Source organism: Heliconius melpomene, unplaced genomic scaffold (assembly GCF_056956725.1).
Source record: "Heliconius melpomene rosina isolate 202511_hmr_F unplaced genomic scaffold, ASM5695672v1 ptg000031l, whole genome shotgun sequence".
Lineage (NCBI taxonomy): Eukaryota > Metazoa > Arthropoda > Insecta > Lepidoptera > Nymphalidae > Heliconius > Heliconius melpomene.
This window is the reverse complement of record NW_028181865.1, coordinates 686,354-758,442: the sequence shown is the minus strand read 5'-3', so window position 1 is coordinate 758,442 and position 72,089 is coordinate 686,354. Positions and strand designations below refer to the sequence as shown.

At 38.3% G+C, this 72,089-nt stretch overlaps 3 protein-coding genes and 1 pseudogene across 3 annotated transcripts; 3 read left to right on the top strand and 1 right to left on the bottom strand.

The window, feature by feature from the left end:
- Positions 1 to 6,831: 6,831 nt before the first annotated feature.
- LOC146526517 (uncharacterized) lies at positions 6,832 to 7,410 on the top strand. The gene has a single exon (XM_085207088.1). The coding sequence runs from the start codon at positions 6,832 to 6,834 to the stop codon at positions 7,408 to 7,410; it is 579 nt and encodes a 192-aa protein (XP_085063214.1).
- Positions 7,411 to 18,522: 11,112 nt separating this feature from the next.
- LOC146526516 (uncharacterized) lies at positions 18,523 to 19,275 on the bottom strand (annotated as a pseudogene).
- Positions 19,276 to 23,014: 3,739 nt separating this feature from the next.
- On the top strand, positions 23,015 to 25,912 carry LOC146526515 (uncharacterized). Its single transcript, XM_085207086.1, has 3 exons — positions 23,015 to 23,600; positions 23,694 to 24,409; positions 24,845 to 25,912. The coding sequence occupies exons 1-3, from the start codon at positions 23,015 to 23,017 to the stop codon at positions 25,910 to 25,912; spliced, it is 2,370 nt and encodes a 789-aa protein (XP_085063212.1).
- A 35,388-nt stretch (positions 25,913 to 61,300) lies between these two features.
- On the top strand, positions 61,301 to 68,660 carry LOC146526514 (uncharacterized). The gene is made up of 2 exons (XM_085207047.1): positions 61,301 to 62,619; positions 62,652 to 68,660. Exon 2 carries the CDS (start codon positions 67,569 to 67,571, stop codon positions 68,307 to 68,309), a length of 741 nt encoding a protein of 246 aa, XP_085063173.1. The 5' UTR covers positions 61,301 to 62,619; positions 62,652 to 67,568; the 3' UTR covers positions 68,310 to 68,660.
- The last annotated feature ends 3,429 nt before the right edge of the window (positions 68,661 to 72,089 follow it).

Below are 72,089 nucleotides of genomic sequence, written 5' to 3'. Positions count from 1 at the left end.
TTTACAAGAATTACAAGTACAATTTTGGGACATAAAATGCACAAAGGCGGCCTTATCACTAAAAGTGATCTCTTCCAGGCAACCAATCCAAGGATAGGACATCTAAGAGAGAGGGCAAAATGTGGTGCAAACCTTAAGTAAACTTAATAAATATATAACCTGTACATACAATACATAATACATATAGATACAATACACATACATAAATATATGGATAATATACATACACATATACATTAAATATATATATAATTGGGAAAGAGAAAATAAGATAACATAAATGATAAAGATACAAATAGGTATACATATACTACATCCGAAGATAATGATTCTTAACTTTACGCTTAAAGATATTTATAGACGTAGACCGTCTCACGTCGCGTGGTAACGCATTCCATAATTTCACTGCTTCTACAGTAAAAGATTTACTGTAGCAGTGAGTGCGGCACTGCGGAAACTCGAGCACGTTATCACGTTTCGAGCGGAGACTGGAAGGAATACAGGAGTTAGAGCCAAGGAAGGAAAAGCGTTCCTTAAGGTAGGAAGGAGTATCGGGATGAAAAAGGATGGAATAGAGGAGCGTGACAGTGTGGAGGTTCCGACGGTTTTCTACAGAAAGCCACCGCAGCCTAACACGATACTGGCTGATGTGATCAAATTTCCTCAGTCCGAAGATGAATCTAATAACCAGGTTTTGTAGGCGTTCAAGTGTATTGAGCAATTGTTGCGAAATGTCCAGATAACAGGTGTCAGCATAGTCTAATATAGGCAGCAAGAGAGAGTGCGCCAGGGAGATCTTGGTTTGTATGGGCAAGAGATTTTTCCATCTCTTTAGCCTACCAATAGTGTAGTACATCTTACGACTCAGTTCAGAGATGTGAGGAGCCCAGGAGAGAGTGCTGTCCACCTTGATACCCAGATTTTTAACAGTGTTACTGTATTCCAGCTTACAATTGTCAAGGGTAATATGAGGATAGGAAGGGAAATTTAATTTAGCTATTTGTTGGCGACTGCCTAGGAAACACACCTGTGACTTTTTGGGATTTATTGCCAAACCAAATGACTTGCTCCAGGTACTGATTGTATGCAGGTTGGAATTTACTAGATCAATAGCTTTCGCAATGCCATTCACGTCCGCGGTCAAATAAATTTGCAGGTCATCGGCGTATAAATGGAAGGAAAGGGATAGGAGCTTGGTAACGGAGTTAATGAAAATGGAAAAAAGGAGAGGAGAAAGGACGCCACCCTGCGGAACCCCAGCACTAAGACGACATACGGATGATCGTTGATCGTTAATACGAACAGTTTGCTCTCGTTCATGTAGATAGGAGTAAAACCATTCAATAGCATCAGAGGATACATTAATGGACTTAAGAATTGCTAAGAGGATATCAAAATCAACAGTGTTAAAAGCATTCGAAAAGTCCAGCAGTACAAGAATAGTAATTTGTTGATTATCGATACCCAACCTAATGTCGTCATTTACTTTATTTAATGCCGTAACCGTGCTGTGCCCAGGGCGAAATCCAGACTGGAAGGGGGATAGGATTTTATTTAAAGCTAAGAAGGATGAAAGTTGATGATGGACTATACGCTCTAACACCTTTGACAAAAATGGGAGAACGGAGATAGGGCGATAGTCAGAAAAAGATAAAGGATTAGGTACCTTAGGAATAGGAGTTACTATAGCTTGGCGCCAGGTATTGGGAAAAGAGTTTGAGGAAAGGGAATGATTAAAGATGTGGCATAAGACAGGGAGTACAGGGTTGAGAGTTAAGAGAATCATCTTCCGACTGATTTGATCACTACCAGTAGCATCGGATTTAATGGCCAGCACATGCTTCTTCACGTCATCAGTAGAAACAGAGGAGAAATAAAAAGGAGAAGGGCAGGAGATATCGGAAATTGACTTAATAGTGTCGGCTTTAATTTCTTGGTTCAGTAAGTTAACATTTGAAAAGTGTTTGTTAATTTCATCAAGATTTATTTTATCGCTTATATTAATAGTTTTCCGTGTGCGTCCAATACCCATTGCATCTAGGAATTTCCACACTTTAGCAGGGCTGTTATTTTCAATAGTGGAATGGATAAATTTACGTTGTGCATCTCTGCAAGTCTTACTACATCGATTCCGTAGTGTTTTGAACCTAATAAGGTTTTCTTCAGTGCAATTTCTTTTGTATTTAGACTTAGCAGAGTTCCTCTTTGCCATGAGTTTCTTAATATCGTCTGTAAGCCACGGAGCGGGGAGATGTTTAAGTTTTACGGGTCTAAGAGGAGCATAAATATCAAAAAGTTCAATAAGAAGAGAGTTAAATATGTTAATTTTGTCATTGGTACTTGGAGCATTGAACACACTATCCCAATCGATCTGGCTTAAGCTTTTCATGAAACTCTCATTATTGAAATTCTTGAAGCTTCTACGCATGATAACCGTGGGCTTGATTTTTGGTGTGCGAATCTTATAGGTTAAGTATACGAGATCATGATAAGAAAAGGCTTCAGCACACAGTTGGCCGAAAGTGACGACACGTTCATGAGAAGACACGATCATTAAGTCCAGTTGTGAAGGAATAGTGTTTGGGAAAAAATGGGTAGCACTGGTAGGAAGAAGGTTGAGGTTTGCACTATTCACTATATTTTTAAGTCGTTTAGTACGCCAGTCATTTTTAATTATGCATGTATTAAAATCACCCATAATAATTGTGTGGTCGAAATTCGGTACATACTTGTCTAGCAAATTTTCAAAGTTATCAAAATAATTTATGTGAAGCGATGGGCTGTAGAATACTCCTAATAAAAGCTTTATGGTACCGAAAATGACTTCAATAAAAATATGTTCAGAAGTATTTGAGTACAATGTAGGGGATTTGTCAAGAATAGAAAAGGGTATGTGGCTACGTAGGTAAATGGCTACTCCGCCGCCACCTTTCCCTGTTCGATCATTGCGGATTAAATGGAAGCCACGTAGTGCGTAGGATGTTGAGGGTGTAGGGAACATTACTTATTCTAAATTAATATTATTACATTTACTAAAATCATCCGCACGCAGCGCATTGGAACAATTCAAACCTGTTCCGAGTTTTTTTGCTATGCGTGTCGTAGGCTGCTAGCTAGCATCGCCACGTTTAAAGAGTCGGCTAGAATCGCTTGCGCCATTCACTTGTGTATCCATTGCTCTCTTAGCTTGCATTCAATTTTCAACCTTAACTTCTTGCTATTACGTGCTAGTTTAGCTTGTATTTTCTATTGGTATTTATTTAAATTTCTTTATTTCCTTCTGTGATCATTTTCTCTTCACGTATCTGTGAGTTAAATAAATTTGGACAATTTCTCCACAAAATTTGGATTTTTAATTTTACTCATTTAGTGTAAAATAAATAAGATCATATTAAATAGTGGTATCACATCTCAACCGCTATATTGGTGACCCCTAAATTGGTGAGCACTACAATAAATACCTACGTTTACTGCTGGCAAGAAGATTTAAAACGGCAGGAGGCCATTTTGACGACCTTGGCAAGTGACCTCTGATACAAGATGGAGGACGCGACTACATCCAACCTGGCCGGAAGAACCAGCCCTTTGGTTTTCACAAATTGAAGGTCAGTTTGCTTTATCTAATATAACAAGTGATACTACAAAATTTTATTACGTTGCCGCTCAGTTAGATAATCAATTTGCTGTCGAGGTGAAGGATATTATCATTTCTCCTCCCGAGACGGATAAATACATCACTCTTAAAACGCAACTGATTAAAAGATTGTCTGCGTCTCAAGAAAAGAAAGTGATGCAGTTGCTGAGGCACGAGCAGCTAGGTGATCGCAAGCCATCACAGTTTCTGCGATACATGCAAGATCTTGCGGGTTCATCTGTCCCCAAGGATTTTTTAAAAACATTATGGTCGAGTAGGTTACCACAAAACATTCAAACGGTTATAGCTTCACAGCCTGATCTGCCTATCGAAAAATTAGCTGACCTGGCAGACAAGGTGCATGAGATAGCACCCTCATCACGACAGGTCGCAAGCTCATCTGCGATGGCCACACCCCCTGCATCCTCCATGTTGGAAGAAATGGCCAAGCAGATTCAACTCCTGACCAAGCAGGTATCGGAACTCTCAACCCAGGTACGTCACAACTCGGTCTCATCAAAATTTAAAGAGCGTTCCCGGAGCCATTCCAGACATCGCAGGAAGTCGACTACCCAGCAAAAGTGTTGGTACCATTTTAAATTTGGTTCAAATGCTAAAAAATGTGTACAGCCATGTAATTACGGAGAGTCGGAAAACTCTCTGGGCAGCCGGAAGTAGCGGCCAACGTCTGCCCTTTACCTACAGGCCGTCTTTTCATTACCGACCGTATTTCAAAAATGCTTTTCCTCATTGATACTGGCTCGGATCTCTGCGTTTTTCCACGGTTGGCTACCAAGGCGCCCTGTACCAAGACAAAGTATGAACTCATGGCGGCGAACGGTACAGTCATTCATACTTACGGTCCTACATTGTTACACTTAGACCTAGGACTAAAGCGTACTTTCACCTGGAAATTTACCATCGCTGATGTTTCAAAGCCCATTATCGGCGTAGATTTTTTGATATTTTACAATCTTCTTGTAGATTGCAGATGTCAGCGACTCGTCGATGGAAATACCACTCTGTCAGTGCAAGCAATAAAAGAAAATATCTCCGATGACCTTGCGTCAGTCAAAGCCATTTCGGGAGAATCAAAATACCATCAGCTGCTTCATGAGTTTCCAGAGGTAACGAGACCATCAGGTACGTCTTCCTTACCTAAGCATAATACCGTGCATTACATCAAAACCATTCCCGGACCACCGGTTACCAGTAGACCTCGTCGTTTAGACCCAGTTAGACTGAAAGCAGCCAAAAAAGAATTTGACGATATGCTGTCACAGGGAACTGCCCGCTCCTCTAACAGTTCGTGGTCGTCCGCTCTGCACTTAGTTAAGAAGAAGGACGACGGATGGAGACCATGTGGTGATTACAGAGCACTCAATGCTCGCACAGTACCTGACAGGTATCCGATACGCCATATCCAGGATTTTTCCTACCAACTCTCTGGTTGTACAGTATTTTCAACTATCGATCTAGTCAAGGCGTACAATCAAATACCAGTACACGTCAATGATATCCACAAAACAGCCATTGTAACTCCTTTTGGACTTTTCGAGTTCCCGTACATGACCTTCGGACTGCGCAATGCAGCACAAACCTTTCAGAGGTTCATGGACGAAGTGCTACGTGATTTTGATGACTTTTGTTTTGGTTACTTAGACGACATTTTGGTATTTTCCAGTTCTGAAGAACAACATCAGCGCCACATCAGACTACTCTTCACCAGGCTCAAAGAGTATGGTGTTTTGATAAACACATCCAAGTGTGTCTTCGGGCAGCGACAGGTAAAATTTCTTGGTTACCTAGTGTCAGATTCTGGGACTCAACCTTTAGAGACGAACGTAAAGAGCATACAGGAGTGCAATGTGCCAAAAACTGCTAAGGAATTACGACGTTTCCTCGGTATGTTCAATTTTTATCGGCGTTTTATTCCCGACGCCGCAAATATCCAAGCACCATTAGATGCTGCGCTTCTAGGACCTAAGATGAAAGGAGCTAAGCCGATCACTATGACACCGGAGATGATGGAAGCCTTTCAAAAATGTAAGACTTGTTTATCTCAAGCCACATTACTGGCTCACCCAGATCCTTCTGCAGAGCTAGCTATTGCCACTGATGCTTCTGATGTCGGAATTGGAGCAGTTCTTCAACAACGTGTTAATAACGTATGGCAACCTCTTGGTTTCTTTTCTAAAAAATTAACATCTGCGCAGAAGAAGTATAGTCCTTACGACAGAGAACTGTTAGCCATTTATGAAGCCATTAAATATTTTCGACACATGGTTGAGGCTCGAAACTTCGCGATTCACACGGATCATAAACCTCTCACATATGCATTCAACATTAACAGGGAGAAATGCTCACCGCGCCAATATCGGTACTTTGATTATATTTCTCAGTTCACAACTATTATTCAATACTTACCAGGACGTTTGAACGTAGTGGCTGATACTCTGTCACGACTGGAAGAGGTGAGTCGATCTATTGATTACCAGGCTCTAGCACTTGCTCAAGATACTGATCCTGAACTGCTAGGTCTGCTTCAAAAAGGCTCATCGTTAAAACTGGTTAAGGTAGATTTGCCACACTGTAACCAGAAGTTATACTGTGACGTATCAATGTCTTCTCCGCGCCCGTTCATTACTGAGAAGTTTCGCCGACAAGTTTTTGAAACTTTACACAGCTTGAGCCATCCTGGTAGGACAGCTACAGTGCGGCTGGTTACACAGAGATTCGTATGGCCAGGGATTCGCAAAGACTGTAGAGAGTGGACACGAGAGTGTGTACTTTGTCAAAAGAGCAAAGTTCACCGTCATACCCTTGCTCCCTTATCCTCAATTCCAACTCCTACATCGAGGTTTGAACACATCCACCTCGACATCGTCGGACCTTTAACTGTTTCGTCTGATTTCAGATATTGCCTTACTGTCATCGACCGTTTCACACGATGGCCTGAGGCATTCCCACTTAAGGACATCACAGCTGATTCCTGTGCTGCCGCTCTTCTCTCTGGTTGGATAGCAAGATTTGGTTGCCCTCTTCGAATTACAACCGATAGGGGTCGGCAATTCGAGTCGCATCTCTTCAAGGCACTATCAGCCATGGTTGGTGCACATCACTTTACGACTACTTCGTATCATCCAGCTTCCAACGGCTTGATCGAGAGACTCCATCGGCAGCTGAAGGCAGCTATCATGTGCCATCCCTCTTCGACCTGGACGGAAGCACTTCCCTTAGTGCTGCTGGGCATCCGTAGCGCCTGGAAGGATGACATTCAGGCTTCAGCGGCTGAGCTGGTCTACGGGGAGCCCCTTCGACTTCCAGGGCAATTTCTGGCACCCTCAGAAGACTACAGGACTGCAGATATCACAAATCTGGTCACTCGTCTTCGTGCTGGTATGGCACGACTCTCACCGAAGCCCACGTCATGGCATAGGACAGGTCCTTTTTATATGCCAGCTGACCTTGCAGAGACAACACATGTTTTTTTACGGCAGGACCACGTCCGCAAACCACTGGAACCACCTTATGCAGGCCCATACAAGGTTCTCAAGAGGACTCCTAAATATTTCAAAATAGACATATGTGGTAAGCCTAATAACGTTAGTGTGGACAGGATCAAGCCCGCATATGTTACGCGAGAGGCCGTTCCTGCATCAAAGAGGATAATAGCAGCACCAAAGGCTATCTCTCAACCTGACGTGGAGCAGACACTTGAGAAGCGGACAAGAAGCGGAAGAAGAGTCAAGTTTCCAGACTACTATCGCCCTTAACCAGGTCTCTGGGGGGGAGTACTGTAGGGAACATTACTTATTCTAAATTAATATTATTACATTTACTAAAATCATCCGCACGCAGCGCATTGGAACAATTCAAACCTGTTCCGAGTTTTTTGTTATGCGTGCCGTAGGCTGCTAGCTAGCATCGCCACGTTTAAAGAGTCGGCTAGAATCGCTTGCGACATTCACTTGTGTATCCATTGCTCTCTTAGCTTGCATTCAATTCTCAACCTTAACTTCTTGCTATTACGTGCTAGTTTAGCTTGTATTTTCTATTGGTATTTATTTAAATTTCTTTATTTCCTTCTGTGATTATTTTCTCTTCACGTATCTGTGAGTTAAATAAATTTGGACAATTTCTCCACAAAATTTGGATTTTTAATTTTACTCATTTAGTGTAAAATAAATAAGATCATATTAAATAGTGGTATCACATCTCAACCGCTATAAGGGTAAGCATGGTTTAAGGAACGTTTCAGAGACTAAGATTGCATGAACGTTTTTAACATCGAAGGAAGCCAAAAGATCCGGGTAGTGGGCGGGAATGCTTTGTGCATTTATGTGTATCACATTAAAGTGCTTGTTAGAATTAAGAAATGTCATGTCCAATTTAGTATTGAGTTGGGAGAAAGTGCTGTGAAAACTATTATTAGACGACGTAGATGAACATTGACAAAATATATCCTCATCGGAGCTGTTACCATTTAAATTTGCGTTATTGAGCATACCGTTGCATAAAACTATATAGATAAAATAATATAAGAAGAAATATATTTCCTATATATAAATATATATAAGAAAGTAAATAGATAATATAAATTAAGAATTAATAATAAGTTTATGAGTAATATTAATTATAATAATTTGACAAAGTTATAGTAATAGAATTAATAAATTTGCATCACACCCATGCCAGCATTCACTTACAATTATAAAATAATAAACAAAACATATATACAGAGAAAAAAAAAAAAAAGATAAACAAAATACAAGATAATCGATTCCATAATCTAAAATTTATCGTTGAATTTAACACTTAAGACAGCGTCATAGACACTGATCTGTGACAAAAACCACAGCCAATAATAGACTATTCTAGATTGATTGATTTCTCGAAATATGGCGTTTCGAGCGTGCCTAGACTATTCTAGCCATTGACAAGTTAGACGTCAGTAAGCCGTCAAAACGTCAGCGAAAAACTATACATTATAATAATAGTAAATGTTAGGTTTGGTTTTTTCGCTGACGTTTGTTTTGGTTAACACACGTGTTCGTGAAAATATCTTTTTTTAGTACTGAAAATGTTTATTTTACATAGTGGAAACAATATATAATAGTGTAAATAGATCCATACTAATAAGGTGATTGGTAATAGTAAGTAGTTGTGTTGTCTTATAGATTAGATTAGTTTTAGGTAGGTTATTTTTATTTTAAGATGGATCCTGATCCTCCACCTGACCCCCCTGATCCTGGGGGGAGTATTGTAAATTCTACAGTTAATAGAAAAAGACAAGTTGAGGAAACATCCTCAAACCAAGATGTTATTAAAAAAACGATCATAGACCCAGCCACTGCCACTCCTTCCATCCAGAATGTATGGACCCACCCTGCCTTATCCGATGCCCCAAAATCCTATATTAGTACTGATAAAGGTCCTTTTATTGTGTATGTGTCAAGGGAATCTCCTGATCCATCTGCAGGGACCTCTATAAGAGCCATTAAATTTGGTCAATTTCTCCATACTAATAAAATCACTGATATAGTTAATGATGGAGTTAAAAATGTGGGTCGCAATAAAATCAGTGTCCAATTTACATCTGCTGATGCAGCAAATAGATTTTTGAATAACCCTGTTCTTAGTCTATGTAAATATGTTTGTGTAATCCCGACATTTAATATTACAAGGATGGGAATTGTAAAAGGAATTCCCGTTGAATGGTCTTTGGAAGAGTTTGTTGGCTCACTGATATTCCCTAGTGCATGCGGAGAAGTTATAAAAGCAAGACGAATGAACCGCAAGAATGTAAGTGAGGGTGTAGTTACATGGGTTCCAACTCAAACTGTTGTAATTACTATACGTGGCCAACAATTGCCTGAAAGAGTGTTCTCCTATAAATCTGTCCTTAATATTGAACTTTATAAATATCCTACAATCCAGTGCCTTAATTGCTGTCGTTTTGGTCATGTTAAGTCACAGTGTAGATCAAAGCCAAGGTGCTATAGGTGTTCCCAGTTTCATACTGGTGATGCATGTGACATCCGGCAGGAAAATTCAACCTGCATCCATTGCACAGCTAAACATTTTGCAACTGATAAAGGGTGCCCTGAGTTTGTAAGACAACAGAACATTAAAACGGTTATGTCGCAAGAGTGTATTTCCTATATGGAAGCATCCTCTCGGTTCCCATCTGTCCAACGTTCCTATGCAGATGTTGCTAAGGAAATGTTCTCACCTCCTGTTTTCACAAACCCCCAACCCCAACAAAGCAGACCTGCTACTTCCTCTAAATCCTATTGTAAAACAGTTTTCCAAGCTCCCCGTCCCCACGCTCCTATGGCAAAGGGATACAATAGACAAGCTCACCAGTCCATTATTAGCAATTGTTCCTCGTCCCTTCCTAATGGTTGTGCACTAAATCAAGGTTCTGACAGTCCAGCAGAATCTACAAAGGATCTGTTAATTGCTTTGACTGACACTCTTGTGAGCATAATCTCAACTGCTGATGAACTTCCTTTACCGTCCTACGTTGCCCAAAACCTACTCAAAATCTTTAAAATCCTTAACAATGGCTCCACTATTCTTCCTGCAGTGGAATAGTAAAAGTATTCGTGCTAAAAAGCATGAACTACTTTCTATTATTTCTCTGCATAATCCTGTCATTATTGCCCTCTCAGAAACATGGCTGGTGCCTGACTCCCGATTCAGGGTGCCAGGTTTCGCCTGTTTAAGGGAGGACAGAAATGACGGGTATGGAGGTAGTGCTATCCTCATACAGCACTCTTCTCCATATTCCCGTATTCCTCTCCCTTCTCATAGTCAACAGTTGAATGCTGTTGCTGTGAGGACCCTTGGTATTTCCTTCCTTTCTGTTTACATCCCTCATCCTTCCCCTTCCATCTTTCTAGAGCTTAAGTCTATTATCTCTTCGCTTCCCAGCCCTGTGGTGGTCCTGGGTGATTTTAACACCCATCACACTTTGTGGGGGTGTTACTACTGTGATGGATTCTCTCCTTCGTTGGTGGAAATGATTGATGATGTGGACCTCTGCATTCTCAATGATGGGTCACCGACTCGTAGGGTTAATCCAAATCAGAACCCTAGGTCTGCTATTGACCTTTCCTTATCTTCTCCTTCTCTTGCTTCCCAACTATCATGGTCTGTACTCCCATCTACCCATGGTAGTGATCATTTCCCGATTTTGCTGTCCTTAAATAATAGACTTCCTCCCACTCCTACTCCTTCCCTTCCCCATAAATTTAATTTAAAAAAGGCCAACTGGAACGAGTACGCCGACTCTGTGGATTGCATGTTGTGCAATCTTTCTGAGTCTGGTAATTATGAGAGTATCTCTGTTTACTATGAAGGGTTTGTCTCTGCTATTATGTCTGCTGCTGACCTACATATCCCCAAATACCGCTCCATTCAGAATTGGATGCATTTCAATCCCTGGTGGGATCAGGAATGCTCTGATTCTGTCCTTTGGCGAACATCTGCCGAGGAGTCATACGCAGCCTGTATGACTATGGAAAATTTTATCGACTACAGACGCAAGGATGCGAAGTTTAGAAATTGCATTTGGAAAAAGAAAAAACGTGGTTGGATAAGTTTTTGTGAATCCCTTAGTCCTCGTTCCTCGTCTTCCCTTGTTTGGACAAATGTTAAGAGATTTCGCCGATCTCTTAACAATGTCAGCAGTCCCAATTCCAATAATCCTTCTGTTTGGCTCAACGATTTTGCAAACAAATTGGCTCCCCCTTTTGTCCCATCCCAAGATTTATTTATATCCACGCCGGTTGAATCTTCGGAGGAAATGGATCTTCCTTTTTCCTTTGAAGAACTTAAAAACGTCTTAACGGATTTAAAGGATACCAGTCCAGGTGAGGATGGTATTTCTTACTCCTTTATTACAAAAAATTCCGGTTCCGGTTGTGCTCGTAACAACAAGTGATATTTGTGTCCTGACTTTTTAAATTCAAAGATGGTGTGATTAAGTAGCTAATTAACGTAAAAACGTATACAAACTGTTAATAGTGACACAAATTTGATCGTGACGTAATAATTTTATAAAATTAGTAGCATATACGAAAAAAGAACAATATTTTTCGAATAAATAAGGTTATCTGTCAAAGTCTCAACTTCTTTTACAATAGTGACAGTTTGGTGCCAACATCATAATATAATACGAATACAGATACATAACGTCGAAACAATCAACGTTTCGTTTTTACAAAGTTGAATAAATACGTTATTAATACCAACTAAACAAAATGAGTAATTTTGAAGAATTTTTCGAAAAGATAAAAGTAGAAATGTCGATTCAAACAAAAGACATTATCTCGCAAATAGATGGAAAATTGCAACCTATAAAAGAAGAATTAGAAAATCTGAAATTAGAAAATAATGAGTTGAAAATAAAAATTAATAATTTAGAAAAAAATAAAAAATCCAATAACATCATTTTTTATGGACTTGAAGAAAAAGAACACTCGCAATCAGAACTGCTGGACGAAGTGGTAAAAAAAATAAAAAAGGATTTAAGTATTAATCTTGATAACAGAGACATAAATATAATACAAAGAATTGGAAAACTTAACAAAGAAAATAATAAAGGAAGACCAGTATTGATATCTTTTATTAATAATTGGAAAAAAAAGGAAATCATGAAAAACAAGAAACATTTAAAAGATATTTATGCCTCCGAAGATTATCCTAAAGAAGTACAGGAAAAAAGGAAAGAGTTACAGGTAAAGCTTATAGAAGAGAGGAAAAAAGGGAACTATGCCATCATAAATTATGACAAGTTAATTATTAAGGAAGGAACATCTAACATACCAACTCGTAAACGAAATTTAACAATATCCCCTGATAAACCACGAAAGCAAGCTTCATTATCTACTAATAACAAAAAAAATGCATTTGATATAATGAGAGTCAGAAGCAACTCACTGTCCTCTTCTCCAGCAGTGAAACTTTTATAGGATACGGACGTTAGCCACCGGAACAAGCAAAAACTAAACCAAAATAATTTTAACAAAACATTTCCCAAGACGACTGGTCATCGTGGGAAATTAGACTACCACCCTCCACTCGCAAATATTAGAAATACCACCAAAACAGATACAAAACATAATAAAAATATATTAAAAATTTGTACTTTAAATGTAAGATCTTTGGCATCAATAGAACGATACCTGCAATTAACCTATGCCCTTGAAACTATTGAATTTGATATTTTAGGGATGTCAGAAGTTCGAAGAATGGGTCAGGCAATAGAAGAATATCAGGATTATATTTTATGCTACACAGGAAAACGCAAGGGTCATCATGGAGTTGGATTTTTAATAAAGAAAAATTACAGAAACAATATAACCAACTTCCTTGGGATATCAGACCGAGTTGCAATATTGCAATTAAAATTTGAAGAAACAAGCATGTCAATAATTCAGCTTTATGCACCCACAGAGAGATCAAGTGAAGAAGAAATAGATTCCTTCTACAACGATGTAAAAAAAGCACATCTACTTGCTGATGGCTTGGTAATAGTTATAGGTGATCTAAATGCCAAAATAGGATACCGAAAAGAAGAAGAAGATCTGATAATGGGTAAATACGGTTACGGCGAACGAAATGAAAGGGGCGAAAAATTAATAGAATATGCCTTTGAATACAAATTAGCAATTATGAATACGTTTTTCAAAAAGAAAGCTAATAGAAGATGGACCTGGATTTCTCCTAATCAAAAAATTAAAAATGAGATAGATTTCATAATGACAAACAAACCAAAGTCCATTACAAACATAGAAGTCCTAAATAGGATAAATTTTGCTTCTGATCATAGGCTAGTGAGGGCAACAGTAATTTTAAATACGCCAAAAAAAATCAGGACGACTTTCAGACCCACATTTAGTAAGTTAAAATCGTCAGAAGAAATAGAAAGTTACACTAATCAATTGAAAATTAGCATTGAAAACCTAACAATGAACCAAAACGATGTACAAATGTACTATAATTTGCTTGAAGGAATAATATTAAATAGTTTAAAAAAGAAAAACGCGAAGAGAAATGTTAAAGAAAATTCTATTTTTAGCAGAAGTACGAAAGAACTTATAAAACAACGCACTGAACTAATTTTAATTAATAACAAAGACAAAAACACAAGAAATAAACTTACAGTACTATTTAAAGACACAAATAAATCAATTAGAAAAGACTACGCCAAGCACAGGCACAATGTAATTACAAAAAATTTAAACAATTATAGAAGTACAAAAAGAGCTGTAAAAGAATTGAATATGCAGAAACCCTGGATACTAAAACTCAAACATAATTCAAAAGAAACAAGAACGAGGAAAGACGTGACAAACCTTGCGACAACATTTTACAAAGAACTATATAGAAGAAGGGGTGATGACAAACTAGTGGAAGGAAAGATACAATATGAGATGACATCCAATATAACGATTGAACCAATCAGTATGAAAGAGGTTTACGATAACATTAAACACTTAAAACCAGAAAGAAGTCCTGGGCCTGATGGTATAACAAATGAGGCTTTAAAATTGGGTGCCACTATCCTGATACCTCATCTTACTCTACTATTCAATCTGATACTTAACACAGAATCCATCCCAAAGCAATGGTGTACATCGGACATTATTTTATTGTACAAAAAAGGGAACCCACTGGATATAGTAAATTACAGGCCCATCAGTCTGCTTGCAACTATGTATAAACTTTTTACATCAATTCTATTAAAACGCATAACCCACGATATTGACATACAACAACCTATAGAACAAGCCGGTTTTCGCTCGGGATTCAGCACAATTGATCACATACAAGCATTGGAACAATTGATAGAAAAGTATAGAGAATTTAATAGAAGCCTATACATAGCTTTTATTGACTATACTAAGGCGTTTGACAGCATTAGCCACAGTTCAATTTGGAAGGCACTAGAAATGTCCAACGTTTGTAAAACATATATAAATATAATAAAAAACATATATAGAAACAGCACAAGTAAAGTGAAATTAGAAAACAGGGGAAATCAGATAGAAATTCAAAGAGGGGTGAGACAGGGCGATCCACTATCGCCAAAGCTTTTTATTTCTGTTTTAGAATATGTATTTAGAAGAATAACCTGGGGACAAGGGGGAATCGATATAGACGGAAAGTATATGAGCCACCTTAGGTTTGCTGATGACATTGTTTTATTATCTGAACAACCTAATGAATTAGAAACAATGATAAACACTCTAAATCAAGAAAGTCACAAAGTTGGTTTGGAAATGAACCCTTGTAAAACGAAAATAATGACAAACAGCTTTAAGAGAGATATTACAATAGATGGAATTGACATAGAATATGTAGATAACTATATTTACTTAGGAAAACAAATATCGTTTAGAAAAACAAGTAATGAAGAAGAAATAGAAAGAAGAATTAAATTAGCTTGGAAAAAGTTTTGGACACTTAAAGATTTTTTAAAAGGTAAATTTAGTATGAAAATGAAAAAAACTATCATGGACACTTGCATCTCACCCACTCTTTTATATGGATGTCAAACCTGGAATTATACAAACACAATAAAACAAAAAATTAACGTAACGCAGCGAAAAATGGAGAGAAATATATTGAAAGTCAGAAAAACACAAAAAGTTAACAATCATAAGATAAGACAAAAAACAAATATATTGGATGCATTCACCCAAGCCCTAATATTAAAATGGCGGTGGGCTGGGCACATATCACGTTACATTGATAATAGATGGACAATTCAAACAACACGATGGAAGGGCCCAGTTGGGAAAAGATATGTTGGTAGACCAATTAGCCGGTGGGCTGACGGTATAGCAAAAACTGCTGGAAAAAATTGGATGACTCTGGGGAAAAACAGAAAATTGTGGAGCGAAATGGAGGAGGCCTATACTCAAGAAAATGGGATCCATATCACCAAAACAAGATCTAACATTAATATTAATAACTAACAAACTAATTTACTTACTACTAAGATATTTAATTATTTACTTTTTACTACTAATATCTAACTAACAATATTTGTAAAAAAGTGATATGTGAAATAAAAGGCTTATTATTATTATTATTATTATTATTACAAAATTAAATGATAACTCTAAACACCATTTTCTAAACATGATAAATAAAATATTTCAATCAGGCAATATACCCAACTCATGGAAGTCCCAAATTGTTATCCCTATCCTCAAACCTGGAAAATGTCCTTCAGATTTTAATTCCTATAGACCCATTGCCCTGGCATCTACTATATCTAAGATTGTTGAACGGCTTTTGAAAAATCGACTGGAATGGATAGTGGAAAGTAGGAATATCTTAGCGCCCTCTCAGTTTGGCTTTAGAAAGGGGCTAAGTACTATTGATAGTCTCAGTATTCTTACTACAGATATTCGACGAGCCTTTGCCAAAGGAGAGTATTTGGTTGGTGTCTTTTTAGATGTCGCATCTGCATATGATAATGTTCTTCTTCCGGTGCTCAGGCAGAAATTGCGTCAGCTGAGTATTCCGCCGAGGATGTCCCATTACATATGTAATCTGCTGACCGGGAGATCGGTATCTGTAAGACATCGACTTCTTACTATACTTTCCAGACTTGTCTGGAAAGGTCTTCCTCAAGGTTCAGCTCTTAGTCCGCTGTTGTATAACATATACACACATGACCTTGAATTATCTGTTAATAATTTCTGTAACATTCTTCAGTATGCTGATGACATCGTCCTCTATTACAGCTCAAATTCTGTGGAGGACATAACTTCTCGTTTAAATACTGCCTTGCACTATCTTAACCAGTGGCTCTCTGAGCATGGCCTGGCATTGTCGGTAGCTAAATGTCAAGCGGTCGTGTTTACAAAAAAGAGAGTAATTCCAAATTTTCAAATTTTGTGTGATAATATTCCCATTCATCTAACAGAAAACGTCAAATTTTTAGGCATAATACTTGATAAACGATTGAACGGAGTTGCTCATGCTGAATATCTCAGCAGGAAATGTGAAAAAGGCATTAATGCTTTGAGAGCTGTGTCTGGTGTGTGGTGGGGCGCACACCCTTATACTCTAAAACTGCTGTACAATGCTATAATTCGCAGTCATATTGACTATGGATTATTTGTGTTAGACCCCTTTAATAAATTACCTACTGAAAAATTAAACCGAATACAATATAAATGTCTTCGGATTATCCTAGGTGCGATGAAGTCTACTCCTACCAATGCATTGCAGGTGGAGTGTGTAGATCCTCCACTTCCTATCCGCCGACAATTCCTTTCCGATCGATTTGTGAGTAAAATGTTGCAGCTGTCTTCCCATCCTCTACGGTCTAAGCTATCTAAGCTAGCTGATCTCATCCCTCAAGGCAAACCTTTACCATACCTGCTTGATAGCTTCCTTAGACTTACATCTCTCCCTAATCCTTTGACTTGTTTTCCTTCTAATCCACTGTTCCTTACACCGTATAACGCCCTAGTTCATTCTCCTTGTATCGTCACAAATCTTGGCCTAACCAAGGGAGATCCTGGCACCAACACAAAATTTCAATCCATAGTAAATGAAAATTTTTCAAATCACATCCTCATCTTTACAGATGCATCAAAGCTTTCAAAAGAAAGCTGTGTTGGTGCAGCTTGCTGGATACCAAAATTCAAAATTATATTACAATTTAAATGCCCTCCCGAATCATCTGTGTTCACAGGCGAGGCTGTTGCTTTGTTAGAAGCAGTCCTGTTTACACATTCCCACAATTTTAAACAGACGGTTATTTTTACTGACTCACTAAGCTGCTTAATGGCCTTAAAGGGAAGCCCATTTTATAGTAGATTGAGATCTTCAATTGTTTTAAGGATTCGTAAAGAATTGTTCTCTTGTCATCTAAAGGGTTTGGATGTTACTTTGGTGTGGATTCCAGGACATTCTGGAATCAGTGGGAATGAATCTGCAGACTCCTGCGCTAAATCAGCTATTCAGTGTGGCACATTAGACCATTTCTCCAATTCCGCCCAAGATCTGATGTCCCTTGCGGATATTCATCTGCATAAGTCCTGGAATAATTCCTGGAGTGAGTCAAAATCACATAAAGGTAAGTATTACGCCCTTATTCAACCGGATATTCCTAGGCGACCTTGGTTTTATTCTCAAAGGCTTATTGAACGGAGGATTAATACAACAATCTGTCGCTTACGTCTTGGGCATGCTTCTACTCCTGTACATCTAGCTAAGATCAGGGTCAGGGACCACTCTCTGTGTGAATGTTCCCTGGACGACGGCTCCCCTTCCCACATCCTTTTCTCTTGTCCTAAGTTAACTCGTCCCTTATATGATGTCCTCCCTCATAAAGTCCCTCGTCCTTTAAATGTTCAGTGTTTGTTAATGTTTGTGTTTAGTCCTTTATGTAAATTTTTATGTAAATATATTAAACTTAACAAAATAAAACTTTAAATTAACCCCCATGTAAAATATTATTTATTACTAATCTAATGTGTTGTGTATATTGTAAATTTGTGTTTGTTTTGTTTTAGGTGAAGGCTGTACTAACACAGGATCTCTTTTGTTTACATGTATTCTTTAATTGTGTATATTTATCTTTTTTATTACCGGTCAATTTCCTCCGTGTGTTTTCCATACAACGTGACATTGGCGAAATGAATTGTGCTCAACTGGCACGCTCGAAACGCCATATTTCGAGAAATCAATCAATCAATCAAATGTTAGGTTGAAAATAGTGGGTAAATGTCTATTTTGTGGAAATATTAGTAGTTTTAAACGATACTAGCACTTAAACTATTGTACATAAGAATTAAAACATTATTATAACAGTACTTGAGACAAAATAGGACCTACAAAACTGCTTTAGTTTACTTCTTAATGATTCTCTTCGCTCGCGAGGACTGTGCAATTGGCTTTGTCCTGGAATCACTAGCAATTGAGCTCGCAGCAGGTGCTGTAAGAGTAGGTTGAGCCTCAGCCGCGTCACGGATGTTATCCAACTCAGTGCATGTAGAAATAGTATGGCGCTTCCCATCAGGTCCAATAACAATGATATAGCCCTCCTTCGTTCAGCATTTGTTAATGCCAAGACGTTTCCGGGCTGCCATGAAGGTCTCATGCCTGGATTTGGTTAGGAATTCCGAAAGAGTAACACCTGTGTTTTTCAGGTTGGTTTTTGCATACCAAATTTGATTCCGCAAAGATAACTCCCGAAATTTCACAAGAATGGGTCTTGGCTTATCTGCTGCCACGGTACCCAGGCGCTGACATCGGCTAATGTCACTAAGTTCCAGGTCAGGCATTTTAAGGTGATTGGATAGGACTTTCACTGCAGCGGCAGAATCACTCAAGTTTCTGTCCTCTGGCACACCATGCATCAACAGTATCTTTTTTCTGCTCCTCATGTCAAGAAGGTCATACTGTTTTGACAGAATATTTACCTGCAGTTGTAAACCCTCCAGTGCACTTAACACAAAAGACCGGAATGCACTGAACTGCGCAGCAATATGTGAAGTGGGGCTTGCCGCAGGGATAGCAGAACTTAAATTTTGTTGAAATTCAGCCATTTGTGATTGAAAGTGCTGTGATAATTCCTGTATGGACTGTTTAATAGCTTCCATAGTGATTCACTTGAGCTTGAAGGCACTACTAATTATGGAGAACTGTATATAGGTTTTAGAGTAGATATTATTGAACGAATATCTGCTGACAGGTTGGTGACTACTAATACATAACTTATTTGTATATACTTTCACTTAAACTTTGCATAAACTATTTTTAAAATAAATTTATTTAAGAGCAATTTAATTTACTTAAAAAAAACGTGTTTACTTTTTGGCACCTACCCTCCAAAAAACTTTTTTAATTTACTTTTTAAATTTTACTTTTTTTATTGAATTTGGATTGAGAAGATTTGTATGTGGCCTCATTATAATAATTTAATTCAGTTTTTTATTTAATTTTTCAATTTATCATATCTTCAGTTTGCATGTTGCTTTGGTGTTTTTTACTAATTTTTATAATATTACTAGATAAATATGCTCTACTACGCCATTCCGTATATATGATGCTATCATATGATATTATATTCATATTTCATAGTAATGAACTGATAGCGTTGCACTCGACTGTACCGTAGCCCGGTCACACCCCGCAACGATTCCCCGCGAGTCCTTACGGGGAATCGGTCCGGCGTGAGCGGGTGTCTATGTGCAGACATCAAAATACGCTTTCTGCACAATTTGCCGCGCGTGCTTCCCATTATCAATAACATATTTGCCAGACTATACTTATTGCTAATCTGTTAAATTTTGTATTAAGTTGAGTGTAAAACTAAATTAACATTCCTAAATTGTATAACGTATTTGTGTAATTATTATTTCGTGTAGAAGTGCTTTTTAAAACTAATAATTTCAAATATTAAAATATTCATAATTATAGTAATTGACCGTGTTTCACATGTTTAAATAAAACGGATTATTAATGTCAACCAGAAAATAAATATAAACAACAGAGTGTTACTTTATTTCTAATAAGCTCTAAAATGAATAATAAACAAAAAAACTAAGCGGGCACCTAACTACACTTTAGAAGAAAAAAAAACACTCTGCTTTCAATAGTAGCAAAGTAAGTATGTTCAATAATACTATTCTCAATATAAGTATATGGCATTAATATTGTTGTATATTTAGTTCTACTTTTATTACTATGCTTCAGATACCAAAACGTTATAGATTGTAAGAGGACAGGAGCATATTTTGTGCAACAGAAACAGGCAACCTGGAAATCCGTTGTTATGGAATACAACAGCATATGTACGATTGGGCCAAGAGATGAACACATGCTTAAACATTTTTATAACAATATTAAGCATCGCGCAAGAAAAGATTCTGCAATCAAAAATGTAAGTAATAATAATAAATTATATCAGAATACCCATTTTCGCAAACATTTGTATTTAATAGAAAAAACAACAAAAATATTATAAAACTAATATTACTTTATGTCACTACACTTTATGTCACTTTAAGACTTAGGTTCTGAAAAAATTACATTTATTCGTAGAGAGCTTCGCTGACGTTTGTTATGGTTGACACACGTGGTAGTGAGAGTATCTTATTTTTGTGTATAGTATTCATAATTTTTTAGTACAAATTGCAGTTTTTTAAATAAAAGATCTGTGTTGTTAAGGTGGTAGGTTTGTGTAAGTGTTTGTGTTGTTTTTGTCGTTAGATAAAATATATTAATAGGTAAGTTAGGTTAGTTAGTTGTAAAATGGATGCAGAGCATCCACCCGATCCCCCTGACCCTGGAGGTGGCATAGGTGGTTTACAATCGATTTCCCGCAAAAGACAAGGTGATGATACACCTACTAATAACAATGAAGCCATTAAAAAAAAAAACAATTATTAACCCGGCCACTGCGACTCCATCCATTCAAAATTTATATGTCCACCCTTCCCTATCTGAAAGTCCTAAGTCCTACCTTGATACGGACAAAGGCCCTTTCATAGTATATGTGTCAAGGGAAACTCCAGACCCTGCAGCTAGGACTTCCATTAAACCCATTAAATTTGGCCAATTCCTTCACATAAATAAAATAACAAATATCACCAGCGATGGTGTGAAAAGTGTTGGTCGCAACAAAATTAGCGTTGAATTCTCAACAGCTACTGCAGCGAATTTGTTTTTATCCAATCCCATACTCAGCTTATGTAAATATGTTGCTGTTATCCCAACGTTCAATATTACTAGAATGGGTATTGTAAGGGATGTCCCAGTCGATTTTTCACTAGATGAATTTGTAAGTTCCTTGGAGTTTCCCTCTAGTGGTGTACAGGTGATGAAAGTAAGGCGTTTAAATAGAAAGTGTGTCAGTGAGGGTGTGACTACATGGGTCCCGACTCAGTCGGTTGTAGTCACATTCCGTGGTCAAATGTTGCCTGAAAGGGTCTTTTCATATCATTCATCCCTCCCAGTTGAACCCTATAGATACCCTACTATCCAATGTTTAAATTGTTGTCGATTTGGTCATGTAAAATCACAGTGCAGATCAAAGCCAAGGTGTTACAAGTGTTCAGAGTCCCACAATGGTGAAGCATGTGACAGAAGCAGGGAAAATTTTTATTGTTTATACTGTGAGAGCAAACATTTTGCCTCAGACAAGGACTGTCCTGAGTTTGCAAGGCAACAGTCCATCAAAATTACAATGTCTCAGGAGTGTATATCATATATAAAGGCTTCCGCTCGTTTCCCTCCTGTCCGCAATTCCTATGCCGATATGGCTAAGGAAATATCCTCCCCACCCACACTTTCTAACACCTTATCACCAAACTCATCTGCCCCTGTTACTCCATATAAATCCTACCGAAAGACAGTTTTCCAGTCTCCCCGTCCCCGCGCTCCTTTAGCAAAGGGATATAATAGACAAGCTCATCAAGCCTTAATTGCCAATTGTCCTTCTTCCCTTCCTAATGGTTCTGCTTTAAACCAAGGTGTTGACAGTCCAATGGAATCTAGAAAAGATCTATTGGTTGCACTAACTGAAACCCTTGTGAGTATCTTCCAAACCGCTGATGAACTTCCTATACCGTCCAACGTTGCCCAGAATTTACTAACAATTTATAAAATACTAAACAATGGAGCCACTGAGCTTCCTACAGTGGAATAGTCAAAGTATTCGTGCCAAAAAGCACGAATTACTTAACATTATTTCTCTGTATAATCCTGTCATTATTGCCCTCTCGGAAACATGGTTGGTGCCTGGCTCCCGTTTTAGGGTACCAGGTTTCGCCTGTTTAAGGGAAGACAGAAGTGACGGGTATGGAGGTTGTGCTATCCTTATCCAGCACTCCTCTCCTTATACCCTTATCCCTATCCCTCTTCACAGCCAACAGATTAATGCTGTTGCTGTGAGGGCTTTCAATATCTCCTTCCTCTCGATTTATATCCCTCATCCCTCTCCCTCTCTTTTCCTTGAGCTAAAGTCTATTGTCTCTTCTCTTCCTAGTCCTGTGTTGGTCCTGGGTGATTTTAACACTCATCACTCATTGTGGGGGTGTTATTACTGTGATGGATTTTCTCCTTCGTTGCTAGACATGATTGATTATGTATCTCTTTGCATTCTCAATGATGGCTCTCCGACTCGTAGGGTTAATCCAAATCAGAATCCTAAGACCGCTGTTGACCTTTCCTTATCTTCTCCTTCTCTTGCTTCCCAGCTATCATGGTCTGTTCTTCCTTCTACCCACGGTAGTGACCACTTCCCTATACTCCTCTCTATACATAATAGACATTCCCCTGCTCCCCCTCTAAATTCTTCCTCTAAATATAATTTAAAACAAGCTAACTGGAAAGAGTATGCCGACTCTGTGGATTGCATGCTGGGCAATCTTCCTGAATTCGGTAATTTTGAGAATATCATTCTTTGCTATGATCGTTTTGTCTCTGCCATCTGCAGCTGACTTGCATATCCCTAAAAAACACTCCATTCAGAATTGGATGCATTTCAATCCCTGGTGGGATCAGGAATGCTCTGATTCTGTCGATCGGCGAACATTTGCCGAAGAATCATATGCTGCCTGTATGATTATGGAGAATTACATTGAGTACAAGCGCAGTGATGCGAAATTTAGAAACTTAACTGGGAAAAAGAAAAAACTTGGATGGACTAATTTTTGTGAATCCCTTAGTCCTCGTTCTCCTTCCTCACTTGTATGGACGAATGTTAGGAGATTTCGTCGTTCTCTTAACAATAGTTCCAGTCCTACTTCCAATAATCCCTCCCTATGGCTTAATGATTTTGCTAACAAACTTGCTCCTCCCTTTGTACCATCTTATGATTTATTTGTATCCCCACTGATTGAATCTTCGGATGAAATGGATGCAAATTTTTCGTTCGAAGAACTCAAAAATGTCTTAACGGATTTAAGAGATACAAGTCCAGGTGAGGACTGTATCTCTTACTCTTTTATTGCTAGACTAAATGAGAAGTCTAAGAGGCACTTTTTAAATTTAATCAATAACATATTTCAATCAGGTAACATCCCCGAATCTTGGAAGTTCCAAAATGTTATTCCCATCCTAAAACCTGGAAAATCTCCTTCTGATCCTAATTCATACAGACCCATTGCTCTAGCTTCTGCTTTATCAAAAATTATGGAACGGCTTATAAAAAATCGTTTGGAGTGGATAGTGGAGAGCAGAAATATCTTAGCACCCTCTCAGTTTGGCTTCAGAAAGGGGTTAAGTACCACAGATAGTCTCAGTGTTTTTACTACAGACATTCGACGAGCGTATGCCAAAGGAGAGTATTTGGTTGGTGTTTTTCTAGATGTTGCATCTGCATATGATAATGTTCTTCTTCCGGTACTCAGGCAAAAATTGCACCAGCTGAGTATTCCGCCGAGGATGGCTCATTTCGTATGTAATCTGCTGACCGGTAGATCAATATCTGTGAAACATCCACTTCTTACTATACCTCCCAGACTTGTCTGGAAAGGTTTGCCTCAAGGTTCTGCTCTAAGTCCTCTGTTGTATAATTTATACACTCATGACCTTGAATTGTCTGTCAATAGTTTTTGTAACATTCTTCAATACGCTGATGACATCGTCCTTTACTACAGCTCAAAATCTGTGGAGGACATAACTTATCGTCTGAATACTGCTTTACACTATTTAAACCAATGGCTCTCTGATCATGGCTTGGCACTATCAGTAGCAAAGTTCCGGGCGGTAGTATTTTCCAAAAAGAGAGTAACTCCTGATTTTCAAATTTATTGCGGTAATAATATTATCCAATTAGCAGAAAATGTTAAATTCTTAGGCATGATTCTCGATAAAAGACTGAACGGAATTGCCCATGCTGAACATGTCAGTAAAAAATGTGAAAACGGCATCAACGCTTTAAGAGCTGTGTCTGGTGTGTGGTGGGGTGCACACCCTTATACTCTCAAACTACTGTACAATGCCATTATCCGTAGTCACATTGACCACGGATTATTTGTTTTAGACCCCTTTAACAAAGTTGCTACTGAAAAACTCAATAGAATCCAATACAAATGCCTACGAATTATTATAGGTGCAATGAAGTCTTCTCCCACCAACGCACTGCAGGTTGAGTGTGTTGATCCTCCCTATCCTATCCGTCGCCAATTCCTGTGTGATCGGTTTGTTGGTAAAATGTTACAGCTGTCATCCCACCCTCTATGGTCCAAGCTATCTGATTTAGCGGACCTCATTCCTCCGGGCAGGCCCCTACCCTACTTGCTCAATAGTTTCCTGAAATTTACTTCTCTTCCCCATCCCTTGTCCTCTTCTCCATCTAATCCTTTATTCTGTACACCTTATAAAGCTTTAGTGCACCATCCTTCTGTTATCACTAATCTTGGTCTAACCAAGGGAGCTGCTGACACCAACACAAAATTTCAATCCATAGTAAATGAAAATTTTTCAAATCACATCCTCATCTTTACAGATGCATCAAAGCTTTCAAAAGAAAGCTGTGTTGGTGCAGCTTGCTGGATACCAAAATTCAAAATTATATTACAATTTAAATGTCCTCCCGAATCATCTGTGTTTACTGGAGAGGCTGTTGCTTTGTTAGAAGCAATCCGTTTCACAGACTCCCATGACTTTAAACAGACTGTTATTTGTACTGACTCTTTAAGTTGCATATTGGCTATAAAGGGAAATCCATTTCATAGTAAACTAAGGTCTTCAATTATTTTAAGGATTCGTGAAGAACTGTACTCATGTTATTTAAAGGGTTTGGATGTTACTTTGGCATGGATTCCAGGTCATTCTGGAATAAGTGGGAATGAATCTGCAGACTCGTGCGCAAAATTGGCCGTCCAGTGTGGTAATTCAGATCACTCTTCTATTTCGGCCCAGGATCTGTTGTCTCTTGCATTAACTCATTTGGATGTGTCATGGTCTGAATTCTGGGAATTGTCAAAATCTCAGAAAGGTAAATTCTATGGTGCTATTCAACCTAATATCCCCAGGCGATCTTGGTTTTTCTCCCAAAGATTTACTGAACGGAGGATTATATCAACTATTTGTCGCTTGCGCCTAGGACATGCATGTACGCCTGTGCACCTAGCTAAGATCAGGGTCAGGGACCACTCACTGTGTGAATGTGGCCTAGACGACGGTTCCCCTCCTCACATCCTTTTCACTTGCCCGAAGCTAATCCGTCCCTTATACGACGTCCTTCCTCATAAAGTTCCCCGTCCTCTTAATTTTCAATGTTTGTGAATGTTTGTGTTTAGTCCTCTTTGTAAATTTTTATGTAAATATATTAGATATAACAAAATTAAATTATAAGCTAACCTTTGTATTATATTTCTTATTACTAATCTCTGTGTTATGTATATAATTTATTATACTAATTTTAACTTTATTTGTAGGTGAAGGCAATTTTTAACTGGATCTTTTTTTTTTCTACATGCATTTTCCTATCGTGTAACACTGTCTATTTTTTACCGTACAACCTCCTTCGTGTCTTCTCCATACAACGTGACATTGGCGAAGTGATATGTGCTCAACTGGCGTGCTCGGAACGCCAGATTTAAAGAACCATACCAGACTTAGGTTCTTTTCCTTTTTTTTTTCTGCCATTTTACATTTTATTCTTACCATTTAGTTCTTATCTTTATCTATGTATGTATGTAGTATATATATATATGTGTGTATGTATTTGTATGTATGTATATTGATACGGTTATATTTATGTATGAATTACGTTTGCGGCAGTCGAGGGATTGAAAAAAAACCGAATAATTATTAATTATTTATTAATTATATATTAATACAATTATTCTTAAAACTAATGACTGCTTTAATCGAAGTGAGAATAAAGAGTGTTTTTAACTTCTAATAAGATATTATAATTACGAGAATTAAAACACAGGTGCATTGGACAATTCGAAGAAATCGCTGGGTGGTCGCCTGAGATCAGGCGAGTACTTTGGTACGTCAGCATATTCGTAGGGTTAGGGTTCCATAACTCCTCCACCCCTAGAGAGGCAACTATTTGAGAATGTTGAGTGAAAAAGTTGCCGGAGTACACGCTTCCTTAGGATCTTCTGGGTTATCTCCATTTTCCAAACTTTCCTCATTCTTTCCAATAGTTTTCTTATACTTTTTATATTGTAATAAAATGATAAGTGCACCTGCACTGAATAATATTGCGTATACTGGTATGGTTGTATGATATACTGTAGTATCTTTTTCGTGTTCAATGTGTAGCGGTGATTGCATCACAATTTTATCTTTGAGTCTATGGAGTCCATGAAGATTTATAGATGATATATTAATAGTTGTATCTAGGTGAGCAATTTCATCGGATATCTTTATCAATTTTAAGGGCTGTCCTCTTATTTCGTTGTTGTCGTTGATTAACGTAAATTCTTCGGATATAATTTGGCATCCTAGGGGAATAGTTATAAGGTAGCTGCCTTTTAATGATGTAAATTGGTGTTCATTGCATGATATTTGTATCTTTTGATTCTCAAGAAACGATATAATATAGTGCATATCGTCTAGTTTCTCCATAGATCCTCGTAAAAGATTAACTGTAGTTAAGTGACAAGATTCTTTCAATATTTGGTTAATAATTAGCTCGTGGATACAATCGGAATTTGTACGTATCTGATGGTTGAGTTCTACTTGGCAGAGATACCAGCTGCTATGTTTCGGGCATTCGGCCTCTATGTACAAGAATGAATTATCGTTTGTTGCAATGAAAGGAGAGGATGGGATAAGAGCCTGTGATTTTTTATTAGGTACTACTGCTAATCTATATAATAAAAAAATATCCTTAGAAATAATAGGAAATCGGAATATAAAAACTATTTGCTTATTAGCATAGTAAGAAGCCGGTTGAATTATATTATAATATTCTCTTAATTCTAAATTTAAAATACTATCTTTTCCGTAGATAGTCTTAAGCTTGTCTATCATTGAACTTAATATATCTATACTAATCATAGAATGGTGCATGCTTGATGCATGTATAAAAGCTAAACTATTTTCTATTCTTAATAATTCGTTCCTTAAATCGTCTATGTTTTCACTTAATATTACTAATAGTTGGCCAAATTTCGCATATTTAATTAAAGTCAAACCATTATTCATTTTGTTAGAAAGTATTAACATTAAGGTACTAAATTTTACTTTGATTTTCTACTAGTTGAGTCAAAACGCTATTATATTTAGTGATCCATTCTTTGCTTATGCTTAATTGATTATTAATTTTATTTGTAATTTTCTCTTGATTACGTTCTAATAATTTTATAGCTTCGTTATACTTTAAAGCATCAGTATAGTCTAAGTTCCCTGTAATACTTTTTATAACTGTTCCGAGTCCATCAATGATTCCTCTTTTAGATCTAGTGGGTTGTAAGGATTTAATTTGAAGTAATATCTCGTCTAATTTGTTAAGCAAGTTATTTATCTGTATTTCATATACTGAATAATATCTAATGGCATGTACCTAAGTAATTGATTTTTATAATTGTGTAAATGATTCTGTAGACTGTGTGTGCTATCTTTTTAGATTTAATGTCCGCGAATTTAATGTCCTGAAGATGTACCAGGGGTAGCATCGCAAACACTAGGATCCTGTAACAAATTTGCTGCTTTAGGGATTCGCTTTAGTCGCGATTTTGCCATAGGACCACGTTTCTTTTTAGTGTAAATATGTATGGGTAAATCGACAAGGACAGTGTCTTGTGTATATCTAGGGGCTGTTTTCTGTCTTTCAGCTAATGGATCGGGTGCATATTCTATCTCAGGTTCGCGTGTATTATTTCTATTTTCAATAAGGGTCGTTCGGTCACTAAGGGATGATTAGTTAATGATGTCGTACTCTTTTTTCATCCGCTCTTTATAGGTCTGTAAGTATTGTTGTAACATTTGTCGAATGAGGTCAAGGTCAAGACAGTCTCGGGGGTCAAAATGTCCATTTAATAGATCGAAAGGTCTATGAAATTTATTAAGAGGTCTATCGTGACTACTGTCTGCCGTTAACGTAGAGGAATTAGATCGATGAGAGGCGGCTATTGTTGAAGAGTTTAATCTTTCAGGAACCGATACCGTAGAGGAATTTGATACCCTGCGTAAGGTATCGGACGGATTGCCTAATAGGGAATTTAATTCGTCGATTTCGTCTATTAATGAATTTGTTTCTTTTGCATGTATTTCTATTCTAGAGAGAGCGTCCGCGTTAGTATTACTCTTACCTTTTTTATATATCACTGTATAGTCAAATTCGCTTAATCGTAAACGCCATCTCGTAAGCCGTGAATTTGGCTCTTTTAGGTTCATCATCCATTGCAATGGTTTATGGTCTGTAACTATTTTAAATTTCCTTCCAAATAAGTAAGGCCTAAAGTACTTTGTTGCCCAGACTATAGCCAATAATTCTTTTTCTATGGTACTATAGTTTTGTTCACTGTCGTTAAGGGTCCTAGAGGCATAGCAAATTGGTCTATCGGATCCTATAGGGCCTTGTGATAAAATAGCACCTATAGCCACATTGGATGCATCAGTTGTGAGGTTAAATTCTTTATTGAAGTCGGGGTATTGAAGTATTGGGTCATTTGTTAAAACTGTTTTACAATTTTCAAAACTAGATATGTATTCGTCATTTAAAATGATTTTCCTACCTTTTTTTAGACATTGTGTAAGGGGTTTTGTTAATTTTGCGAAGTCTGGAATAAATTTACGATAATATCCAACTAAGCCTAGGAATTGTTTTATTTCTTTTGATGTTTTCGGTATGGGATATTTTTCTATTGCAGCTATTTTTTCGGGGTTAGGTTTAACTCCGTCTGCACTTATAATATGACCTAGAAAAGCTGTCTCTCGTTTTAAAAATTCTGACTTATCCATTTGGATTTTAAAGTTGGATTCTCGTAGTCTCTGAAAAACTTTACTTAAATTCACTATATGCTCCTGTAAGGATGTACTATAGACAATGAGGAATGGTAATAGGTATGAAATAATACTTCAAAGTTCGTTACAGTAAAGTTTTTACGTATACAAATACACTAGTTTGTGTTTCATTAAAAAAAACCAAGTAGTTATGATTTTACAGGCATTTGAAGTTTGCAAAAATTTCAAATGCCGCTAACAGGGTCTGCCAACGGTGATAGGAGATCTCGCGCAGTACTTTGTTTGTTTGTTACTCGATTGTATTTAGTGTTAATACAATTAATTAAAATGGATGAAGGATTCGAAAAAGGTCAATCGGATAACCTACCTGTAATAGATAGATTTATGGTTGCCGATTATTTATCGGAAAATAGTGATTTCGTCGCCACAGAAATGCGAGGACTAAAAATGCGAAGATAAGTTTTGTTGTCTAACTAGTAATATTAATTCAATTTGGGGTATAGATATAGATAATAACTATCTTACGTTATTTAATTTGAAATTATTTATTTAAAACTGTAATGTAACCTTTTTTTTTTTTTTTTTTTTTTTCGTGAGGAAATCCTTTTACGGATACCGGCCCGAGTGGGGCGGGCGAGCGGGTTATGTGGGACTCGCGGACTTGGCAGATGTAGGCCGTCCGCATACCCACTAAAACCTCACGGTGCTCCTCCTCGACCGCCACTGGCCGCGAGACGCGGGGACTAGAATCGTCCACGAATCGCGGCGGCGGGAGCCTGCAAGGCACGTCGCGGAGTCAAGGGTGTGTGGGCACCCTCGACGGCCTGCTCGGAGTAGCGCGCGGGAGCGACCTGCGCGCGCCTACTCGGGCCAGGTTGGTAGGCAGCCAGCTTCCCCAAGCTGACCGCCCTCTGGCACATTAGGACGGAAGGCGGCGATCGTATGCCGCCCTCCGGCGACCCGGTCTCTTACGGCGGATGGCGACTTCGGCAATAGCCTCCCTCGCCCGTTCCGCCGACTCCTTCTCGAGCACCACTGCCTCGCAGAAGGATGAGACCGCGTCCCACGACGTCTCGCTACCGGCCATGGTCTTGACCACGGCCGGCAGGGAAAGGTCGTCCCCTATGACGTCGCGCAAAGCGCGACGTTGAGACGCCCAGGCTGAGCACACCTCCAACGTGTGCTGGGCCGTCTCATCGAGGCAGTCGCCACAGTGGTGGCAGCGAGCGTCGGGCTCCCTCCCAGCGATCCGACACAGGTAACCCCCGAAGCAGCCATGCCCCGTGAGCACCTGTGTGGTGCGGAAGGTTAGGACGCCGTGACGCCGCGCTAACCACTGGCGGAACACTGGACGAACCGCCTCGATCGTCCTCAGGCCGGCAGATGGATTTGCCAGCCGAGTTTCCCACATCTCAATTGCGGCTACCCGCACCTCTTCTGCGCGTGCTTGGCCTGCCGGTTCCCCGGACGCCAGGCCCCGACGCCGGCAATAGACCGACGCCAGAGAAAGGGCATCCAGGTCCCACGGCATGACTCCGGCCAGCACGCACGCCACTTCACCGGAGATGGTCCGGTACCCCCGTATCGCCCGGATGGCCATCACCCTCTGCGCACGTCGCAGCAGAGTGATGTTATGCCGGTCCAGGGCGTCCGCCCATACGGGAGCACCATAGAGCGCCATCGATCGGACCACTCCGGTGTACAGCCGACGGCTAGAGGCGCTCGGCCCACCAACATTGGCACCCACCCAACCCGCAGCACCCAGTCGTACCCGATGTTCCAGAGGATCGGACCCAGCACCGATCCTTGTGGAACACCGGCCGACACAATGAACTCCTCCCAACCTCCTCCAGGAGCCGGAAAGGTCACAGACCTCCCGGACAGGTAAGCCCCGATGACGCGGCGCAGGTATGGAGGCACGCGATGGTATAAAAGTGCCTCCTTTATGCAGGGCCATGGCAGGGAGTTGAAGGCGTTGGCGATGTCTAAAGACACCGCCAAGACTCCATCGCCTCGGGCCACCGCATCCTGCGCGTAGGACTTTACCTCCAGTATGGCATCCACCGTCGATCGCCCCCTGCGGAAGCCATACTGGTGGTCCGAGAGATCCGGACCTGTCCCCTCCCTGTAGCCTCCTGGCTACAACACGCTCGAAGAGCTTGGCGATCTCGCTCAAGAGCACGATGGGCCTGTAGGCGGAGGCTGAATCCGCCGGGCGACCCTCCTTCTTGATGGAATTATGGCTTGAGCCAGACAGGCAGTGAATAGTCCTCGCACTCTGGGCCCTAAGGTGTTGAGGGCCAGAGTTAGCGCCCGGCCGGGGATGCCATCCAAGCCCGGGGCGGTGCTCTTGAGCCGAGACCGGCGTACAGCTTCTTCGAGCTCCTCCTCTTCCACCTGTGGTGTGACGCTGTCCTCGTCGTCCTCCTCTTCCTCACGCGCTGCAGGGCGGGCCATACTGGGTGGTGCAAAACTGGCCCGCTGCGGGAATAGCGACGACAGAACCCCTCGGAGAATGTCCGGTTGGAGTGTCTGCGTCAGTGGTGGTGCCCAAGCCCGTAACCTACCGAGCACCATTCGATAAGGTGTGCCGTACGGGTCTTGGTCTATCCCCGCGATCAACCGGTCGTGCGACTCGCCTTTCACACGACCGATCTCCTCCTGCAGCTGCGTTCTCGCCTCGACATAGACGCGGTACAGTCGGTCTTCCTCCTCCTGCACCTTCTGTACCCGTCTGCGATAGTGGCTGTACTGGCGTCTCGCCGCAACGCAGGTGTTACGCAGTTGCGCGATCTCCCACGACCACCAGTACACTTGCCGCCGTTGAGGGCGGCGCCCGGAACGGGGCATTGACGCGTCACAGATACGCGTCAGCGCCCCCTGCGCCCAGGATGCGGCGTCTTCTGCAGACGCCAAGCTCTGGGGCAGCCAGGATTCCACTATCGCGGCCTCCTCCAACAACTCCCTGTCGAGGCGACCCAGTTGCCACCGCGGTCCGTACTCTCTCGAGTTTGGACTGGGGGCTGGTTGCACCGCTGGATGTGTGGAGATCTCGTACAAGATGTAGAGGTGATCCGAGAGAGTCTCCACATCATCCAGCACTCGCCAGCCCCGAACACGACACGCTAGGGCCGGGCTCGCGAACGAAACGTCCACGACGGATCCGCCCAGCCTTCGCACACACGTGTTCTTGGTCCCTCGGTTGAGCACAGACAAACCGGTGGCAACAACCCACTCCGACAGCGTCACACCACGCACATCCGTCGTTGCGGAGCCCCACACGCTGGACTTCGCGTTGAGATCGCCGGCCACCAACACCTCCGCCGGACGAAATCGCTCTACCATTTCCCCCAATCGTATAAGGAACTCTTCGAACTCCGCAAGAGTTCGATTGGGGGAAAAGTAGACCCCTACGACAACTAGGCCGCCGACAAGTGCTGCGACGCATCCCGCACCCTTCTCTACTCGTGAGAAGGGCAGAGAGCCCGCTGCGACCTGGGTGATAATAGTCACCACCCCGGTGTTGTCGGCTACCCAGTTATCTCTGTCGGGAACGCTGTAGGGCTCCGAAACAACCGCCACCTGGATAGACCACTGCGCCAGGCTTTGGACCAATAAGTCCTGGGCCCGGGCACAGTGGTTTATGTTCGCCTGCAGCACACGGAGAGCCATTATTGGTCTTCCATGTGCTGCGCCTCCTCTCGCCCAACTGGGGCGTCTGGCTTGCCCACTGGTGGCCCATTTCCTCCCTTCCTGCCGCTCCTCCTCTTTCTCGAGGAGCTGGCTTTCGCGCATGCAGCGCTTCCCACTGCATGGTCTGCGGGCTGTTCTGCCACCTCGCAGACCGGGCAGTGAGGTGCCGCCGAGCACTGGTGTTGTTTGTGCCCGGCTTGGCCGCACCTGAAGCACTGCTGGCTCCTATCTTGTGCACTGCTGCACTTCGCCGCCACGTGGCCAATTTCGTGGCAGCGAAAGCAGCGCAGGGCTCGCTGTTGCAGTAGCTGCACACGCGCCGAGACGAAGCCCACTAGGAGCCGCGATCCGCTGACTTTCTTCGCTGCCATAACAGGGCAGCGAACCCATGCTGTGCCGAGGCCATTTTGGTCCTGTCGGATCTCTCCTACTTTGACCAGACCAGCATCACAGCCGCCAACTCGGCTTATAGCCTGCACCACCTCCTCCGAAGTGGCAGAGTCATCCAGGCCACTGACCCGCAACTCTGCGCACTTCACTGGTCTTGCGACCAACACTTCGCTGGAGTCGAGCACCCCGCGCAGCCGCTGAGCTAGGGCATCCGCCTTTTCGCTACTATTGGCACCAAGTAGCTCCAGAACCCTGGCACCAGTAGAGGCGACTCTGAGACGCAAGTCAGAAATGCCCAGGTCTTCCAACTTTATCGCCTGCTTAACTTGCGACAGGACGTCTTTGTACGTCAACTCTTTACTGGCGGCAGCCGGCTGCAGAGTTAGCGTCACCGCCGCGGATCGCGGAGGGCGCAACTTGGGCTTAGCAGCCGACTTCGACGTTGCCTTCTGCGTTTTCTGTTTCGCTGCTGCCGCCTTCTTCTTCCCTTTGCGCACCACCGTACTCCAACCTTCGTTTAGGTCTGCAGGAGCGGAAGGCAGCGGACGAGGCTCCACCAACGCCGCCTTCTTTCCCGCCGTTTTACCTTTCCCCTTCTTTGGGCCCTGCTTCTGCCTCGGGCCCGGATTGGCAGGCGCGACTAGGGTCGTCACAGTGGGCTCAGCCACCACCACTGAGACGGCCGCCTGTCGCCTTTTGTCCGCCGCTAAAGGAGGACGAACTGGCTTTGCCGGTAGGAGCCTGTCCTCCAGAGCCGCCAGCCGCGTATTAAGCAATGTGCCCACCTGCACCATTACTGTACGCGCCACGTCGTCCTCCTTCTTCTTCTCCTCGGGGCCCTGTCGCTGGGTCCTAGAGCGCTCAAGTTCAGCTCGCATTAGCGACATCTCCTTGCGCAGCTCTGACAGTTCTTGGGTCAGTCGGATGTTTGCTGCCCGTAACTGCGTCACCTCCTCGTTAGCTGTCCTGCTAGCCAACATACCCACAGCCGTGTTAATAGCACCGGCGGCCTCCCTAAGGGCTTTTGTAAAGGTGCCCTTAAGGTTGCCGGATCTGCTGGCGACTTTATTGATGATGGCAATGCTATCAGAGACCTGGTGCTGCAGATCATGCACCAAAGGGCCATCCACCCTAGGTCCTACAAAGTCGGGCAAATCTGAGAGCCTGGAGCTCGCCCTAGACTGCACCAACTGCGCCATCCCCACGACCTCTTCCTCCGCTTGGAGACGAAGCTCCTCTCGCCTAGCCGTAGATAACTTGGCCTTCGGCTTCTCCCTCTCCTCTCCACTTTCTAAAGAGCCGGAGCGGGTCTTCTTGCTCCTTGGCCTCTTCCGATACTTGCGGTCTCTCCGCATCTCCTCAGTTTGTGCCTCTATGGAGACACAACTGTCAGCCTCCGACTCAGTGGCCGCCCAGAAACGGCCACGTGAGGATGTTGAGCCCGACCTGGACCTTCCGCTGACAATGGAGGCGATCTCCGCCAGGTCCAGCCGCTCTACCACCACTCTCGCGTCTTTCACGCCACTAGCCTCGCTTACAGGCGCAGAAGCCAGTTTTCCTCCGCCTATGACAGGCACCAATCCGTCTACTCCGCCCATCTCGGGCACTAACACACCACCGCCCTCCTCGGGCCCTCCTACTACATCAATTTGGGTTTTTGTTTTTAAATTTTCCATCTTGATCCCACGAGTATGGGGGAAAAAACGGTCCATCCGAGCAGTGCCCCCTGTACTCGGATAAGCCTATTACGCCAGGGTGTCGGCCGGTACCCTGGCGGGACCAGCAGTAGCGACTGATCTCCCCATCAGCCATGAACCCCTCGCGCTGCTTCGCCGCTTGGGTTGGGGTAATTTTTTATAGAGGTTTTCTTCCTCGCAGCCCGGCCGGTAAAGGCAAGGCCCTCGGTTCCACTCCTGATTACGAGACATGACCGCAACCAAGAGTGGAGTTCCGATATATTCGGCGCTGGCACATCACTGCACCTGCGTGGCGGTAGGGTGAGTACACACCACGCGCGCCCTCCGGTTCCTCACACTGTGTCCTCTGCATGACAGAGGACACGCGGAGAACCACGTCGGATTATTAGCCAGCTAGCAATCATTACCCAAGGACGAATCCTGTGGGCACCAATTACTAGCCGCCCAGGGTGCACCGGCCCGCAACGCTGTTCGTCCCCCCCGAATGACAAGCATTCGAGAAAGGGCCAACAGCGAGCGAACACACGAGGAGGTTATCCGACCAAGCACCCCAAACTGTAATGTAACCTAACCTAACTAGTTTCATATTGTAGGTAACGCTATTTGCGTTAAAAGTACCAAACTTTTTATTCAAGTTCAAAGTAGTAAGATTGTTTTATAAGTGAAAATAATATAATAATAATATAACTAAATTCATGGAGTAAGTTGAGCATGCACAATTTTTTTTTAATGTACATTTTTAATATTTTTATATACTCGCATGTATATCTGAATAATATTTCTATTGTGATTATTGAAGATCGGCAAGAGAGAGTTATGGTCGTGATGCGTACTATTGCGTGCTATTGCGTACGTATAAGTTAAAAGAGTAGGTTATGTATGTATTGCCAAATGTAGATTACAGCAGAACACCGTGCACGTATTAAACTATATTATTGCAGCTTGGAATGCAATGAAAAGAAGCAATAAGTTTATACGTAATCTGCGAAGATTGTGCCGCCAGCAGAGGTGATTGTAAACATACCATGGCATTTATAATGGGCTACATCGTCGAATCCCGGCGTGTGTTGCCAGGGTCTGCCTTCCTGCTTAACCTACTCCACTTTACACGATTTATAACGTCCTGAGTGGTTCGACCATTGGCACTCATGTCTTGCATCACGACATCCAAACACCGCATTCTTGGGCGTTCGGAGGTCCAGCTCCAGGGACAGGACAGACATAGCAAGGAACTTGCATCCGACATAGTTCCTACGCCGGCGCGCAACGTTGCTATACCATCTTAGGCCACGCTCTTGGAGCTTATCCGCTACGTCATGGACCCCAAGACTACCTCGAATGCGTCAGACTGCAGCATCTTCATTTCCGTGACGTGAAGCTCCTCAGCGTGCCGAGATAGTGCTGGCCAACATTTGCTGCCGAATAATAGAACCAGTCAGATGATGCTCTTATATATCAGCCCGTTGAGCTTGGGTGGTATTCTGCGGTCGCACACGACACCAATAACCTCCCACCATTTGGCCCAGGCAGCGCTTATCCAGCCATGGACATCGTGATCGATGCCTCCAGACTCATGCATCCAAGGTACTTGAAACTTTTCCAACTTAACGGCTGGCTCAGGACCTACAAGGACGGTGCTCGAGTTCGGGCTCCCTCAGGCTATGTATTCGGTCTTCGACACATTTTGTTTAAGACCGCTGTTCTCAAGCGCACCCTTCCAGAGGTTCACTTTACGGTCCAGCATTAGTTGCTTCTCTTCAATGAGTGTAATGTCATTGGCATACATCATCAGCCATTGAGGCTAGTCCTGGATGTGAGCCGTGACAGTACACTACAATAAATATGAACGAACTAAAAGCCGAGCCTTGGTGAACCCCCTGTACTGTAATCTAAAGGGTTTGGTGTCGCCAACAGCAATCCTAACCATCGCGAATCGCAAAGCGGGATCGTGGTACATATCTCTGATAATCTCAATATAGGCCTCAGGGATCCCTTTGGATCGCAATGCCCTCCAAATACATTGACGAGGCACACAGTTAAAGGCCTTCTGCAAATCTAAAAAGGCCGCAAATCTAATGCAGAGCTCTCCTTTTTTTCCTGTATGCCTCCATCAAAGTTCTGAGTAGTCTCTCCATTAAAGTAAAAAGTTAAACTGATTAAGTTTGTGGTAACGCAAGCCAAGCCAAGTGTTGTTGGAAAAAATCAAGCTTTCTAGTATCGATACTACAATAAAAATAATCAAAGCTAAAGATTTTGGTACAACACGCCATGAAACCGCGCAGGATAGAACTGTTTTTTTGACAAAGTACTATCAAAACTTCAATATCTTAAAATACAATGCTCGCTATTACATTATGTATGTGAAAAGAAAAGATTTTTAAAATATACCTATATATTATTTATTAAACGAAACTAAATTTGTGGTGGACCGCCAGCTAAAGAAGAGCGCGAACTGCGAGTGAACGAAGACGAACTGAGCGAGCGAGTTTTGCAAGACCTGTGACGTCACGCGAGTCGGATATGGCCCGACGGAATCTCGCGTCGCGCGCTTACTTTAAAGGACAATATCTCAAAAACTAATAGACGTATCAAAATAATTCTTTCACAAGTATTTTTTGTTTTTAAAAGACAATACGATGAGCTAGAATTTAAAATTAGTGATTATTCTCCATTATATCATCCATATAGACTAGGCAAATAGAGTTTTGTAGGCCTTTCAGCACATCGTCCATCACTCGCTGAAAGGTCGCCGGAGAATTTTTTAATCCCATGGGCATACGAAGGAATTCATAATGTCCATTTTCTACGTTAAATGCCGTTTTATGTATGTCCTGAGGATCTGTTTGTACCTGATAAAATCCGCTGGCTAAGTCTAAAGTCGTAAAATACTGACATTTTCCTAATTTATCTAATACGTCGTTAATGTTGGGGATAGGATATTTATCGTCTATTGTTTTTTCGTTTAATTTGCGAAAATCAACAACGATTCGCCATTTTCTTTTACCGGATGCGTCGACCTTTTTAGGCACCACCCAAATAGGTGAGCTCCATGCCGAATTAGAGGGTCTTATTATTCCTTGATCGAGCATTTGACCTATTTGTTTCTGTCTGTCTTCCTTCTTCATGTCTATGAACATATGGGTATCTATAGCTTTTTGTGTGGACGGGGACTTCGTCGGTGGTTTTAATCGAGTGTTTTAACTTATTTGTAAAAGTAAGAGGCTCGCCTTCTAGATAAAATACGTCAGCGTATTGGCTACATAGTATTTCTAGATTTTTCCGTTCCTCAACGTTAAGATGCTCTGTACGAAGTCGCGTCAGAACGTCTTTTACACGTTGCGATTGTTCATTGCATCTAAAAGTGATATTATTAATTTTTGCATAGACGGCTCGGTCCATTGAGAATATTACGTCATTCCTACTAGGATTTTTTACTTCTACGATACCTCTGCTATTCTTAACGGACGTAAGGCATTCACTAATTATGCAATTTGAAATTTTTTGTTCTTTTACGTATGCTTCGCCATCGTGTATATTAATAGGAATATTTAACAATTTTGATTGTCCTGCTGGGATTATATCTTCATATAAATTTACATTACGGGAGTCATGTACGTATATGGGGTTTGAAGCAGTCTTGGTAATAAGTGTTTTATTTTTATAATCTATTACTGCTTCCCATTTGTCTAACAAATCGGTTCCTATGAGTCCATCGAAAAAATCATGAAATTAATATACATAAAATGTTATATTACGCGGGTCATTAAATTCATTAAAGCTCGGTATAGTTATTGAATAGTCACTTCTAGTTTTGGCATGAACATTACATACTTCAAATGGATCGTAGTTTAAAGGAAAATTATTAAGATATTTTTCTACAACAGTTGGACTTAAAAAGGATTGATTGGCTCCTGTATATGGAAGGTGACGTTGTGTATGTAGATTAATTTCTATCTTAAGGTGTCGGACTTGGAGATTTTCTGAAAATCCTGCTCATTATCGTCAGATGTAATCTCATTAATGGTTTCTATTTGTGACGTAGTGGGATTATCGGTATAGTTTTGGGGATAAGCTTCATAGTAGTCATAGTCATAGTCATAGGGGTATTTTATGTATTCGTTACTGTAATACGGTTCAAAGTCTGTGTAATAATCGTACGAGTAATCGTCTTCAAAGTTATTAAAATTTATTTCCCTTGATTTAAAATAATTTCTCGGGGGAGGATTACCGTATTTTAACCAATTATGTCCTGTAAGTGTATGCTGTGTTGGTGGCAGTGGTCGAGACACAAAGTGGCTCACACCGCTCATAGGTCTAGGAAATCCATTGCCTTGATTGGGCTTCTGTGTGTTACTATTTCGAGGCGGTAACTTAAACATATGACTGTTAGGGTTGTAGTTCGGAGGTGGTGCACCGAACATTCTTTGTGTGTGCGTGGGTAGTCTAGGGTGTTGGTGTTCATTATTAAATTTAAAAGGCTGTGTGTTAGATCTATTTTGGTATATAGGTATACTTAGTGGAAATGTGCGTGGTGCGAATGTGTGGTGAGTAGCGTTAGGTCTAGCGTTACGGTTTTGTTAAATTTTGAAACCTCGTAACGGCTGTGCATGTACATAGTATTAAGTTCTTCCTGTACATATTCCAGAGCTTTTTCTATAGTTGGTGGTCGCATACAACGAATGCGGGATCCTAATGGTTCTTTAAGACCACGAACATAGGCCTGCATTGTTACTTTTTTATATAAATCGCGCTTTGCTTCGATAGTGGTGGATAGTGTCTCATGTAGTGTAACATAGGTCATTAACATGCTAAACAAATTTTGACAATGGTCATAAAATTCTTGAGGGCTTCTATTACCTTGTGTGGCTAAGGAGAGATCATTGTATAGGGCGGTCTCATCCCTTTGGTCGGAAAAGTTATTAATTAAAAGTGTTTTAATACCTAGCCAACTATCGGGTATTCCGTTTGAATTAATTTTGCTTGCTGCTGTGCCCGTTATCTTGTTTAAAATTCCATTTAACAAACATACGTTAGAAAATTCACTACCAGGTAATTCACTAAGATATTGGATCGCTAAATGGTCACAAATTTGAATAAATCGAGTTAAAATATTTGGGTTCCCGTCGAACTCCGGGACAAGGCGGAGGGCCTTAAATATGGTGTCCGGATCGTGAGACATGTTAACTAAATTAATTAAATTAGAATAACTACAATCTAAATTTAAATTTTTTATTTCTTGCGAATTAATATTTCTTAATCTATCTATACCTAACCGACGGGCTTGCCTAGATGGAGGCTCTCGGGTCCTAGATGTGTTAGGATGGAAAATTTTGGTAACTTATGAATAGGAAGGAGCCACACGAGAACAATTCTTATGTACTCACATAAATTGCATTATCTGGTCTCTTCTCAGTTGAATCGAAGGCTGGATTCTACTCCCGGCTGCCACAGGTCCGTAGATTCTGGATTCTCGAACGGTGCTCGATAGCCACCCGGGCGGCACGCGACGCGATGATAATTATCGAGTAATTAATTTAAACCGATCGCGAACCGGCCCGCGAAAATCCTACCGACTGCGCCAATTACGTTTGCGGCAGTCGAGGGATTGAAAAAAAACCGAATAATTATTAATTATTTATTAATTATATATTAATACAATTATTCTTAAAACTAACGACTGCTTTAATCGAAGTGAGAATAAAGAGTGTTTTTAACTTCTAATAAGATATTATAATTACGAGAATTAAAACACAGGTGCATTGGACAATTCGAAGAAATCGCTGGGTGGTCGCCTGAGATCAGGCGAGTACTTTGGTACGTCAGCATATTCGTAGGGTTAGGGTTCCGTAACTTATGCTTTGTATGTGTTATGTATGGTAAATATATTGTTATTTATTTTATACCCTTAATTATATTTTTTTTGCACCCTACCCCTATCTTAATTTGCTATGTCCTCTGCCTTAAGGTTGCCTGGCAGAAATTGCTATTAAGCAATAAGGCCGCCTTTTGTACATTTAGATAATGTTATTGTATTTTTGTGTCTTTTCTTGGGTGTACAATAAAGAGTTATTATTATTATTATTATTATTATTATTAATATTACATAAATGTTTAGAAAACGATACTTGGAGCAATTGTCTGTTCAATCAAATGAAGACTTTTCTTTACAACCATCGACTAGTAGCCAAGCCGAGCTGTGGTTGTTGAAGTGGCAAATAATGAAAGTGTATGTAGACTTTAAAATGATTAAATAATTTATATTTTTTATAATATAACTCTATCTATAATGTTACAATATACCTCATTTAAATGATAAAATAAACTTTAATAATGTCTAAACAGATCATTTTTTTTAGAAGAGTTGTGGGAATTTCATGTTAATATTTTTTTTGTTTACAGATTATTATAAGTGAAAATCTACTAAAAGATTTCAAGAAGTGTGCTGATGATCAGGTTTAAAGTGTTATAGGAAAAAAAAATATTTTGGGAAACATAAAATATCACCTCTTGTGGCGGTTGAACAGTTTCCAATACATGCCAGTTCAAATCCTATTTTTATATGTTTACCAAATAAATAGTAATACAAGCTTATAATTTATGTTAAAATAGTTTTTAACTGCCTCAATATTTTTTCAGAAAAATATTAAGAAAACAGGTGGTGGTACTAAATACTCTCAGTTTTGGATAACCAAATACACCCCAATGTAAACCCATATGATGAAGCAGCTGAATATTTTGGTAGGCCTAGATCCTAAATTTTACAATTAACCAAAAAGTATATTGATATATTTATTAAAATTATTTTTTTCAGGTGAAAATGTTGAAGAAAATTCCAAAAAAAGAGTTGGAACAAAAATCCAATCCATCTATAGATAGGAAAAGGAAACAAAAACTGCAAAGAACTACCTTATTAAAAACACAATCAGCAGAAGCGCTAAAAAGAATTTATTTTAAAAAAATAATTGAGTTGGCCTATTACCAAAAAAAAACTGAAATGCAAAGGTTTAGGTCTGAAAAAAAGAAAAATGAATTAGAAATTGAATTATTAAAGATTAAACTAGAAAAGGCCAAAAAGGATTTAATTTAAAGGAATACATCATACTTATAAATGTTAATTTTTTTACTCTTTTTTATTTTGTTTAGTTTTTTTTTCTTTAATTTTAGTGTGGACTGATATTATTATAGAAATATTTACAAATAATATGTTCCTAAATGTTAAATGAAAATTTTATGTTAAAATTTTATACTATTATTATCAATATCTGTGATTTTTGAGACTGCTAGGTTTTAATTAGGATTAAAAAAACTAATTTTATGTAAAAAATTGTTTTATTTATTAGCCTTTTATGTAGACAAATACTATTTAACAAAAAAAAATACAGTCGAATTGATAACCTCCTTTTCTTACAGAAGTCGGTTAAAAAATTACAAAGAACCTATATACAAATACTATTTAACACTTAATATTATACTGATATAAATTTAATGTAATACAATGAGCCATGACTCATAAGAGCATGAGTAAAATAATTTTAATACATACAAGTAACAAATCTATGTAAAAAGGTATTTTATTACATTTTTAATAATAATAATACACTTATATAATGTGAAATATATATTAAAATGATAACACAAGTTTCAAGTATGAAGCAAAACTGATTTATTTTCAAAGTACCCCACACTACAATTATCAAATATAAATGTCAATGTAGGTACACAATGTAACCACTATAAATTATATATAACATATCTTTCCCCCATACCCATACATATTGAAATACTCATTACAATACAATTAAACAGTTAACAAAATAATAAATTACAAAATATTAATCTAATCAGTGCTTGGGATTCCAATTATATCTGGCCACAATTCTGGTGGTGGTATCTCAATAGGCATATCCGGTGTAGCTGTTCCAGATCTTGAGCTGCGAGCAGTACGGTCATCAACAATCGGGTCCTGATCAATTACTGGTGATGTTACAGTACGTGCTAAGATCTGGTCAGCATGTCTACGTTGCAGCTCACCATCTTCCGTTCGCACCCTGTAGGAGCTAGGACCCTCAATCATCTCGACAGTAGCTCTTTTCCACTTCTCACCTGGACCATACATCCGTATTAGCACTGGTTGGCCCTCAGCAAAAGTGCGTGCGGGTGTTCTGTGTGCCGCTGCCTCCAGTTGCATCTCAGTAGTAGAGGGTACTGAGTCCGGGTGGAGAGATGATATTGCTGTCCTATATCTACGACCGTTCAATAACTCTGCAGGCGTTTTATTTGTTACGCTGTTTGGCACCGTACGAAGATAGTATAAAGCTTTACTCAATTTCTCACTCCAAGGCATCTCAGACGACGACATTTTCTTTAATTTATTCTTGAACGTCTGAATGGCACGTTCGATCTGCCCGTTAGTTGCCGGATGATACGGCGGTGAGTACAAATGTCTGATTCCATTTTTAGATAAGAATGAATTGAATTCATCAGAGCTAAATGCTCTTCCATTGTCCGACACTAAAACCTCTGGAAGTCCCTGTGCAGCAAATATTTTCCTCAAAACTACGACGACTGTGGATGCACTCATTGAGGGAATGATTTCAGCTTCAAACCATTTGCTGTAACTATCAATCAACACAAGAAAAGTTTTTCCTTGGAATGGTTCTGCAAAATCTATATGAACACGGTTCCACGCTTTATCTGAGGTAATCCACGTTTGTGGGTCTGCTGGTGGATTATTTTTGACTACCTGGCATAGTTCATGTAGGGAACATTACTTATTCTAAATTAATATTACTACATTTACTAAAAACATCCGCACGCAGCGCATTGGAACAATTCAAACCTGTTCCGAGTTTTTTTGCTATGCGTGTCGTAGGCTGCTAGCTAGCATCGCCACGTTTAAAGAGTCGGCTAGAATCGCTTGCGACATTCACTTGTGTATCCATTGCTCTCTTAGCTTGCATTCAATTCTCAACCTTAACTTCTTGCTATTACGTGCTAGTTTAGCTTGTATTTTCTATTGGTATTTATTTAAATTTCTTTATTTCCTTCTGTGATCATTTTCTCTTCACGTATCTGTGAGTTAAATAAATTTGGACAATTTCTCCACAAAATTTGGATTTTTAATTTTACTCATTTAGTGTAAAATAAATAAGATCATATTAAATAGTGGTATCACATCTCAACCGCTATATTCACATGCACTCACCGTTCTTTCGATCTGGTTATCCATGCCTACCCACCATACGTACCCTCTAGCATATGCCTTTGTCTGGACGATCCCCGCATGTGGGGCATGTAATAGTTTAAGTACCTGGTCTTGAAGAGCCGCAGGTATAATGACTCTATTGCACCACAATAAACACTCTTTATTGTGTGAAAGAGCCTCTCTTCGCGTCCAGTATGGTTGCAGCACAGGGTCGCTATTACGTGGTGGCCAACCATGTAAAACATGAAACGAAACTCTTCTCAATATAGGATCCTTCTTGGTGAGTTCAGCAATTTTGCGCACGTCCAAATTCCAACCCCTAGGCTGCTCCTCCAAAAGTAAAACATCTCTAACCATGTCTCTAGTCGCTGTCGATGTATCCGGGGCTGTACATCTGCTTAGCGCGTCTGCGTTACCAATCAGCTTCCCGGGTCTATATTTCGTGTCATAATCGTAACACCCCAGCTTCAAAGACCAGCGCAACATTCTCGGTGAAATCTGATCCGGTATAGGTTTCTCCCGGTTGAACAAACCGATCAACGGCTTGTGATCCGTCACAATAGAGAACTTCCGGCCCGCTAAGTAGTCATGAAATTTTGTCAATCCAAAAATTATAGCCAGTGCCTCCTTATCGATTTGGCCATATCTTCTTTCATGCGCTTGCATCGTTCGTGATGCCATCATTATCGGCCTTTCTGAACCGTCGTCCATGACATGTGCTATGATAGCCCCCAGACCATACTCCGACGAATCACATATAAGGAGTAATTCTCTGTTGATATCGTAGCCAACCAACGTTCGATCCGACGATAGTAACCCCTTGGCCATCTCAAATGCTTCCTGTTCCTTTTTACTCCATCCCCAAGGCCTCTTTGACTCAAGCAAGCGATATAAAGGTTCCAACACGGTTGCCTTGTTTGGCAAAATTTTTTCATAAAAGTTATATAAGCCTAGAAAAGCCCTTAAAGTTTCTTTGTTAGTTGGCGCCGATTTTTCTTGTATCTCTTTCACCTTTGCAGGGGATGGGTGCAGGCCTTCTGCATCAATCATATGTCCCAAAAACGTAATACTATCAGCTGCAAACACACATTTCTTTAAGTTAAGACGCAAGCCCATCTCTTTAAGTTTCAATAACACATTTCTTAGGCGTTGATTGTGTTCATGTAATGTCTTTCCTGCTATGGCAATGTCATCCAATAAACATGCCACTCCATCCATCCCCGCGAGGGCAGACGACATCACTCTCTGAAAAATACCCGGGGCTGCACTCACACCGAAAGCTAGCCTATTCACCTTCGTCAGACCAATAGGTGTGTTGAGTGTCAAGAGCATCGCAGTTTCTTCATCTACCTTTAATTGAGTATAGGCTTGTTTTGGATTTGAAACAAGTTTAAACATTTAGTAAATATACGCCCTCCACTAAGTTTCACGAAAGCCTCAGTTGATGTTGGTAGGGGGTAAGTATCCGTGTCTATAGCTGCATTTACCGTTGAACGCGTTGCACCAGGCGTTGCAATTCATCTTCAACCTGATGTTTCAATGGAAACGGAACGGGGCGTGCTTTCAAGAAACGTGGCGTTATATTTGGCTTAACATTTAACGAAACTTCCGGCCCTTTGTACATCCCTAGACCTTCCATAAATAAATCAGGGAATTCTTCTTTATAAGGCCTAACTTGCTCGGCGGACCAACACAGGCCTGAAATCTGCAGTCCTAACGCCTGAAACCAATTTCTCCCCAACAGGCTTGGTTCACGACCGGAGACCACCACGAGCTCACATTGGGCTGCCTTGTCTCCGAGTACTGCGCGTACATTCGCAATACTTAACACTTTCAAGGGGTCATGAGTCCACGTCATGAGTTTTAAATTGGTAGAATTCAAAAGCGGGGGGGTGAGCCACAGTTTGTGATACGTCTCCTCAGATATTATTGTCTGAAAGCTTCCTGTTGCATAAAATCGCAAAGCTATCAATAACTGCAACATAGGAGAAATGCAATCCCGTCGTTGTATGTTACGCACTAACTTTGGCTTGATTTTGTTCAGAATAAATGTGACTGACGTTTTGGTGAATCGGAAGCGACTCTTAAATACTTCTTCACTGTAGTCCGTGAAGAAATCAGGTCGATTTCTTGGTATTCTGCGTCGTTGCCTGCGTGGACGCAGTGGAGGCATCTCCAAAGACGACAAAGATGTATCGTTGTCGCTCATTATCTTAAAAATATAGATTGTACTTCGTATATAGTCCAGATAAAATTATATCGTCGCGAAAAACAATTTATTTTCTCACAAAACTACGAGAAAGAGATTTGAGAATAGTTTAAGTAGCCGCGGTCGCACGCTTAACTTTTCACCAGGGTCTGTCTGTCGTAAATGTGTTCTGTGGTCGACTCCCATATGAAAAGTTTTGCCTGCACACATAGACATTTTTTGGCTGTTGGTGCTAGAACTGGCATTAGTTCATTCCACGTTACGTTTAGGCGTGACCCTCCCAGGCTGCTTCTATGTTACAAGATTCAAACTTGCTTTCACATTACTATTTTAATTTTGTGTACCAACCATAATTTGTATATTTTATACAGAAATATATATTGTACCAAGATTTCTAGACATAATAGACAAATTACAATGCTGCAATTTTGTACTTAGTGTTTTGTTAAAGTGGAATTAAAAATACATGTTTGCTTAATTATAATGAATTTAATTTATCTGCTGAAGAATATTAGACAAAAAGAATTATACAATAAACTGGACTTTTATAATATTAATTTAATTTTCCACATGTTACTTTTTGTTTATTTTGTTATATTTGTCAATGGCAACAATGTTATCTGGGTTGGGTTAATTAACATGGCGGTCAATCTTGTTGTACCATGTGATTTAGCTGATCTTCTCATTTGATATTTTTAACATTCTTGTGTGTATTACGAATTAATATTTTTTAATTTAGTTAACGAAAAGATGTACTTTAAGTTAAGTGGTTTCGTGTCAGTATATTGAAGAGTTTGTTAAAACACGTGCTGGCAATATGGCGATTGTCTTTTATAGTTTTAAAACAGGAAAGCTAAATATTATGAAGTAAGTGTACAAATATTATAAAGCAAGTAATGAAAATTATTTTATGATATATTTTGGACTTAAAAATCAAACTCTTATTACTCTATTATTATCCTTCAAGCATTATAATTACCTTATTCATTTGGTAGCCAGTGTTTAGATTGAAGTTTTGTAGCTGTTAAATCAATACTAACACAACTTCCAAATTTAAGTAAAAACCTATTATGTAAAATGTTAATATCAGAGAGCAGTAAATGTTAGAATATGCGTGTTCAGTTAACATTACTGTTAGGGTCATTAAAAGTAATTTCAGAAGGGAATTATTTGTTTTTGAAAGAAATCTATAAGTAGCACAGTTCTATATTTTATGGTTTTTTCACCTAAATTTATTTCATGTTTCAGGGCACAGACTTGGGTCAAATGTTGTTGGCCTAAGACTTTTTTTGGAGTCATTACACCCACTATTACTATACTATAAACACTACCTATACTACCAATAGTCTTATGTGGTTAGTATGTCATGTTTTTATAAAAGCGAAAGGCAAACCTAAGCATATAATATGCTGTGCCAGATATAATTGGGCCATCCTATTCACCTATAAATGGTGAAGACTAGGTAAAGTTATTTTTTGTCATTGTAAATATATATTAGGCATTCTGCCTTTCTTGTTCTGGAGGCATTAAGAGTTGAGTGGCGGAACTCAATGCCGCGCTGCACCAGAGCAAGGAAATAAAAGCATAAGTTATCAGAATATTTTGTTTCCTTAAGTGGGGATTGAACCCACTACTGTCGCATTACAGTCACACCCTTGTGCTGCTGCGCCTCAACTGCCTCTTATATTTAGTGTTACTTAGGCAAAGGAGTGTCTTACCAGTGAGACACAGTCACAGTATGTGGGATACAGTGAGAAGCTGATTTATTTTATTTTTTATAATTATAATATTAAAGCCTAGTTGAAAATAAAAAAATACCAGTAGAAACTAACAAACATGCAATAATATGAATTTTAAATGAATTCTTTTTTTACAGATGAAAGAGATTCCTTCTAAAGCAAGGGACCTTAACTTTTAAAAAAATATAAAATTTGAGAAATAGAGCAAGACGTGAAGATGACATAAAAACATTGGTTTAGAGTCAACAGCATGAGAAGAGGTATTTTATTATGTTTTACATTATTTTTAAAATTCCATTCCTTAAATGTGAGTACAATTTGTGATACAACTCCCGGGGAAATTACCAAAAGAAAATAAAATTAATAATAAGATTAGGAAATAGTTAAATATATGTATATATAATATTTAATAAAATATTCTTTTATGATTTATGTAAATTAATGCCAAGTTTTTCTTTGCTCCAATTGAAAATAATTAATATTCAAATATAAACCATATATGCTGGAAATTTAGTTTTGATATGACTACTTAAAGGATAGTTAACCTTTAAGTATGGACGTTGGGTCTGATAGACCCATCTAGTTCTACGAATTCTACAAATCGGCTACTTTTCGGTGACCTCTGCCACTAAGTCGCTCAGTACCTTTCGTATTAATGACAAAATGAATGTAGATAGCAGTGGTTGTGTCTCTGGGTTCAAAACACGTGAGTATTTTACTTTCTAAACGGGGCCTGGGTCTGTCAGACCCGACGTCCATGTTTCCCATACATGAATGATTTGATGATAAAATGGAAAAAAATAATCGACCAAGCACGTCAGGGCCAAAAATATCGGTACTTTATAATCAACATCAAACAAAAGAATTGGACGACGACATTTTATAAAGAAAATAGCACTTTATCAAATAAAAAGACGCGTTCCGTATACTAAACTACTCTAAGAATTGAGAATGACTTTGACTCGCGTTTCGCGATCTGATCTATCATTTATTGAACATGAATTAAAAAAAAATAGCTTTGGGTTCTTGAAAAACATGTACACTTTGCCCCCAAAGATATATAGCCTACAATGTTGAAAGCCATTGTGTATCGATGTTCAATAATACCTTATCTTGAGGTGTTGTCAAAATTTTTGTTTTATAACATAAGATGTAATTTCTTTATTTTTTTTATTTGTTAGACTTTATATTTTGTTAAAAACTTTTTTTATAGTATTATTTTCTTAAGAGTCATCCCATGTGGCCAAAGACTGAAATTATGACTTTAAGTTACTTAAATCGTTGTGATGCGTAAACTTTAATAAAAAGCGATTTTATTTATATTCATTTTGCTTGATTTGAGGCTATTCATGTAAACTAAAACATAAAATTGTCTTCTTCCCTTAAAAAACAGACGGAATATGACCAATAAATACACTGGTCTGACAGACCCGACGTCCATATGTGTGTTATAAAAAAATCACGTACATAGTTAAAGGTTAAGAAAAGTATATGTAATAATAATGAACATGATAATTATAATAATACTTGTGTTAATAATAAATAATAACGAACTAATACTTATGCTACTTGCAGCTTACATTTAAGCCAGCATTCTAAAGCATAACTAAGCCTGGAAGTGGGGACTCCCGCAGTAAGTGTTTAGAGTATTTTTAAATTGGATGTTTAATAATCTAAATTTCAAATATGTTGTGTTAGTTGATAATATATTTCAATGTTTAATTAAATTCGCGTGTAATTTTTTTCATAGCACCAAATCACTCTGCTCTGCACACTGATGTCCTCAATGGCGCGGAAAAGTCCCCTATGATCGACAACCCAGCAGAAACAATAGCAGCAGAAGAGTTGGATGTCTTGTTGCAATAACTTCACATTCTCTCCCGTAAGTATTTTTAAAACATGTACATACCAATAAAAAAGATTTTATTTGTTTAGAAAATGAATAAATTATAAGTTTATTTTAAAAAATCGATTTCATAAAGCAAACTTGTATTAATTAACCAAATCATTACTGTGGTTATTACGGCTTATTGTTCCTTTATACAACTATATATAAATTTGCAGGCCGCAACTGAAGGACCCCTCGAGAAGAATTCCCAGTTCAGTGTATAATAAATCATTAGAAATGTGAAACAGCCATTTGTAATTAATGTTTGATATAAAATAAAACATTTTTACATATTTATGTTCTTATAATATTATACTTACAAATAACAATTTAACATATTTTGTTTGTACGGAAATCACAATTGAATGTTTATTATGATCAATCAAAATTAATTGGTAATTTTGATTTCCGTACAGACAGATGTTTTATTATTAATATTTAATTGTTAATTGCAATTAAAATTACCCCAATACTGCCTACTAGTAATTATGCTTTTGAATTTGAATGTTCCTGCTTTTCCGAAAAAGTTTGGTGCTACAAAATGCGGCGCTAGTAGTATAAGCGTGTAAAGCTATTGGCAAAATTTTTTGTATGGGAGTTACGCTTCTTCTAGTATATGTTCCTTGCTTTTCACTGACATAAGTATGGTTTGAGAACTGTCAAACGTGTTTTGCTCAGTTGTGAAACGCAAAATACGTTGAAAAGCATGAGTTGAGCACGCTACTAGTCAAATGCTCAAATATTGAGAATGGTTTGAGAAAGGTTTGAGAAAAATCAAATGAGAAACAAAAAAATGCTTAAGTAACAGTTGAGTACAGTTTGAGACTTTCTTAACTTCTCAAATAAACAAATTCTCAATTCAGAATCCGGGCGTCAGTGTACAAGTGGTGTCGATGCCCATCTCTGCCATTCCCACTATAATAAAAAGCGCTCCGTCGTGTACATCCTCATTTGGAGGAGGTCCCACGTACGACGCCTTCCGAGGGACCTCCTCCCTCCCCCTGAATCCGATCCCGAGTCCGACTCCTGAGCTGCCACCTCGGTCGCTGGTCGCTTAAGCTGGGCCTCCCTCGGGTCTACCGAGGGTCTCACCTGGCTGAGCTTGACCGACCAGGTGGCATCTAGCTCATCCTTCCCCCCCTGATAATTACTACTAGTAGGTGCTTGTAGAGTCATTATTCTGTGACCTTTACTTAGTTATTTACTTTAGCTATTAATGTGTGTAGATTATTAGTTTGTTCCTTAATTAAGTCTTTTTACATGTTTATTTGAATTGAAACCTAATGGTAACTTTATGATCTGTTGTTTTGGTTTATTTTTATAAATTTCTAACCTAAAACCTAAATATATATTATAAGAAACTATTGGAAATATTAAATAAAGTGAGAAGGTTAATGAATTAAAACAAGGCTTCGAATAATTATTAAACAACTAAAAGGGAATTATCTAGCAGTGTAATAACAATATCCGATTCTAAAGAATTCATTGGGCAGAGTGACGTTAGCGATCCTCCTCTTTCGGTCGCCATTGGCAGCCTTAAAAAGTGCCAGCCAGTAATTTGAGTCGCCCTTATATAACCTCTATGGTCATTATTTCTAACAATATAGTTAGGAGACTTCTGTGCTACAAATGTCAACTGTCAAATATAGTACTGCAATGTGTCAATGTCACTGTCAATGTCAAAATGTCTTCATTTATTATTAAAAGTTACGTTTTTTTTCGCTGACGTTTGTTTTGCTTGACACACGTGTTCGTGAAAATTTCCTTTTTGTACTATTGAAAATGTTTATTTTACATAGTGGAAACAATATATAATAGTGTAAATAGATCCATACTAACAAGGTGATTGGTAATAGTAAGTAGTTGTGTTGTCTTATAGTTTAGATTAGTTTTAGTATATAGTTTGGTTATTTTATTTTAAGATGGATCCTGATCCTCCACCTGACCCCCCTGATCCTGGGGGGGGGTAATGTAAATTTTACAGCTCAAGTAATCAATAGAAAGAGGCAAGTTGAGGAAACATCCTCAAACCAGGATATTATTAAAAAAACTATTATAGACCCATCCTCCGCCACTCCTTCCATCCAGAATGTATGGACCCACCCTGCCTTATCCGATGCCCCAAAATCTTATATAAGTACTGATAAAGGTCCTTTTATCGTGTATGTGTCAAGGGAATCTCCTGACCCGTCTGCAGGGACCTCTTTAAGAGCCATTAAATTTGGTCAATTTCTCCATACTAATAAAATCACTGATATAGTTAATGATGGAGTTAAAAATGTGGGTCGCAATAAAATCAGTGTCCAATTTACATCTGCTGATGCAGCAAATAGATTTTTGAATAATCTTGTTCTTAGTCTATGTAAATATGTTTGTGTAATCCCGACATTTAATATTACAAGGATGGGAATTGTAAAAGGAATTCCCGTTGAATGGTCTTTGGAAGAGTTTGTTGGCTCACTGATATTCCCTACTGCGTGCGGAGAAGTTATAAAAGCAAGACGAATGAACCGGAAGAATGTAAGTGAGGGTGTAGTTACATGGGTTCCAACTCAAACTGTTGTAATTACTATACGTGGTCAACAATTGCCTGAAAGAGTGTTCTCCTATAAATCCGTCCTTAATATTGAACTTTATAAATATCCTACAATCCAGTGCCTTAATTGCTGTCGTTTTGGTCATGTTAAGTCACAGTGTAGATCAAAGCCAAGGTGCTATAGGTGTTCCCAGTCTCATACTGGTGACGCATGTGACCTCCGGCAGGAAAATTCAACCTGCATCCATTGCACAGCTAAACATTTTGCAACTGATAAAGGGTGCCCTGAGTATGTAAGACAACAGAACATTAAGTCGGTTATGTCGCAAGAGTGTATTTCCTATATGGAAGCATCCTCTCGGTTTCCGTCTGTCCAACGTTCCTATGCAGATGTTGCTAAGGAAATGTTTTCACCTCCTATTTTCACGAACTCCCAATCCCAACAAAGCAGACCTGCTGCTTCTTCCTCTAAATCCTATTCTAAAACAGTTTTCCAAGCTCCCCGTCCCCACGCTCCTATGGCAAAGGGATACAATAGACAAGCTCACCAGTCCATTATTAGCAGTTGTTCCTCATCCCTTCCTAATGGTTGTGCACTTAATCAAGGTTCTGACAGTTCAGCAGAATCTACAAAGGATCTGTTGATTGCTTTGACTGACACTCTTGTGAGCATAATCTCAACTGCTGATGAACTTCCTTTACCGTCCAACGTTGCCCAAAACCTACTCAAAATCTTCAATATCCTTCACAATGGCTCCACTATCCTTCCTACAGTGGAATTCAAATTCAAATTCAAAATATTCTTTATTCAAATAAACTTATAATAAGCACTTTTGAATCGTCGAATGAACATATGAACAAAAAGCTACCACCGGTTCGGAAGGCAGTTCTGCTGAGAAGAGCCGGCAAGAAACTCAACAGTTGCTCTTTTCAAAATCAATGGTACAATCTATTACATTAGCTGGCAGCTATCCTGCATTACATTCAATAGACATTAATTCCATACATGTTTGTCCTCTAAGTATTCTTGAACAGTGTAATAAGCTTTACTTGTTAGAATTTTTTTTACTGATATTTTAAATTTTGGAAGTGGCAAATCTAGAATACACTGTGGAATTTTATTATATACACGTATGCTCAGACCCATAAAAGATTTATTAACTTTTTGGAGGCGAAAACTTGTAGTAACAATCTTATCTTTATTTCTCGTTTCTATCGTATGATGTTGACTATGTTTACTATGATAATGTATATTTTGTCGGACAAAGAGAATATTATAGTATATAAATTGGGAAGCAACTGTAAGAATACCTGCATCTTTGAAAACATCTCGCAGAGAATCTCGCGCTCTTAGTTTATAAATATATCTCACGGCTCTTTTTTGGAGGATAAATATTGAATTTATGTCTGAAGCACTGCCCCATAGCAGCATTCCATAAGATAAAATACTATGGAAATAGCTATAGTAGACTAATCGGGCAGTGTCAACGTCCGTCATTTGTCTTACTTTTTTAATTGCAAACGCGGCAGAGCTGAGTTTATCCGCAAGTGCTTCCAGATGAGCGTTCCACTGGAGTTTGGAATCTATAGTTACACCTAAGAAAATAGCTGATTCCGACAAATTGAGAGTTTCTCCTTTAATTAGTAGACTGAAATTATTTTTTTTAACATTTTGTAAAGCAAACTCAATACATTTAGTTTTTTTAGCATTTAACATTAGATTATTAACATCAAACCAACGAAGAATATGCGATAATGCGCTATTCACATCGTCATAGTTTATTTTATTTCTGTCAACCTTAAATATTAAAGAGGTATCATCCGCGAAAAGTACAATATCACATAGGTTCTTCACATAAAAAGGTAGATCGTTAATGTAAAGAAGAAATAAAAGGGGACCAAGAATGGATCCTTGTGGAACGCCCATCTTTAGAGGAGATCCAGATGATTTTACATTATTTATACTAACCTTCTGGATTCTTTGGTTTAAATATGAGGCAATAACATGAAAAATGATAAATTCAACTAAATTTGAGTCAATATTGAATAACTTAAAATATTTTAACATCTTCATGCAGAGATTGTTTTTAGAAAAAGTTAAAAAAAGGAAATATTGAATTCAAAAGTATCAAACGCATTCAATCATATTGAAATAAAGAAAAAATACTGAGAACATTGTATTTATAAACACCTTCATGTAAACTGTCAAAACATATCAAATGATATCTAAAAACGGACTAAAAAATTGATTTCAAAACTGTTTAAAGGAAAATTAGCACATTTTAAAACAATAATTGATACTTTTACATTTCATGAATTTTTATTTTTTTCTTTAAAGAGGGGTTAAAAAATTATTTTGAAATCCTTTTATTAATATGATGACTAGAAAAGCTATCCCGTTTTAATCGGGATTTATTGAAGTATAATTCCACAGTCTAATGCTTTCTTCTTTTCTATTTTTATGTGTTCTCTTTCTAACTCTGAGCAACAATAACTCAGTAAATATCTAAAGTTGCAAAAAAGACATCAAATACAGACAAAATACACATAAAAATGGTTAAAAAAGATATTTAAACATTAAATTTAAAACACCAAAACATTTAAAGCGATAATACATGCTCAATTCTTTTTGTTGTTTTCTACTTTTTTTAAATCTTAGGGGTTAGAAATTCAAAAATAAAAAAATTATATATATTGATGATGATGATGATGATGATGATGAATGATGATGATACAATTTTAGGCGCTACTTTAGAAACTAACCCCTAAAAAAATAATAGAAAATCCATATTTTTTTAAAATTTGGACCTGCTCTTAGAAAGAAGGGGTGGAGTTTTCAGAGTAAGGGTGTTTTTGAACGTGTATAATTTTTTTAAAATCCTAACCCATAAATGTATTCATCTAGATTTGAAAACACCTTCGAGCTTAATCCTTTTCACGAAATCTTTACGGACAACAGTAAGGCAATACCGTTTATGGTAAGATATGGACTTAACATATCTGAAATATCATGCAGAAGAATTAATTGTAATGGTATTATGAAAATTCAAAATACTAACAAATATTCTGACGGCTGGGATACAGATGTAAGGTTAAAAATTGCAAAAACTTGTTGTCTGTAAAGATGGGATCAAAATTTGTAAGACTCACACTTGATTGTAAGAAAATTCTGAGATGCTTTTATTGTTGGGTATATTCTTACAGGAATTCAAATTCAAATTCAAAATATTCTTTATTCAAATAAACTTTATAAGCACTTTTGAATCGTCGAATGTACATGTCAACAAAAAGCTACCACCGGTTCGGAAGGCAGTTCTGCTGAGAAGAGCCGGCAAGAAACTCAACAGTTGCTCTTTTTAAAGTCAATGGTATATTTTACTATTACATTAGCTGGCAGCTGTCCTGCCTGACATTCAATAGACATTAATTCCATACTTGCTTATCCTCTAAATATTCTTGAACAGTGAATAAGCTTTACTTGTTAGAATTTTTTTTACAGATATTTTAAATTTTGGATGTGGCAAATTAAGAATACACTGCGGAATTTTATTATATACACGTATTCTCAGACCCATAAAGGATTTATTAACTTTTTGGAGGCGAAAACTTGGTGTAACAAGCTTATCTTTATTTCTCGTTTCTATCGTATGACTGTCGCTATTTTTTCTATGACAATGTATATATTGTCGGACAAAGAGAATATTATAGTATAGAAATTGAGAAGCAACTGTAATAATACCTGCATCTTTGAAAACGTCTCGCAGAGAATCTCGAGCTCTTAGATTATAAATATATCTTACGGCTCTTTTTTGGAGAATAAATATTGAATTGATATCTGAAGCACTGCCCCATAACAGCATTCCATAAGATAAAATACTATGAAAGTAGCTAAAGTAGACTAGTCGGGCAGTTTCAACGTCCGTCATTTGTCTTACTTTCTCAATTGCGAACGCGGCAGAGCTGAGTTTATCTGCAAGTGTTTCCAGATGAGCGTTTCACTGGAGTTTGGAATCTATAGTAAAACCTAAGAAAATAGCTGATTCCGACACATTAAGAGGTTCTCCTTTAATTATTACATTAAAATTATGTTTTTTAACATTTGGTAAGGCAAACTCGATGCATTTCGTTTTTTTAGCATTTAACATTAGATTATTAACATCAAACCAACGAAGAATATGCGATAATGCACTATTCACTTCGTCATAGTTTATTATATTTCTGTCAACATCCTTCTGCGTGTAGTAAATCTATGCTTTAAATTAGGAACTTTTCCTTACCTGTTAAAACAGTCTATATTAACCCCAGTCTACAAAGGCGGAGACTCTAATGATACAAGTAATTATAGACCTATCTCAGTGTTACCAGCTATTGCTAAAATCATAGAAAAGATACTGAACTCCAGGTTACTGGGTTACATGGAAAAATTTCATATTATCTCCAGCTCCCAATATGGTTTTAGACGTAATAAAAATACTGAAGATGCAATTCTATCACTGACTTGTCATATCACTGAAGTCCTTGATAAAGGTCAAAAATGCTTAACTGTCTTTTTAGATCTCAAAAAAGCTTTTGACACTGTATCTGTCCCTATTCTATTGCAAAAGCTTGAAAACATAGAAATTAGGGGCACAGCGCTACTGATGTTTAAAGACTACTTAAGCAATAGACAACAAAGGGTAAAAATAGGAGATTACATAAGTAGTGATTCTTCTGTAAGCTTTGGTGTTCCACAAGGGAGCGTCTTGGGGCCTACATTGTTTCTGGTCTATATTAACGACTTATTGAGTCTAAAGATTGATAGTGGTCGAATTTTTGCATATGCAGATGATACTGCAATTGTTTTTTCAGGTTTCTCGTGGAACGCTGTCAAGCTGTTTGCAGAAAAGGGACTTTCATATATATCTTCCTGGCTAAAATCTAACTTACTTACTATTAACTTAGATAAAACAAATTACATGTGTTTTACTATAAATAGTAAAACTCAGCCTGAAAATGATTTCAAAATAGAGTTGCATAATTGTCTGTATGATACTTCTAATTTGTGTGATTGTGCTCCGTCAACTCTGAGTAGAGTATCCACAACTAAATATCTTGGTGTTATGCTAGATCAACGACTTTCTTGGCACCCACACATAGACTTCACTGGTTCTAGAATTCGGAAGCTTATTTGGATATTTAAAATAAAAAATAATAAAATAATAATAAACAACTAAAAAACTATTAATCCAAATATATCTTGCCTTAGCACAATCGATACTGGGATATTGTATCTCCGTATGGGGCGGTGCAACAAAAATAAAATTTCTTCAATTAGAAAGAGTACAGAGATCTTTGCTAAAAGTAATGTTTTTTAAGCCGTTTAGAGTCTCCACTGAGAGAATATACAACTACTGTGAATTACTAACCGTTCGAAAGCTATATATACTCCAAAGTACTGTAAAAGTGCATAGAGTCATCACTTTCTCAAGTAACTCTAAACTACACAATCAAAGAAGAATTGTGACTGCATATATTCCTTCCATGAGAACAAAATTTGGCAATAGCCAATTTACAAATCGGTCTAGATTTTTATATAATAAAATAAACAAAAAAATTAATGTTAATCCTTTGTCTACGAGTATTTATCAATTTAAGAAAATATTAACAGCCTGGTTATTATCATTGAATTACGACGCTACAGAAGCCTTAATGGATTCTAATACATAAACCTACCTACCTAAACTTATGCCTACACACACACATACATATACATTCGCACACACACACTCACACATGCATTCACACTCGCGCGTTCTCACATGTACACCCACATACATGCACCCTCAAACGAATCGTCTTGCCCGTATTTTTACTTGTATTTTTATTTTTACTTGTATTTTTGTTTTTATTGTTATTTAAGATTAAGTTACGTTTAAACTTAGATATATATTCATATTGTGTAGATATTTATTTCCACAAATGTATGAAGTGCTAAGGAAGAGCGGGGCCACCTTACACAAGTACTAGTTTTACTAGTAACTTAATAGGTTGGTCTCATTACTTCACACAGGTAAAGAAAATGTGAAACTGAAATAAATATATTTTTATTTATTTTTATTTATTTATTGAATGACTCTTTTTCGGACACGGCACAGCCGGCCTGCGGCGCATAGGCACTAATTTAGTTTGTAGTTGTGCCTTCAATCAGCACCCTTATACCATTAAGCCAGTTCTGAAGCTCTTCAGAAAGAACTACTGCCACACCGTTTTTACATGAGGGTGACCCGGTGTATATAAGCCGGTAACCCTGTCCGTTATTGCGGGGCTTATTGCCCTTCTAGCAAGCTTCCTGGAGAAAAGCGAAGTCCCGCACTGAACCCGAAGTCTTATAAGTACATCTGCGAGTTCTCTGCATCATCCGGTTATAGAGCCAATATTCCACGTTGCAAAGCGAAATTTCTGTCTGGGTACTAGCGTTTTAAGCAGTGTTCGTACTTGACACGTTGTTGCGTTCCGTATAAGCGGCGGATGGCGGTTTTTAAATAGAGCAACTGCCATTTGATTTCCAAAACCAATTTTAAAAAGTACGCTAAAATTTTACATATAATATTTATGGACTATTTTAAGATCCCTTATAAGCACCCAAACCGATGATGATGGCTCAATGGTCCTCCCAGACAAAGATGAACCTTTATTTTGCGCTACTTCTGGAAGGGCCCCACTTTCAGGCTAGTGAGTACGCAAACTTTTATAAAATGACGTCGGTCTGGAGACTCTAGAAATTTGAAGTAAAAAACCACATGCAAACTAAATGGACATTAGAAAGATAAAGGTAATTTTAATTAATATAATGTAAACTCTATCCACCAGTCAGTTTCCCGAGAGGTGGCGAAAGGCATTTATTCTCCCACTTCCAAAAATATCAAATCCTACGCTACCATCTCATTTTCGTCCCATTTCAATTCTTCCTTTCCTTTCCAAAATTTTAGAATCCACTGTTCACCAACAGATTTCCACCCATTTCTCAAAATGTGACTTTTTAAATCCACTGCAGTCCGGTTTTAGAACTGGACACAGCACTACTACTGCTTTGTTGAGAGTTACTGAAGACATTAGATCTGCTATGGAAAACAGGCAATTAACAGTGCTTATTTTAATTGATTTTAGTAACGCATTCAATGTTGTAGATCATGAGCTTCTTATTGCTCTGTTATGCAATGCTAATGTATCCAGTACGGCTTTAGAGTAGTTTTCCTCATATCTTCGGGGACGTCAGCAGTCGGTTCGTGTTGGCCAGACTATTTCTGATTGGCATGATGTGACAGCTGGTGTTCCTCAAGGCGGTATTCTATCTCCCCTTCTTTTTTCAATATTTATTAACTCCATTACTTCCATTATAACTTCTCGATACCATCTTTACGCCGATGATTTGCAGCCTTATGTGCACTCTAGCGTAGAAAATATTGTTGGAGCTATAAACTCTTTAAATGCTAACCTCCGACATATTTCAGTTTGGTCTTCCAAATACGGCATTAATGTTAACCCTGACAAATGTCAGGCCATAATTGTCGGCAGTTCGAGACAATTGGCTAAATTTGAAAAAAATAAGTTGCCTAACCTAACGTATAATGGCACGATCATAAATTTTACTAACACCGTGAAAGACCTAGGTGTAATTATTGATGACAAGCTAACTTGGAGCAATTACGTTGCCGATATATCGCGTAAGATCTACGCCTCTTTGCACTCAATGATGCGCCTAAAGAATTTTTTACCTGTGCAAACGAAAATACAGTTGGTCAATACCTTGCTGCTTCCTATTATTGATTACGGTGATGCTTGCTGTTTGGATATGAATAAAGATCTCTTAAACAAGCTCGAACGGATACTGAACACCTGCATACGCTTCATTTATAACCTGCGCAAGTATGACCGTGTATCATCTTGTAGGAGGCAGCTTGGCTGGCTTTCGATAGCCGATCGCAGAAAATGTAGGGTCCTTTCTATAATTTACTCCATCCTTTCTGATCCCAATTTCCCCACCTATCTGTCTTCCGACTTTTCCTACCTTTCCTCTTTGCATGATAAATCCTTACGTTCCCAATCAAACCTTTTACTGTCAACACCTCATCATTCTTCTGGGTACATGTCTAACTCTTTTGCAGTCGCAGGAGTTCGACTCTGGAATGAATTGCCCGAGCCTATTCGGAGAGCTCCCTCTCGTAAAATATTCAAACGCCGGGTAAAAGAATCCTTTTTTAATAAACATGTAATTATATAATTTTTTTATTTATTTATAAATTACTATTATTCATTTAAATGTATATAATGGTTTGTTGTATATATGTAGCTATTTTTTTTTTATATATATATATATATATATATATTTATTTTTGTGTATATATATATATATATAATATTTTATTAGTTTGTATATATTATATTGTATTTATTATATATATCTGTATGTATTTTCAAAATTGATATTTTATTTTTAATTCTTTTTTTTTTTTTTTGCACGCCTACACTTTTTGTTCTCCCACATGACAGGTTGACTGGTAGAAAATGCTTGTTAGCGTTAAGCCCGCCTATTGTACATTTTTTTTATCTTTTTTGTGCAATAAAGAATATAAATAAATAAATAAATAAACTACCGGTACAGGCTGCACTAATCCTTGTACTTATATTGTTTATTGGAGGCCCCCTCCAACCTCAAACTTCCTCTTAAGGACATACTATGCGTCTTTTCAAAGGCTTATTTACAATTTGATCAAGGGAATTTGCACCATTGGCCCCCCCAGGACTCGAGGCCCGGGGCGGACGGGCGAAAATTTGAAGGCGTTCTGCATAAGCCAGGCCAAATCTAAAATTCCACACCTATATAAATGTATAAAATAATTATATAAAAGACAATTATATATGTAATGTACTATAATAATATATGTTAAAAAAAGAAGAAAAAAAAGATTGTCGGTAGGGGGGTCTCATCCAACCCCTCTAGTATAAGCTCTAGATATAAGTACAGTTTAAATTGTCCCAAAATTAAGTACGCCACATAAAAAAAAACTTTCTTAAATTAAAAAAAGGCACGGGCAACTATGCGCCCGTGGATGTAGCTTTTAAAATTAAAAAAAAAAAAACATTCTTCTGGTTTCAATTTCCCATTTTAATTTGTTTAAAAATATTCAAACTCCTTAACCTCATAATAGTAGTACACAGAAATCTTTTGCTACAATAATCCCTCCCGCTAATTAAGGTAAATGTACGGGAGTTCGGCAGTTTAAGGCTCTCATAACTTTAAACTATTATAAATACATTATTAAAGGTTATATGAATTTGCAAATTTTAGTGTGATCAAAGTGGGTCTTTTGGCAGTAATTTAATGTGTGAATTATGCGGTTTAACTTAACCTTAATTTTTATATTAATTTATTTGTGGACCTCTAATTTGAACCCTACTTCGTGATAAAATTTAGCTCTGTTTCTAACTTCGTGAGTTTGTGTCCCCTATTTCGGGTCTCAAGTTTTTACCTCGCGAGTGAGGTTTTATAATAAAAAAAATTAACACCTTTATTGGTTTTGATTGTAAATAATTTGTAAATAAAAAAAATAGGTAGATCAGCTTAACGACATTAAAACTTTTATAAAAAAAATCAAATCAAATTAAATCATCTTCACGCTGTATCCCGCACACAGCAGGATAGGCCTAGGTAGGTAGGTAGGTAGATAGGTAAGTAGGTAGATAGGTAGGCAGGTAGATAGGTAGGAACCTAGTGTTTTTAAAACACTCCGTTCCCCACTTTCTGCGGAATTCCGGAGTCACAACATGTTAAGTGGCACAACTCAACGCCGCGCTTTGCCTGAAATATAAATTTAAATAAATATTTTCTATTTTCTATACTATTCCTATTTTCATCTCCTGGAGTGGGGATCGAACCCACAACCAGTCGGTTTTACAGTCACACTTTGTACTCCTGCGCCACGAGTAGCCCCAACTTTTATAATTTACAAATTATATAAGCTCAGTTTTAAAAAAACTACATTTTTGAACTTTTATATATTTTTTTTATAAAAAATATATAAAAAAACTCAAAATTCAAGTTAAATTTTTTGAAGCTAGGTATGCCAGTTTATAGAACTATATATTTTCGCAACCAGTTTGTACGGCGTTTTGTGTTTAGTAGGTATATAGGGGAATTGTGCTTAAGATGACATACTTTTTGTTTGAAGACAAATATTTCAAATAAATAAAGTGATCTGAGAACAGCATATTGTGTATGCTATTATATATTTAATAATCAACGAAATTATTTTAGTTTCAAAACAATCATCTTTCAAACATCATAAAAACAAACAAAAATCGCACTTAGGTCGACCAGTGTAAGACGACATATCTACAGGGTAAAATGACATACTTAGTATGTGGCATAAAAATGCCATCATTATTTGTCGAGCATAGTTCACAAATAAATAGTTTCTTCTTTGCTGGGGGGCTTTTAAACAGTATTGACGCCAGATTCATACATGTTGCAAATTTTATGAGGTTGGACTCCGTTATCAGTCACTTCCTTTTCCAAAAGGGAAATAAGCTTCGTCACTTGCGGCTATTGAATGCCTTTGCTCTAGCAGCCTTATCCATGTCTTCTTGTTACCAATATATATTCGTTTGTAATTGCCAGGCATTTTGTAGGTAAAGTAAAAAATGCATCGATTCTAATTATAAGGGTAAAATAGTATGCCATCTTATACTCACGTTTTGTATGTCATCTTACCCAATAGATATATGAATTTAATTTTAACCGTTGTGACAAAAGTTTATAGGTCAGGATGCGCTTTTAGCGTTAGTTGTGTCATATAATAATCATATTTTACATTTATAATTAGTTCAAATAGAAAATCTTTATCTTACATGTCTTTTCACCATCAAGCAAAAGCGAAAGATAAATTTGTTGCAATTGAAAATAACTAAAACATGAATTACTTGCCCATCTGCATTCACTTTCACCCATACTGAATTTAAGCACTAGCTGCATCTACAGACACTCTCTAAAACGTCACAAGATCGCACTTAGCGCTAATAGTTTCATCAATATTGGTAGTGTGTCATCTTATCATAGTATGCCATCTTGAGCACAATTCCCCTATTATATTCTTGAAAAATTCTTGAAAAAATAAAAAGATCTTTATTTAGACTTATAACAAGACTAAGATAAACACTATTAACAAAGACAAAGAAGTCAATGTGCTGATTTTACGTAGATTTATTTGTAACGAAGTTAGAGAAAATAATGAAATGTAGGGGATCTTATTTCGTGTTACTGATTTTAGTAACTTCCGCAGTTCTGTTTATTCAGTATTTTTTACATTATGTAAAGTAATCATTAACTACCACGTATATTCGATAAAATAAACAAAAATAAATTATAAAGGTTGATTAAAAAATAAAATTACATTGGCAGTACCTATACGAATTTAGCTTAAAATTACCAATTCAGGTTACTTTTAAAATAGTAATATAGAAATTTAAGTGGACAAAACATATACCGAATTTCGATCACGAGAAACTTTAATAAATACAGTAACTGATTTTAAGCTTTAAATTTAAATTATCTTATTTATAACATAAATATAAATTTATTAAAAAGTATCTAAGATTTCCCTAATTCGGTAGTAACACGAAATAGCGGACACTTGATAAATAAAATGTCTGCTATTTCGTGAATCGATTTATTGCAATTTTAAAAGAATTTTATGCTTCCATCTATTTTTTTTTTCAATAAAATGTTTTATTATAGAATACAAAAAAGCATATATTCAATGTTTTATTCGAATAACTTACCTTTGTCTTTCTACAACCTTAAGAAATTCTTACGCTAGTCTTACGGTCGCAAGCATCGCAGACACGTTACAATGCAGTTTGTAGCCAACTCTGCGTTTAAAATGTCGCTATACGCTCAATTTTATCATTAAAATATTGTTACTTAGTTTTTAGACAGTTGAAAGTATAAAGATTATATACCAATATATAGTTTCCGTAAATAATACTTAAATTGCTTATTATTTTTGCCAGAAGCAAAACTCACGAAACCACGTACTATCACGAAGTTACCGTCACTTACCTTATTTATATAGCTATTAATAGAGGTAAGTCTAAATATTGTATCCTCAGTTATATAAGTAATAGTTGTAAACTTAGTCTTAGCAAAAATTATATATGTAGTAATCTTAATGAACTTGATGTAATCAATAATCCTATATGTGAAACTGAAATAATGTCTATGTATGTTATGGCTTTTAATTCACTTCCTACTATTTGTAAAACAAATTTTATTATAAGATATTTACGTTTTTGTCAATCACTTAGGTAATAACTGATGGGCCTTTATTTATTCAAATCTATCTTAATTTGTTTAATTTAATAAATCCTAAGTTATATACAAGGTTTGCACCTTTATATGCAGCGTTGCAGCATCACTTCAATACTATATACGCATTAAGTCATTAGTATAAAACATAGTCTACCTGAAACTCTCCTAACGGCCACACATTTTTCTATCTCCACTGTGACTCAATTCTATTTGTTTTATGATTGAGACTTTAATCAATATGTTTTAAATTATTACCAAATAAATCTCTTTTTAATTGACTAAATATATTTTTTTTAAAAACAACTTTAAGCCAAATGTACATAACAGCATGCACGTTCTACATATAATAACAACAGCATCCAAAATAACTAGAACAGGCATGCAAGATCGCGGAACAACTATCAAGTCAGCTCCAGGTGAGAACTCATCAATAGCCAAGGGAACAAAACCATTTCCTGCCAACAAAGTAACAGTATTACTCACCCTCTAAGGTACAGTTTATTGGTTCTTCCTCACACAACAAACATTTCAAAACAAACAAAGGTTACAAGTCATACTGCTACCATTTCTAGGTTTCCTTATCCAATGTTACTCACACCCCCTTCACCAACCATAAAATTGTTCCAATCTAAAAGAATTGTGTAACGAACGCCCAATTATTAAGCTATGAATCTCTTGTCTTTCCTTTTTTTTTAGTCACTATGAATTATGCTCAACTGGCATGCTCGAAACGCCATATATCAAGAATCTAATTCAATTCACTAAGCCCTATATACATTGACAAGAATCATCTCAAGGCAAACTGGCACCCGTCTCTCCTCTAGCACACTAAGCACAACCACAGGACACTTCAGAATCAGCCTGCATAAAACATCAACCACCTATGATCACCAGTAATCACTCACTCACTCATTCAACCATGAACATCACCCTTAAGGCGCCCAGAGTCATGTGATAAACATTCTGAATCATTCCAGTTATTAGCACTTCTAACCCTCTCCACCTCCTCACACTATAGCTCAATATCATTGATAACAGAGTCAAAGTTTGATATAAAATAGTTTTGTATTATTCAAATATTTAAAGAAGATATTACATCAGAAAGATTACGGGCTAACTTGGTAACCCCTGAAGTACATTGAGAAGGTGATGAGGTATCAGAAGCCATACTTTCGGATAATGCACCTTTGGGAAAAGTATCAAATCTACCAGATAATCATTTAAATTTGTTTTTAAGAAACTAGCATGACAAGTTGAATTATGAGAAGAAATATTATTTTGTGTACCTTTTTCAAGTTTGTCTAATCTCCAAAGAAATGCATTGTAATGCTCTCATACCAGTAGAGGCACTCAGATACCTGGAGACACAGAGACGCGTCGCGCATTGCGAGCAAAGGCGCGCATACACGTGCGGGGACGCGTCGCGCATCAGTATCAGAGGCGCGCAGACATGCGCGGGGACCGCATCGAGAGCAGTGGCGCTCAGGAATTTGTTGCGCATCGCGAGCAGTCTCGCAGACGCATCGCACATTGCGAGCAGAGGGTGTGCAGACGCACACCAAGACGCCCGAAGGTAAGCGTCGCACATCGCGAGCGGTGGGCGTACCGAGGTACACCAAGACGCTCAGGAACGCGTCGCACGTCGCCAGCAGAGGTACGCAGAGACGCGCGGGGACGCGTCACTTGTCGTGGGAGCAGAAGCACCTCGTAGCGGCACGGCGGCGGCATGAATGCCCTGCAACAGCATCATGAAAGCACCAGCGCGAGCGCTCGAGACACCCTTAGCGCCCTAGTCCCGTAACATGGCTTTCAAATGACTTAACCTATCTCGCTAACCGCGACCACGTGTCGTGTCCGGTCGACGTGATTTGTTTTGTGATTTACTTCCAGTATCACCCATATTTAACACTGTATTTCTATATAAGCAATAAATAATTTAAGAAAAGAGAAATGATGAAACTGGTGTTTTATTTGCTTTCACAAAAATAACAAAATTATAAGGTACAAGGATCTGGCCTGATGGACTTAGATAGGTATCCCACTTCTGAAATTAGGTTTCAGAAGTGAAATATGAAAAGAAAACTATACAACAGAAGAAAAGAAAAATATACATGATACATGTGGGTAGGCGTGAATAAAGTGAACAGCTGATTTTTTAGTGCTCTTTATTTATTTATAGTTTTTACATATTTACAAGTATTTTTTAAGTCTTATATGTGCTTGTAATACCAATTAACCTACCGCTAGTGATATCCTTATTAATATACACGGAACGACACTCTTAGTTTTTCACTATAACTACGTGTACACCATGGATGCTCTAAAAGAGTCCATTACGGCTATGGCAGAGATGTTCAATGTGAGAATGAACGAGTTTCAGCAGGACCTAAGAAAAACAGCATCACCGGCAACAGTATCAACTTTAGCTGCAGATTTCACTTCCTTCAAGGCTTTTATTCACACTGCACTGAGTTCTTTGCAAAAACAGGTGGAACTTCTCAATCGGGACATCGATCGCATGGAGATGTCCAGACGGCGAAAAACACTTTTAATCCATGGTTTAGCCGAGAATAAATCAGAAGATGTTGGCACTTTGGTTGTAAATTTCGTGGCAAATAATCTCGATATGGCTAATTTCTCCACTTCAAATATTAGAACAGCGTATCGGTTGGGCCGCTCGCACGATGATAAGCCTCGACCCGTCGTGGTAAAATTCTCGGATGCCCAGGTACGGCGCAGCATTTGGTTTGCTAAAACTAAGCTTAAGGGGTCAGGCATCACTATATCGGAATTTCTCACGAAAACTCGCCACGAAGTGTTTATGCTTGCTCGACGACGTTATGGTGTGGGGAAGTGCTGGAGTGGTGATGGGATCATTAATGTCATAGCACCGAATGGTTCGCGTTTTCGAGTGGAGTGCATGGCCGATCTCCAGATTATACCCGTTGCTCCAGAAAAGTCTCCGCCGGCGGTGCAGGAGAGTGTGGCTTCAAAGAACACTGTCAATAAAGTTGTAGTGCAACGGTGTAAGCGAGTAGTTAAAAAATATTAATTAACCACTTAAATACTTATTAATATTATTATCAGTATTAGGTTATTTACTTTCTTTTTTATTTTTGATCGCTATTAGTTTTCTATTTATAAATTAACTTTATCCTTAGTTCTTCTTTTGTACGTAACGATTATTAATTTTACTTCTTTGCCTTTCTACTTGCTATTTACATATTACAATGTGATCTGTCATGAAGTAACGCGCAACTGACATTATATGATATTATGTTAGTCAATATAGTATATTATAGGTTATTACTTGCATTAGACAGATGGCTTTTGTCTGATACTATTAACATGTTATTCAAATATTATTCTTATAATTTATTTATTTTCTTATTGAGTTACTGTGCGCAATCTATTTTGGTTTCATTGTTATTATTATTATTTTTTTTTTTTTTTCCTAATGTATTTACTTAATGTTTCTTTTATGCAAATGGAAGGACTATTCTTTTCTCATGTTTTGTAAGTAAGTTATAAGTTTTATTTTAGCTATTTACTTGTTAATTCTTTGTTATTTAATTATTATTATTCTTTTTTTTCTCTCTTTTTTCATTCTTAAGATTGTCAGTTTATACAACCGTGTATTTATTTATATTATTTAATTATTTCTCCTTGCAACTGGCGGGTGGTTGGTGATCAGTACCTAAGAAAAGGTATATATCTATATATGTATTTTTGTGCTTTTTATATATAATTAATTGTTCTTTTTCTATTTATTTATTTTTATTATTATATATATTTTTTTATTTTATATATATATATACATATAATTTTATATATTTATTATATTATTATTTTATATAGTTATTATACTATTATTATATACACTTTTTTTGCTTTGTTTATAGTATAACTTTTTTTTAATTAGTACATACACTTAGGTTCATACAACTAAATGCTTGATGATTCTTTTAACTCTTTCTCTACTACTTCTGAAGGATTGAGCAGTAATGACAGCTTTCTTAGTATCCCGTCACTTAGTGAAACTTTAGATTCAAACTTCTCGTACGAGTCGAAAACTTTTAATATCATTCATTTGAACGCACAGAGTATTCCTGCACACTTCCCTGATTTCTTAGCTACTTTTAATAACAAAAATATACACGCAATTTTAATATCAGAGACATGGTTAAAATCGTGTTTATCTTCGGCTTCTTATTCTCTTCCGGGTTTTCATCTGATCCGTAACGATCGTAAAGGCCGAGTTGGGGGTGGCGTTGCCATCTATTTACGCTCGCATATTCCTTTTAACTTAGTAGACACATCCGAACATCAACCTAACTCGGGCCCAGAACATCTCTTCATTGAGGTGTTTTTTACACATACAAAATTACTCCTGGGGGTCTACTATAACCCTTGCCTTACGATTGATTATTTCTCATCATTTGAAACCCTATTAGAAGAGAACAAGCCGTTATATGACCATACTATTATTATGGGAGACTTTAATACATGTATATTAAAAAACAATCTCCGTTCTTTCCGCTTAAAATCCTTAGTTAATAGTGCCAATTTGCATATTCTTCCCCTATCTGCTACTCACAATTTCCCTAATTGCGTTCCCTCATTGCTTGATTTAGTTATGGTTTCTTCTGTTGACCACGTTGAAAAACATGGTCAATATCCAGCTTTGGCATTCTCTTATCACGATCTCATTTACTTAGCGTATAAAATTAAACCCCCAAAAGCTAAATCAAGAATCCTTCTGCAGCGTAATTTTGGTGGTATAGATTTTAATTGCTTACGTGAAGATACAGTTGCTATTGACTGGTCCAACGCTCTAAGTCATGCTTCAGTTGATGATCAGTTGTCTGCGTTCAACTCCCTCGTCATCAAACTGTACGATCACCATGCTCCTATCCGTCCTGTACGAATGAAACATCTTCCTGCTCCCTGGTTAACAGACGACATTAAAAAACTGCAACATAAAAAAAACACTGCCAAATTGAAATTTAAAACTAATCCCAGTGCTAAAAACGAAAATAATTACAAGAAAGCACGTAATCGCTGCAATACGATGTGTAGAGATAATCAACGACGCCACATACACAAATCTGTGATTGAAGAAAAAGATTCTTACAGAGTATGGAACTTTCTTAAATCCATAGGAGTAGGTAAAGCGCAACAATACATTAATCCTCATAACATCAATTTCAACGAACTTAATAAGCACTTCTCATCTTCTAGTGTTATTGATGACACATCGAAATTAAATACAATCAACAATCTCAATGCTCTATCCTCTCCTAGGCATCCAAGTTTTTTCTTTAGTCAATTTGCAGAAAGTGATGTTAAGAAGACCATTCTAGCCATTAATTCTGATGCAGTGGGTGCTGACTGCATTAGTCGTAAAATGATCATTCCCATCCTCGACATCATTTGCCCTATAATTACTTCCATATTTAATTATTCCATTATGTCCAATCAATTTCCTTCTGCCTGGAAAGAAGCTCAAATCGTCCCAATACCCAAAAAAAATAATCCTATTGATTACTCTGATTTTCGTCCAATCTCAATCCTTCCTTTTCTGTCCAAAGCCCTTGAGCGTCTTGTTCAATCTCAACTCACACAGTTCCTCTATTGTCATAACCTTCTGAATCCTTTGCAATCTGGTTTCCGTCCCGGTCATAGTACGACAACTGCGTTAGTAAAAGTAACCGATGATATTCGAAAAGGCATGGACACACAGCAGGTTACACTCCTCGTCTTGCTTGACTTCAGTAATGCCTTTGGTTCTGTAGATTTCGATATCATGCTCGCTACTCTCAGGTCACTTAACATATCTCCTAACGCAATTGACTGGTTTCATAGTTACCTGTCTGGGCGTCGGCAACGCATACGAATTCAGGATTCACACTCTGACTGGTGTCCTGTAGTAGCCGGCGTCCCGCAGGGTGGCGTGTTATCTCCTTTGTTATTTTCTGTATTTATTAATACTATTTCTCAGCACGTTTCTTCTCTCTACCATTTGTATGCAGATGATCTCCAAATCTATCATCAAGCCAAACTGCCGGATTTACCCTTTGCCATAAAAGCAATAAATGAAAGCTTGGAGAACATATGCGCTTGGAGTAAATCATTTGGTTTGCGACTGAATCCGATAAAAACGCAGCTCATTATAGTTGGTAGTGGAAAACTTATATCCAAAATTAACTTATTGAATTTACCACCTGTATTTCTTGACGGTGTCAGTATACCTTACAGTAAATCTGTGAAAGATCTGGGCATCATCTTGGATCAAAACATGTCTTGGGACTCACAGCTATGTGAGGTGAGCAGAAAGATGTTTGCGTCACTGGGATCTCTTAAACGGTTACGCAATTTTCTCCCTATACCTACCAAGATTGCGTTAGCAAATACTCTCCTTTTACCGATTCTCGATTATGCTGATCTTTGTTATCTTGATCTAAGAGAGGAGCAATTAAATAAGCTTGAGCGTCTTCAAAATGTGTGTATACGATTCATATTTGGTCTACGTAAATATGATCACATTTCCGACTTCCGAAAAAAGCTCAAGTGGCTCCCTATCCGGCTTCGTAGGAATACTCACATACTTCATCTTCTTTACTGTATTCTGTTCAATCCAACTTCTCCTCCGTACCTAAAGGAACGATTTGAATTTTTGGGCCGCTCACATCCTCGACGTCTGCGATCCGACTATAGTCTAGCGCTAAAAATTCCACAACATTCCTCGTCATTTTATAGTGATTCATTTACAATTGCTGCGTGTCACTTATGGAACGCCCTGCCCTTGATTGTTAGGAATTCAAAAACGTTC

What these genes read in the sequence shown, in the direction of transcription:
- LOC146526515 (XM_085207086.1), top strand. Translation starts at nt 23,015, where the DNA reads ATGCCGACTCTGTGGATTGCATGCTGGGCAATCTTCCTGAATTCGGTA. An exon ending in TTTAAGAGATACAAGTCCAG is followed by an intron (nt 23,601 to 23,693) that starts GTGAGGACTGTA and finishes TATTTCAATCAG; the next exon opens with GTAACATCCCCGAATCTTGG. An exon ending in TAGTATTTTCCAAAAAGAGA is followed by an intron (nt 24,410 to 24,844) that starts GTAACTCCTGAT and finishes AAAATGTTACAG; the next exon opens with CTGTCATCCCACCCTCTATG.
- LOC146526514 (XM_085207047.1), top strand. Translation starts at nt 67,569, where the DNA reads ATGGATGCTCTAAAAGAGTCCATTACGGCTATGGCAGAGATGTTCAAT.
- LOC146526517 (XM_085207088.1), top strand. Translation starts at nt 6,832, where the DNA reads ATGTGCCATCCCTCTTCGACCTGGACGGAAGCACTTCCCTTAGTGCTG.